This window comes from Dreissena polymorpha, chromosome 1 (genome assembly GCF_020536995.1).
Source record: "Dreissena polymorpha isolate Duluth1 chromosome 1, UMN_Dpol_1.0, whole genome shotgun sequence".
NCBI classification, from domain to species: domain Eukaryota; kingdom Metazoa; phylum Mollusca; class Bivalvia; order Myida; family Dreissenidae; genus Dreissena; species Dreissena polymorpha.
In genome coordinates this window covers 137395860-137467948 of record NC_068355.1, presented here as the reverse complement: position 1 = coordinate 137467948, position 72089 = coordinate 137395860, and the positions used below count along the sequence as shown (strand labels likewise).

Sequence of the window (72089 nt, the reverse complement as noted above, 5' to 3'; positions counted from 1 at the left end):
GCATGTACACACGAACGCCGCTCTCTGTGAAAATGGGTTTTCATGCATGTGCGTAAACTCTCGTCCCGGATTAGCCCGATCAGTCCGCTTAGAATGATAAGGAACGACACTTTCCGTAAAAACTGTTATTTTGCTTAGAAGAGACTTTCTTCAAAAGAAAAATAACATAAATGCGGAAAGTGTCGTCCCTGATTAGACAGCACAGGCTAATATGGAACGACACTCTACGCAACTTTATACCCACATATTTGCGCTACATCGCATAAGTTCACCTTGTAAAGCCTTTTGTTATAAGGGACCCACGTGCATTTCTTGATTTGACTTCAAATCCACTACAAAATATGCTTTAAACAAACTCACAAACCAGTTATTTATTGTTAATTTGTGGTTACGTTTTTCGACTGAAATATAAGATTGCAATACTAGTGTTTATCGACTATATGTAAATTACAAGTTTTACTAATCAGACATAAAATTAGCACTAAATATGCACGCATATTTGTCATATTAGTACTCATTCAAACAACACAAATAACCAAAGCATGGCCACTTATTCAATTACATTCTTTCGTCTGCATTTAGATCGACATCGACGGAGACGCAATGAATACTTGAATGTGCATTATGTTTTCAGGTTTCGTGCTGGTCATACAGGGTAGAGACCTTTTGCAACTGAAGATTGTGAAGCAACAATACCGAGGATCCGTGAAGAGGGCAAATGACCTCAAGATGAAGGTCGAGCTATACAGGGTAAGGTCACTGGAAGCAGTATTTCCGAATTGCTATTATTTTAGACTTTTCTGAAAAGGCATGAGAGGTTTTGTTAAGATTTAAAAATTGTATTGTTTGCCTTTTGGTATTGCAATTACTGATAAATAGCTTCAAAAAAGTTAGAGCAATAACCAAATTACGTTAAACTTAAAGGTGATGTTTTATTTATTAAACATTAACAATTGCTCGTAATAAAATATGTACTGTTACTATACTACAGGTCGAGGTGAAAAACCTCCAGTCACTGTGCAAACGAAAAGGGGCCGGTGAAAAGGAGATTCAAAGTTGTGCAGCTAACGGAGGAGGTTCGTTGTTTTAATTGATCAAGCAGCGATAGCATCGAAAGACAAGGAACAGTAATTTAAGTCTAAGCCACTTGAAATAACTTTTACAATTAATCTGGTATCTTTAAAAAAAGAAAAAAGTTTATTTAAGCAGATTTGGTTGCATTCTCCAATTATATTAAAACATATCACAAGCAAACAATTCTTGATTGCTTATTTAAAAATCGGTAAAGTTCTTTTTTCGTTAATCTGCTTATAAAATGCGCAAACAACATAAGGTGCATCAACAAAGGCCATCGATGTTGCCTAACATTTAGGTGTTCTTAAACCAAGTGCTGATCACAATATGGCAACTGTTCACGTTCCCTATCGGCACATTAGCTATTTAACCCAATTCACACAAAGTTCTTAAAATAAAGGGTTAGTATAAAAATGAATCTTTTGATAAACATTATGATTATTCGACAGCCCGGCGTCGCCGAAGTAGTCTACTGCCGGTGCTCCACCGTCTGGCATCCATGGGTCTGTCCATCAGCAGCCAGACGGACCTGACGAAGTCGACATATGAGCCACCAACTCCTCACGACTCCGATGATGATCTGGATTCCACTTACGTGCCGTCCATCAGCCGGATGAGCAGCCTAAGCCTGGACGATTATAATCTTGGACGGACGGTCTCCAACAGCACCGCCTCAACAATGCCGGTCAGCCAGAAACCGAGCATAAACTCGTTCATGAGCGAAGACAATCCAGTCTTTGACGACCCAATATGTCCCTACCCTAATGGAGACATTGAGGTAATGCATTAAAGAGTATCAAACAATTTTAAAGCATTGTTTGATCAAATAAACATTACCCTGCTATATTACGAATAAAGAAAAAAGTCATTTTTATGTGACTGCATTAACAGAATGGTTTGTTTATATGATTTGCTTTTATCTGTGTTCGTTATCTTACACTTTGTTACGTAAATACAAGAGTTTTTAAAAACGCGGCTGTACTTATAATATTTATTAAAAATTTATCACAAAATTGATGGCATTGATAATAGCATCAGAATATGCTTTATTTATCTTGCAGCATGGTACCAAACTTTGAAGATCGACATGGGTAATTCGATTTACAGTTTTCTTTCGTCTTGTAAACAAGCGACTTTGCTTTTTTGTTTGTAACGGTTGACAATCAAAAATCCTATGTCAAAAAAGCCATGTAAGCGTTTTTACGTGGTCCGTCGATTGCAGTTGATTGGGGTGCTATGAGAACTATTACTAGATATGTCATGTTTCACACTGTACATGTTTGGAACACTATTGAGTCTGTATAAGTGACGTACGTGATATGAAAATTGTGTAAACTTGCTCGTTGAAATGAACCAGTGCCGTTGGAAGTGTTTTAGCGGTGCTAAATTAGTTGCGACATTTAAGTTTGAGTTTCCATAAGGTCACACTAGTTTAAACAATGGATTCCGAAGAACGAAAAACAACAGGCGCTAGTTGTAAGAGTTTCATAGCGATCAGTACAAAGTCACTTCATGTTGATGACGCAAGCAGGTGTCACGTGTTGGCACAGTAAACGAAAGGCTTCGGGTTTTGACGAGGGCGCATTGTCTTTTTTTAACAACGTGTACCGGTGAAGACTTTTATAGACACGTATCAACGTGTCAATCGGCAGTGTGATATTTAGGGGCGTTCATTTTAAACTGAATACAATGTGTACAACTATCATTATATGAGTCGTGTTCTGAGAAAACTTGGCATAATTCATGTGCTTAAAGTGTCGTCCCATATTAGCCTATGCAGTCCGCACAGGCTAATCAGGGACGACACTTTCCGCTCTAACGGTATTTTTCGTTAAAAAGAAGTCCCTTTTTACCGAAAACCTTGTTTAAGCGGAAATTGTCGTCCCTGATATGCCTGTTTTCTCAGAACAAGACTCATTTAATATATTATGCGTATGTTGCTTACATTTTTTGTTTATAAATGGTTGTTGCTTTGATTGTGTAGGACGTTGTAAAATTGTTAACGTTTAAGTTTGTGTTTTTTTTGCGTAGAATTTATAATTTTTGCATCTTGTTTTTAAACATCTTGATAGTAAATTATGAACTTATAAAAAACTCTTGAGTTGTTTATTTAAAATCTAACTTTGCTGATAACCAGAACAATTGCGAGGTTTTTTAATTGTGACGATAGTAATTAGTTCTACTTTCGCCGAATAAGCTGTATGTGATATGTTTGTCTTTGTTACATAAATAATGAATAAACTTACCATTTTTGAATGTATGTGCTACCAAAAAGAGTTGAAATTTTGACAGCATGGCATCTGCGCTTTGCAGCCGCTTTGCAGTATTTGTGTTATCTGAGTGGCACAACACATTTATCGTTGACGACAAGGCAACTCTAATGTTGACATTGACATTGTTATATTTACGAACGTTAAAACACTTAAAATAATGTGTACTTGAGACTTATATTTATTCTTTATATATGTACTGTTTGAGTTTAATTTTCCTGCGTTATTGTATGTAGATTTTAGTTATTGTTTACGTATAGTCAAATCATATTCAAAGTCATTATTCATATAGTTCGGTATCTCAATTTGTGAATCCGTAAATTAGGGCATTGTCTATAAATAAATAATATGCCTTAAGTTATTTATGTAATTTAAATATCAAGCAACTTAATATATTTTTCAAAAATAAACAACCACAAACACAGCTTTTTTATAAACAGCACAACATTAATTATTCCTATTTGTGTACCAGTCAGTAAAATTAATTCGTTTGTTTTGCGCTTGTCAGATTGCATTATTTTGTCATTTCTTTCATTCCATACTTGCACAATCTCTTGTATCATAACAGTTCTATTGTTTATTTTTTGTACTTGTTGCTCTAGCATTTGCTGAAATAAAGTGTTTCAAACAGAAACGAGTTTAGTTGTTTCTTTTGCATTTATATTATTAAATGTGTTTTTAATTTACATCCTCATAATCTCTCTTTTTATGTTTATTTTTAGAGCAAAAGTATACTATTTGCATCAAAATGTATTCTCTTTATCCGCGGTCTTCTTTTCGTCGTCATCATCATCATAATCATCATCATCATCATCATCATCATCATAATCACAATTATATCAGCAAAATAAGTTGTATCCCCAACAAATACGGGATTATAAGCATCAGCTATAGTGTGAGCGAAGTCACCATCATTACCAAGAAAAGCTTCTTCCACAGCAGAATAATAATTATCACCGTTATAATCAACAGCTGAACCACAATCAGTCTTAGAAAAAAACAGTATCTTATAGTTAAATTAGTCAATAACCTTACACACGTTTCACGCACAGATCATCGTCATCATAACCTTCGCCATCTTGGATTTCTTTGTTTGGCTGAATGTGTTGCCGTTTTCACCAGTCTTTCATATCATGGCGGTCTGTCAACCATCTCCCACTTTTCCATGATAAACTGATCTACTAAGTTCAAGTACCAAGTTCAGATGTTGATGCCAGTATCTTACAACTGCTTTACTTGAATAACAGGTAGAACAACATAGAAAAGATTTCATCACCAATCAACACGCACATTATCAATCTCCACGCAGAGTTGTCGCTCCTTGCTCTCACATACAATTTGATCCAGCTATGCTGGTTCCAGTCAAATCTCTGCGCGGAGGTTGGAAAATTATAAGGTCGGGAAGGTGATCGAAATGGCAATTCTTGAATCTGTTATGCAGCGCTGTGACAACTAATCAATCCAGCATTCTTCGCTTTAAATATGAGCCGTGCTGTGTGAACAAAAGACTAAAAGCATGTGCGTAAATTGTCGTCCCAGACTAGCCTGCGTAGTCCGAACAAGCTTATCAGGGACGACACTGTCCGCTTTTCTGATAGTTTCTATTTATAGGGATTGTCCAACAGATTAAAACGTCGTTCGACGCGAATCGTTATTTTGGGAAACAACGAGGATTGCTTATATAGCTTAAAATTACCTCCGCATTTGACGTGAGCGTGGATTGTCGAGTGGTAAAGTCGTGAGATATTTTACTCCAAGCTTCCATGACTCTAGGGGTCAGTGGTTAGAGCCCTGTGGAGGTTAACGTTTTTTTTTTCTTTTTTTAAATTGTATTCTTTTTTTACTGAAGATTTTTAGTTCAAATGTTTAAATTTATCAATATAAAGCATTTAAAGCAGTTAATGACAAGCTTTAATACATGCCAAAATCTGTTGGACGGCCCCTTTAAAGAAAGTCTCTTCAAAGCGAAAATCCAGTCTAGACAGAACGTGTCGTCCCTGCTTAGCGTGAGCGGACTGCACAGGCTAATCTGAGACGACATTTTACGCACATCCATTAAACCCCCTTTTCACATAGCATAACACATATGTATTAAACATTCAATCGTAACGCTGTTAGCATGCAATCTATCGAAAGTTGGTGTAATAATATTTTTAAATACGTAAATTTGAAAATAAATGCAATTTCATTTAAACAGAGGGGACGGCACGATTTGCAAGAAAAAAAATTAAAACGCAATATTATGGATCGCAAAGTATGTATATTTTAAATCCGATACATTGTCATACAAGGGGGATAAGCACGGTTCATACCGTATGTTCATTCAGAAATCAAATAATTGTTATAACAATATGGGTATTATTATTGCTAAAAGAGTTGCTTGAAAAGAGTTGTTTATTTTTATGAACGATCTTTAATACATTTTAGTATTATAAATGTATAATAAAGTCAAGGGGTGGAAGACTAAGGGTACGCGTAAAAATGTGCTACATATTGAACAGGCTGTTTTGAAAGAATTGAACCTTAAATACCTCTACACGCTTGCAAAGTAACGGATTTTTTAAGCAGATCATGAAAGTCAGTTAGGCCCCTATATAGATTTTTTGCTTTCATGAACCGTAAAACAACCAGACAATAATAATTACCAAGAATGCTGTAATAATACAGGCCAACTTCTTGATCAGCCGTACATATGTAGGACAGGAAAACACCAAACGGTGGAAACAAAAACACAATCGAAAAGATTTGAAAATCTATCTACATCGTCTATTTTGGTGGCATAAAATTGCCTTTCGATAAATCTCGCCAAAAAGGTGAATTACTAAATTTCGTTTATTTTCTTATTTATTTTGATATTATTCTTAATATAGCAAATCCTCAAAACTGCGGGTATGTTTAACGTATACGTATGACATATAGCGGTATATGTATATGAAGTATCGTTATCGAAGTGAAAAGGGACATGCGGTCGTTGCGTGCTGACGTGTTCTGATGTCTTGAGTGTTAACGTTACGTTCATAGCCACCACCTGCATAATGTTACCAGTTAGGTCTGTCATATTTCTTGACGGAAAAAATAAAAACGACGATAAACGTCAAGTTAAACGATATAGTTATGTATCTTCGGCGAACGCAATTTGGCCGTGGTTTCATCTTATTTCTTATGATAATAAATTAAACTTCTATTTTAAGACAGGAAGAATATGAGTGGTAATGTCAAGAGAAAGTCTCTTGTACATATTTGCAGATTGTTTGCATAAACCATCACGCAAATGCGTTCGTTATAGATGAAAAATATTTTGGTATGGGTGTTTTCAGAGATAAAATAACTAATCATGAACTAGATTGAAATCTTAAAAAAAACAACAGCATAAGTTAAAATTCCTCAAAATAAACATGTACTTTAAAGTAAAAAAAACATATCACCCGCCTCGCCTTTGTTCGATTAAGTATAAATATTCTAGCTTGTTTCATGAATTTTGTGAAATAATAAATTGATGAATGGCTGGGGCGAAACTTTTTTTAAAACCTATTTATTTAATTTTGATTGCATAACAAGCCTAAGCTTATATGATACGCTGTCGAGTCCGTTTCCTTGGTGTCTATGGGGGAGATCTAAAGTGTAGTATATAGTATATCTTTATTTAAGTCTCATCAATATACATACATGGTGATAACAATACAAATAATTACTAAATATTAAATGTATATTGCCATTCAATATTGGAATTATAAGAGACTATCGCAGTTAAGAATTCTGCTTAATATTTACAAATTACATACATTACGACTTTTATCAATTCAACAATATTGCACAAATAAATAAAATAGAAAGTTAAAACTGACGAAAACTTTGCTTATCAATTTAATTAAGAACTGCCTTAAAACAATGGTAAGATACTGAAGGAAAGAAAAAAAGCACTATCGCGCATAAGTTAAAAAATGGATATAAGAAATCATATATCACGTTGATCAGATCACCGTGAACCGGATTAGCAATTTTGCTTCAGACGCAATAAAAAATGGGGAAAACTAAAACAATTTTCACATTATACACAAAAATAAAAAGATTATTTACAAATTAAAAATACTCGCCTCTGTAGCATAAGATAGCAGGTTTTGGCATAGGCTCGTATGATATTAGAATTGGAAAACAGATAGTTAAATTTGTCAACATCATTTAGTGTTGAGAACAACACATTTGTCTCGGAGGCACGATTAAACAAAGTTTCTCTGGTATCACAGTACACTGGGTAATGGAGCAATACATGGTACTCGTCTTCCATTCTATACATAGATGGTGACGTCACTACGTTATTGTCACCTCTATACTAAGACGCATCACATTCCCCTGGTTTGGGGAATTATGCTTCCGCCAAAGTAGTTCTGCTTAGGAATGAAAATGTTAATAATGAAAGAAAAATCGTTTGTTATTGTGTGTTTAAAACGGAATGTTGTTTTAAGAAAAGTTATTCAATTATGTTTAAATGTGATTTTGGATCTCTATTAAAACTGATAGCGATTATCAGAAGCACGATTACCTGACCTACTTTCGCTTTCACTTTTCACTCGTTAAAGAAGTGCTACCCACAATTCCTTTCGCGTTAGTACACAGGTCAGTAAGACCGGTGTGTACACAATGCTCATCTTCAACATTATTACAAAATGGACAATTTCATTTCTGAATTGGTAAATCTTCATACCTGCCGGTTTCGATTCTTATGGGAGCTACCCCACACCGGAACTTACAAAACGCAGATCTATGTCTAGGTGGCATAATTAATTTACAGTATTGTTCAGTAACATATTCAGATTTAACACATTTATACATACGCATTTTATTACCTCCTCTTCTAAAAGGACTAGTGTTACTATTTATTCTGTCATGCCACTCGGAAATGTACTTATTTTTAACAATATTTATGACTTCATCGACAAAAGATGACGTTATTGGTTGCAAAATACTGCTATACATATTCAAGTTATTAACATCTAGAAACCGTTTTACAACAAAAACCCAATTTTCACATAAACGATTAGACTTAGCAGCTACCCAGAGTGCTATCCGCTTATTGACCCTCGTTGCGTTCAAATATGATAAACGTGACAAATAAAGCGTGACAGAGTTCCACTGCCGTACTTGCGTTGGAAGCCAACCCATATCACCCGATACGCCATCATTTGGTGTATACACATGTATTGTCCGACTCCTAGAAAAAAGCGATGCGCCCTGTTTGCACTGCATTAATGCATGAATAAGTCCGAGCGCCCCATAAAGGAGCGCTATAGTTGATGACAGGCCAAACGACAGAATCGTATAATTTGGAAAAAACATTATATGGAACGCTACCCAAGCTTTTACATTTTGCGATTACGAGACCCAAAGCACGACTGGCACTCTGAGCAACAGCTTTAACGGTAATATTATCATCAAGATGCTCATGCAAAATAACACCTAGGTAAGTATATCTATCTACTGCTTGTAATACATTTTCACCACATTTAAAAACTATATTCGTACGTTGAAAAGCATTTGGGCGAAAGTGAATAATATTACTCTTGGACGGATTTACAGTCATATTATTCAAAGAACATCAATAATTTAAAGCAATTTACAATAGTTGTAGCTCATCAGCATATTCGGCTAGAATTACAATGTAATCAGCGTATAACAAGATACATAGCTTTTCGTTATCAAGATGAATACCTAAGCCAAAGGATTTAAGGTATATAGTTAAATCATTGATGAAAAAATTAAAAAGCAGGAGAATACGCACCCACAGTGGGTATCGAACCCGTGACCTCACCAACGCTAGGCGGACACCATATTCACTACGCCACAGCGATCTTATGTGTCGATTTCAATGCAAACAAAAAACTAAAATAGATTTCAAATAAACAATTGATCACTGCGTTTTAGTTAAGGATTGCATATATTTTAGTTTGCTTTCAGTGAGTTTTGAAAACAAATATTTAACTGGAATTGTCAGATTGTTCAAGTCTAATTTTACCCAAAGCTGTAAAATTACCTGGTTCTGTTAAAACAGTTACTAAATTACTTGATCTTATATCTAACTACCAAAGGAGATTTTTTTCTTTCCGAAAGTCGTTGTTTTATGTGCGTCTTTTCTTGTAGTAAGGAACTGATTGGTAACACTAAATCTGTACTTTTCTATTTTAATTAGTAGCATGTTTGGTTTTGTTGATTTTTTGACCATTTTGGTAAACAAATGAAAATATTACAAAAATCGTTTTTGATATAATTGCAATACGGATTTCATTATCATCGTCATATTCAAAGAAAAATAATGCACTAGGTTTTAAGTATGATATGAACTTTTATAAATGTTTTCTGTACTTTTAAAACAATAAAACGGAATCATAAATTCATGACTACAATTAAAATATCTTTAAACAAACATTTTTCATGCGACACAATGCATAATTCAACATTATAAAATGTTAAATGTCGAAGATACAGTTTCTCGCAATTCGTGTCAAAGTTAAATTAATTAGCATGGCATATTCGACGCATATTTCCGGGGCAACATGAGCTTTTATCGTATACCATCAACAACATGCTTGTCTGAAGATGATTTAAAACACGATGGCAGTTATTGTAATTGAGAATAATATTCGCATTTCGCCAACAAAAATATGTTTGTTAAAACTTAGTGAAATGTCAAGGTTAGAGTTCATATAACGTTGTTTTGTTCAATCACGTGAATATGCAGGTCAGGATGTTTTGTTGTACTTTTTGGGAAAAATGTAGACTTTATGTCGCCAATTAAAAAACAAAAGTCCCATAGTGTCCTGAAAATGTGACGTTTTTAGAGCATTTGATTACAACGTCCGTACTGGGATACCGTGATTTCCGCTGTCCGCCTGGTCGCGTGTCAGTGCGTCCTTGTTACCGTCAACTTTTACTTCAAACAGCATCTTATCCTGAACCACTGGGGCAACTTTGACATTAGATGTACCATAGTATTGTGCTCAGGTATAGAGTTTGTTCACATTTGGGCCGGGTTATGAAAACCTGCCTAAATCAATGAGTCAACAGCTAAACATACATTTACAAAATTATATTAAATTTGTCTAAAACCGTTAAACCCAGGACTTTTATTTTTAATATGCAGCATTATCTAGAGGGAGTCTTCAACGGTTGTAATGCCAATGGAGTCAAAACTGACCTCATCCCGGGGGTTACATATTTTACATTGACAAATGTACAAAAAAAATACAAATAACATTTAAACATATTCTTTTCTAAACTAGCAAAACCATTTACTTTCATAGTTGGTATGTATGATCATTAAAAGGTCCTCTACAAAGTTACTTCAAATCATACCCTTGGGGTCAAAGCTGACAACTCCATGGTCATATTTTTTTAATTGACATATGGCAAGCTAACTTAAAATCTTCATTTCAACAGCTAGGATCCAAGGCTCGACATTTACTATGTAAGGTTACGTAGTGATCCGCTTTGAAAATTAATAATACTATAGAATATAAAGTATTCATGCCCCAGGGATCGATTTATAATAAAACATTTTATAATGAAAGCAAAAAATAAAAACATTATCTTAAATGAATGGTTATTTATAAATCAATATTTGGTATATACAACAGGCAGTTGTTCTCTACAACGTTTGTTCAAATTTCCTCTGGCAGTTGTTCTGTACAATGTTTGTTCAAATTTGCTCTGGCAGTTGTTCTCTACAATGTTTGTTCAAATTTCCTCTGAGGTCCAAATGCACCACACATATTTTGTGAGATAAAATGTGTTATATAGAGTTACAAAGCAAAATGTGTTCAAATTATGACCTGTTTCTTTAAACCAAGGGTCTCGAATATTTTACCACTAAGCTAATGCGTCCCAGGCGAGCGTGCAATGATCATCATGGTCCTCTTGTTTATTTTCTTTAATAAGGTTAAAGTCCTAGATTGGTATTCACGTCTTTAAAGGGTAATATTTTCGTCAACAGATCCTACTCGATGACATTTGGGTTTTCAGACATACACGGCCATGTTTTATTGTTTTAATATCTGAGTTTTTGTGACTGTATCAAAAATTAATAATATAATATTAGAAGTTCAATTTAAAGTCTTGACATTTAGAATAGTTGAGGAATACTTGACGAAATTTAGAAAAAACGTAATTACTCTATTGTCAAAAATTCATTTTTCCCATAACACCTATAGCCCACCAATCACTTCTGCTTGATAGACTTCACACAATAATACATTTAAAAGAAAATATTTCTTAGAATAATAACCACAAAAACATGTTACTTTGACATTGCATTGACATTGATTGTTAGAACCTTAGTCGACCGAAATGTGCTTTCATTTAACCTCGATAATACACATCTTGAATACTTCAGTAAACGCTTGCAAACGCCTTGATTATGATTCTATGTTTACATGAATGAAATGTAACTTATGGTCAACATTCAATAAATACAAAACGGCGTCATGTGCAAACTTATGTGCAAGCAGTTTTTTTATCATACACGTGTAGTTTGTTACATTTTCAAACTTATTTGTGTGCAGTGTGCTTGCAGCACATAACTGGCATTGCATCAAACCGTGGAAATTACCAACGACAGCGTAACCAGATGAATTGCAGTTAATTAATTCAGTGTTCGTGTTTGGTACCTTAAGTCCCATTTTCAGTTCACAGTACACACATTATTTCGTTTTCAAAATAAAATAATGGAGCTTATTGTTGCAAAACATGTTAACATTTGTGATGACAGTCTGTCTTATCATTTAAGTATGAACAAATGAAAGTTAGACATCGGCGCGAAAGAAAACAGCACACCCAAACAAATGATAGTGGAAATACGTAATAATTATTATCCCTTTGCATGCTTCGAAATTTGTCGTCTGCTAAAACGTCGTCTGCTGAATTTCTAAAATTAGCATTTTCTTTGATTTTTTTTTCAAAGAAAACTATCAGAAGAGCAAACAGTTTGGATCCTGATGAGACGCCACGTTCTGTGGCGTCTCATCTGGATCCAAACTGTTTGAAAAGGCCTTTAAAATTCGTTTCCAGCGCTGAAAGGGTTAAGGTAAACACTGAATAATGTATAGTTGTTTTCAAACAAATGACAATTCAATGTGTAGAAACTATGCGTGGAAGACATGTACTGCCCAAGTGTTCGGTTTCTGGTGTCATTTTAATGCAAAGCGAGTTTTTAACTTTTACAGCATTTTTAAATAAAAAAGAATTATATGCTTAAAGCAATATGTAACTGTCTGTTTTTGTCACTAATTAATCGACTTCTTGAGTGATGAATATCATTACCTTTTTTAATGTACTGGGGTATTTAACGAATTATAAAAAATAAACCTCGAAAATATATAAGAAACCGTAATTGCGTAAGTTTTTACGCCTTAATGAACGTTAAGAATGAACACTTACTATTTAATCTAGGCAAGTTCTTAAATAAAGTTTTGCACAGAATGCATTAGCCATCCGGCACACAACAAGTTATTGTCTATGTTTTGTTGATATGTTGTTTGCAGAATGATCGAACTAGGTACATCTAAATATGTTCATATGCTTGTTTACTTTTGATGTTTGTGTATATGATAAATATTCATACAGATCATGATAATTATGAATACCCGCAGTCTGTCCTGTATCTTGTATGTGTATTTGTATTATTGTACCTCAGATCGCATTTGTAAATGTGCTGAGTGTAATAATAAACTGAGTGAAAATATACACTTCGAGATATTTGAGCCAAACTTCTTAAAAAGCGGGCTTTAGTCAAGTGCATAAAGTATCGTCTCCGATTAATCGTGCGCACAAGCTTATCATGATTTATTCTTTACGTTTTTTAAATAATTTATCGTTTGAAGGGAAATCTCTTTTAAACGAACGCAAATACGGTATGTAAGTGAATAGTCGGTACGAAATAACGCGCAAGGATAAAACCGGAGATCACAAACCCCGGCTCATTAAAGTCACAATATACTAAAAGATTTCGTACACAAATTCAATGTAAAAGCAATAACTCTAACGAAAATAAAGTCAAACCTTTTTCGAATAGAGACCCTCATAACCATACATTTTCTCGAAGAGCATTCCAAGCCGATTTGATTTAAGCAATAAAAAGATAGGTCACGCGACATGTAAAAAAGAACTCAACACAAATCAAGAGTCACTGTTTTACGGCCATCTATTTACCGGCTTCGTACCCGTGGATGAGGGTTTTCCGCCATCTGTCAAAGTCTTATGTAGTCTCCAGCCTTCAGATAAAAGAGTGAATTTCTAGTAAACAACAATGTCTTCCCTGCCACATGCACACAGATATATTCTAAAATAAAGTCATGGCAAAAGATCCTACAGAGAACCGTATCTTCAAATAAATGATGTTCATGTTTTTAGAGAGTATAGAATTGCACTCCAAAAAGATTTAGTATATTGTAACCTAGATTTATATTCGTGTAAAATGTATTAATTTTACAGCGAATACACATGAAATATGTGCCCATATAGGTGTGTCTTTTTGCAAATATATAATTTCTTATAGCTATGGGCTGTTCGCGACAATTAAAATGCTCGAAAGCACGAGGTTATCGCAAAGGCTAATGCGAATTATTTAATTATCAATTTTAATTAATTTAAATTAAGCAAGAAACCATAAGATTAATCTAGAAAACTACATGTATTTAGAATCAGGTTGACAAACTTCCTAAAATAATCGATTTTAAAAACAACTTTTCCGGTTTGTTTTAGTTACGTACCTTTTTGGGCTAATATTTATGCAATAAATATAGGATCTTGCACGAGTTGTCACATCATACCCTATTTTATTAAACGAGTTCAGGAATTATGTTAGTAAGCGAGCCTTTGGTATGATATGACAACGAGTGTCAGATCTTTTTATAACAAGCTTTTTAATAAGCAAATTAAATAAATATTTACGCAAACATAATGATAAATCCCTAGTGTTGTTTGCATTTCTTGACGTCATTTGACGTTGCAACGTCATTTCAGCAAAATAACAAAATGCGATTGGTCAATAAACGAAAACTAAGCCAATGAAAACGCTTAAAAATGTTGTATTACACATGTGTAATATAAAAAACTATGTTATGGTTGTATTACATGGGACACAGGGTATAGCCTGTGATAAAACATTACATGTCTATTACCTTTTAACAAAGTCGAGTGGTTACAGCACAGTCGAGTAAACAAAGACACTTAATAATATCATCCGTATTAATTACTTTATATGTATGCATCAACACACCGCATGATGTACTTAACAGCGATCATTGTCCTCGTATTCGTGAAATTCCCATGTAATTATTTTAGGGTCATTAACTCTGAATTGTTTTGACATCCCACACAGTTTCGTCATAAGTGGTTACAGATACTTGACAAAAAACAACGATGCCATCACAACAAATCGGAAGTTGGCTTCTTCAGTTTTTGATGGGCGATGTCTTCTTCTGTCAACCGAACATTCATTCAATGACCATTATATAAACACAGTTTTATAAAACAATACAATATAAATTTTACTTGCATAAATAATGAATAATGAAAGTGTTAAAATACACGTCGAACATTTTTTGGTAAAACCATGGTCAATGTTTTCAAATATTCCTTGATTTTAGGGGTTTATGGGCTTAACAAGTATTCCTTTCGCAGTTTATGTGCTAGATTTATCATCATTTTATGTGTTTGCCTTAAACAAAACAGTCATAGAGAAACGCGGTCTCGACATCCGCACGACCGGCAAGCCTCCGCCTGTGTCTGTAAACCTTGAGAACAAGGAAATTAAACCGACTCTAGATTAAATAAGCCTTGTTTTAACAGCTTTCTAATGTTCCTGTCATCCAGTGTAAGGCCAGGCCGATGTATGGTTAGATGAAAAACTAGGCGGTGTAAAATGAATAAAACCTGTCAATACTCAGTGGGTGGCGAAATACTTAAAACACTCTGATCACGTCTGGATCACGTCTGTGTCTTTATAAAAACATTTATTAACAGAACGTCTCATACTTGTAGTAGTCAAAAAGTTTCTGCATTATGTTTAACAAATCCATAAGATAATCATATTTAGTTAAAACTTGTTATACACAATGCACACACGTTACAGCGGCCGGCAAAAAATAAAGAGGAATGGAATACTCTCTAGTCGTGTATATAGTATACCTTATTATCCAATACTATGTAAACGAGAATTTCTTTTAGTTTAAGTAACGTATTACAAATGCGATTCGACTGAACACTTGTTTTCCAGATGAACGCATACCAAAATAACGTAATGAAGATCAAAACCTGAGCACGAATAAAACAATCAATTGTTATACTTATGAATACTGAAAAAGCTTTGTTAAAAAGAACTATTCAGAGCATTCATAAATTTATTATCATAATCTTGATATTAAATAAGCTACCAAATGTGCTTTTGTTATTATCATAGCGATCTATACATTACCGTTTTTTTTAAATATTTAAGTTTCAAGAATACATTTAATGTTAAGAATTTAGCATACCGTGGTGATTGTGACTGGTATAAACGCATCTTTACTGAAAAGAATGACGCCTTTTACAATATAAAACATATTTCGTGAACACATCTTTGCACAAATAAGAACGAACCATAAAACGGAAACGCTGACAGTAACTTTGGTATGGCCTTAAGTATAATTAACAGCACATTAATCTGACGGAGCAGCAATGCAATGGTCTTTGTTCAGTAAGCGCTTCTACCGTGATTTAATTTATGTGTTTGTCTGTATCCACGCATATATTTTTAGGTGAACATTAATTAGTGAACAATCAAATTATTTGTATGTGAGGCTAATTACAAAAAAGTTGAATGAGGTCTTAAAATAGAAATTATATGGCAGATTTAAGAAAGTGACAAAGAATGTGACAAAACGTTGTAGCATATATGTCGGGTCTGTTTATGTAAATACGAAAACCGCATGCATATGCATAAGATACATTACACACAACAATCATATTTATTATTTCGTCAAATAGAATGTTACCAGGGGTCGACTAGTATCATTTGTAAAGAATAGTAAAAACAGTCTGATATAAAAAATAGTACTTTAGTGTGATCATTATTTCCTCTATCATATATCAGTTTGCATTAAATATAATACGTCAAATCAAACACACGCTTCTTTAAATGTACAAATGATCTTCATTATTGTACAAGAAAACACTATTACAACATACACAGTCTTTTTACATAAACGGATTTTTTTTAATCTTCACTTAATTTAATATTCTGCTATATGTACATGTATCATTATCATTGCAATCTATATACATCATGGGCTCTGTTTTATTATGTACTAAGGAGGAAATGTTTTCGCTTCTCTTAATCTATAAATAGCAATTGCATAGTGCACATAACCTCTCGTTAGTTTTATTGTAAAATGGATCTATTTATGCTTTACATTAGCTATAAATAGAAATTCCGCTACGTACACGAACAGTGTTTTATTATATTCTTAGATGGCGCTTTATAGTAATAGGCTTTAATCTACATTCTAATACAGTGGCACAATATTGTTCCAATAAAGCTGTGCAAAATGCGACCGTTATCTTGTTTCAAACCTAACGTACGTTTGTCTTTGAAAATATAGGGTTTACGGTTCAATCTGTTCTTAAACCTTATGTTCGACTTTGGCATTTAACTATTTTGTAGTTTCTGATGTAATAATGATCTCGAAAACGGATAACTTGTTATATAGGCCTTATATCATTTGTTACATTGTGTTTCGCTGGATCAATTAAATGGAATATTTAATGTTTGTGAATTTAATGTGTTAACCAAACTTAAAGAAACTACAATGAATTGAAACAAGTTAAACTTGCACAAATTAAACCGGTTTCAAAAAAGTGAACATGCCTCATTCTCTCAAATTAAATAATGTCAAACAAGCCATAAACACAATATTTAACCCAAAAGACTGCTTGATAGCAATTCGCATACCAAGTTGATTTAATAATGTGTTGTATTAATTTCTCAACGGTTGAAGGAAACGAACAGGTACGAAAGCGTATATGGTACACTCCAATAATACGGTCATGCCGGATTAATTTATATCGACTTACTGTGAAATAACATGGTATGTCGACATAGTTGAGTAGCTTTTTCTGACTTAATTTTACTCGCCATAACGACATTTAGTTAAAGTCTCGACGTAAATGTTTCCGGCTTTTCCCGAAAAAATATTTGGTCGACATGATCTAAGTCGACAAATCAACATAATTTTTTGCGTCATGCTCTTGTGAAAATGACTTGCCATCATAGTTTTAGTCGACACGATTAGTTATTTTTTACGCCATGACACCTTTTTTCATATGATGCCGTCATAGAATATGGTACATAGAGAATAACAGGTTACTGTCCCATCGTTTTGTAATATATCAGGCGAGGCTTAGAAAATATAATGGCGAGGCTTGCCGAGCCGTTATTTTATTCGTGCCGAGCCTGATTTATTACAAAACGATGGGACAGTAACCTTTTTTTCTGTTCATCATACCACATTTTCCTAAAAATCTGCAAAACACTCCATTTTATTGTATTTAAAATGTACGGAATCCCCGCTAATTTTGGTGATCCGGCTTTTATACGTTGACATACATGTAGCAACGGCGTTCGAAAAGACGACACGAATAATTGCTTAATTTAAAAATCGTATAGAGAAAAAAAGTTGCTTGCACTACGAATGGGAAAAGTACACCCGCTTTAATTATAAACGTCTTGAATTGGATGTCAGGAATGGACAGCAGCTACAAATTTAATCGAAGAATACACTTCACCGAATAGTTTGGAGACGCCATTTGGAGATGTGTATTGAAATTGACATTTTGATGATGGTGTCGATATTGACATTAGCGTGTTAAATCGTTTGTTTAAATAGTTGAGGATTAGCATACAGTTATCATGGGTCTTGACTTTCTGTGCAACATTTGCGAGTGCATTGACTATAGCAATATTAAAGATTTAATGTCCCATTGATGACGTCATTTTACTTCTGTCGTGCGGGCTGTGGTGATTTTTAAAAAATAAACGTTTCTGTGATTTATGACTTTAAACTAGAATAAAATATGTACGTTGATGGTATCAAATTGTTTGTTTTGTTGAACCTGATTCATGTTGATAGAAATTATTGACGTTTTTGCAAATCCCACGTTACTCCAAACATTGACTGACATAAGAACTTCCTGTTAACCATGATATAAAAAAATATATCAGGCAACGTTATATCAGGCAGATATCAATGCGGTGGTATGATAAACCCCAATAATATGGTCATGCCGGATTAGTTTTTATCGACTTACTGTGAAATATCATGATATGTCGTCATCGTTTTGTAGGTTTTTCCCTCTTAATTTTACACGCCATAACGACATTAAGTTAAAGTCTCGACGTAAATGTTTCCGGCTATTCCCGAAAAAATATTTGGTCGACATGCTCTAATTCGACAAATCAACATAATGTTTGGCGTAATGCTCTTGTGAAAATGACTTGTTATCATAGTTTTAGTCGACACGAATAGTTATTTTTTACGCCATGACACCTTTTTCATATCATGCCGTCATATAATATGATACACCCCATTAATATGGTCATGCCGGATTAGTTTATATCGACTTTCTGTGAAATATCATGGTATGTCGTCATAAGTTTGGAAGTTTTTCCCTCTTAATTTTACACGCCATAACGACATTAAGTTAAAGTCTCGACGTAAATGTTTCCGGCTATTCACGAAAAAATATTTGGTCGACATGATTTAAGTAGACAAATCAACATAATGTTTGGCGTCATGCTCTTGTGAAAATGACTTGTTATCATAGTTTTAGTCGACACGATGAGTTATTTTTTACGCCATGACACCTTTTTCATATCATGCCGTCATATAATATGATACACCCCAATAATATGGTCATGCCGGATTAGTTTATATCGACTTACTGTGAAATATCATGGTATGTCGTCATAAGTTTGTAAGTCTTTCCCTCTTAATTTTACACGCCATAACGACATTAAGTTAAAGTCTCGACGTAAATGTTTCCGGCTATTCCCGAAATAATATTTGGTCGACATGATCTAAGTCGACAAATCAACATAATTTTTGGCGTCATGCTTTTGTGAAAATGACTTGCCATCATAGTTTCAGTCGACACGATGAGTTATTATTTACGCCATGACACCTTTTTCATATCATGCCGTCATAGAATGTTGATATCATCACAGCATCAGGGTGTACCATATACGCTTCCATACACAGGTTTTAATAAGTAGGTTAGATATTTGGCTGCATTATGTTGGCGCATACATTGCATGAGGCACATAATGATATAATTATTTGTGGTTTCCATTTGTTATTTACGAAAGCGTATATAGTACAACCCAATAATATGGTAATGCCTGATTAGTTTATATCGACTTACTGTGAAATAACAATGGTATGTCGTCAAAGTTTTGTAGGGTTTTCCCTCTTAATTTTACTTCGCCATAACGACATTAAGTTAAAGTCTCGACGTAAATGTTTCCGGATTTTCCCGAAAAAATATTTGGTCGACATAATCTAAGTCGACAAATCAACATATTTTTTGGCGTCATGCTCTTGCGAAAATGTCTTGCCATCATAGTTTTAGTCGACACGATTAGTTATTTTTTACGCCATGACACCTTTTTCATATCATGCCGTCGTAGAATGTTGACATCATCTCAGCATCAGGGTGTTGATATGTCGACTAAGATCATGTCGACCAAATATTGTTTTTCGTTTCATTTATCCAAATCGGGATTATGTTTCTTTGTGTTCAATTTTCGATAACACGTTTTTCCATATAAGATGTCTGTTTTCTTTTAAGATTTCCAAATAGTAATGTTACATGTATGAATTTGACACATAACTATCGTTTAAGTTTATCAGTTAGTTTAAATACAGTCTTAAGACTACTCCTCAACCAACATCATCAGCATGGATTCCGCCGTCTTAGAATGTTTCGGCCCTTTACTTCCATGAACATTCTGATAGCGGTGGGCCCACAGTGGTGATCAGTCACTGTGTGTTGGTTGATTGCCTCCAGCTCTTCTCCTCTCGCCTCAGCCACAGCCAGCTTGATGCCCGTTCGGCTGCTTGGCTCAGTCTCTGGATAGCCACTCGTCTCTCCCTGCCAGTTGTTCCTAATGCTCTCATCAGCCTGTGCACGGACTGGGAACAGAATCCTCTAACGCCAACTTCCACCGGAAATAGCCAAGTTCACCAGCCTTGTTGCTTGCACAGATCCATCAGTTCTGTGTACTTGGCCTTCTTCCGCTTGTAGGCCTCTTCACATCTTGCCTCCCATGGTACTGTCAGCTCTATGGTGACGAGCTTCTTTCCTGTCTCTGACCACAGTACAATATCTGGTCGTAGGGTCGTCTGAACCACGTTTGGGAAAACAAGCTTTCTATCAAGGTCAATTCCATCTTCCAGTCTCTAGAGCCATCAAGAATTGATGCTTTTGTTGGTTTCTGTGTCTTCACGGTCTCACCCGATTTGACAAAAGCGATGTGCCCATGGCGGGGATGATTGCCATGTTCCTTCTTCTTTTCCTTCTCTAGCCAGTCAGCCAACTCTCTGAGGACCAAGTCGTGCCTCCATCTATATCTTCCCTGTGTCAGTGCTGTACTACAAGATGACAGAACATGCTCTAGGGTGCCTACTCTGTCACACAGGCTGCATTTTGGCTAAGCTGTGAGTCCCCATCGGCACAAGTTCGCTGGGGATGGTAGTAGGTCATTGACAGACCTGAGGAGAAAGGAAAACCGAAAAGGCTCATACTTCCAGATGTCTCCCCAGGTCAACTTCCTGTCTGCGGTATTCCACGTGGCCCATGCTCCCTGCGCTCCCATCTCAACAGCCCTTGCTTGTCTGGCATTTTCTTCCGCCCTCCTGACCTCAGACTGAATCATTGCTCGCCTCTCTTTCTGGTCTGATCGGCTCCACAGTACCACCTTTCTCGCACCAATTCCTTCACGTCCAACTGCAGTCACTCCGACAATGTCTTTGTGCTTGAGCGCGTTCTCTGCCTTGCTCACAGACTCTGTCGCTGACCATTTCCTGCTCGTTCGGGTTTGGATCCCTGCCTCACGGATGAACTCGTCCGGAGAGTCTCTCAAGGTCAACACAAGTCTTGCTTTTGCTGTCTTGAACTCTTCTACCAGTGAAGATAGCGGGAGCTGTAACTTGTTGCTCTTCTCATAGAGCCCAATACTGGTAAAGCTGGGTGGAACTCCTAGCCACTTCCTGCGGTGTCGACTAGTGATTCTCTCCAGGGCTTCCGCTGTTGTGCTGGGTACCTCGTAAAGCATCAACGGCCAGATTAGTCTTGGGAGCAGTGCATGCTGGTAAAGCCAGGCTTTGAACTTGCCGGGTAGTCCGCAGCGGTCTATCTTCTTGAGACCCTCCTCTACCTGTTGCTTTACGTTCTTGACATTGTCGCGATCTTGCTTGCATCAAACTTGCCCAGGCATTTTATTGGACTTGTCACTATGGAAGGAATCTCTTCGTTCTGTACGTAGAGTTTGAACCTCTCTGTTGTCTGTCCTTTCTTTATGACAAGAGATCTGGATTTTGCTGCTTTGAACTTCATTCTTCCCCATGAAGCGACATCCGTAAGGGCTGTCAACATCCATCTAGCTTGGACGTGTGTCGTTGTCGTCAATGTGAGGTCATCCATGAAGCCTCTGCTAGATGGGAGATAGATTCCTGACTCTGTCTTTGGTCCACGTGTCTCACGTTGGACAGCATTTATCAGCAGGTTCATCCCCATGATGAAGAGCACCACGGAAACTGTGCAGCCGGTAACGATTCCCTTCTCCAACTTCTGCCATCTGGTTAGCTGGTCACCAACAGTAAACCGGAGCTTGATTCCATCCAGGTAACTGGTGATGATTTTCTGAATGTGGCCGTCCACATGGTAGTGTCGTAGGGCTGTATAGATGAGCTGGTGTGGAATGGACCAGTATGCGTTGGCCAAATCGAGCCAAACTACAGTGAGATCCTTCCTCCCTTTCTTTGCCTCACTTATTAGCTGTGTGGTAGCACTGGTGTGCTCTATGCAGCCGGAGAAACCGGGAACTCCTCCCTTCTGGACCGAGGTGTTGATGTATGCGTTGCCTGCCAGGAAAGATGTGAGTCTTCTTGCAAGGATGGCAAAGAATATTTTTCCCTCAACGTTGAGCAACGAGATCGTTCGGAACTGGTTGACCGTCTTGGAATTGCGTTCCTTCGGTGTAAATATCCCCTCGGCCTCCTTCCAAGCCTCTGGTACATCCCCCTTCCTCCAGACTACTTTGAGGAGCCTCCATAAACGCTTGAGAAGTAGTGGGCACATCTTGTACACTTTGTACGGGATGGCATTGGGTCCTGGCGCCGAAGCAGCTCTGGCCTTTTCACAGCTTCTTTCACCTCGCCAGGCGTAGGTTCCGCCGCATTCAGCTGTTCCTCCGCTGGATCTATTCTGTCACAGTCCCCTAGCACGTCCTCTCGATTGGGGTCAGAATGGGTCACATGAAGGAAGTTCTCTATTTCCTCTAGTGAAGTTTCCAACTTTCCTGACCTTTCTTTGTCGAGGAGGGATCTTGCGAACTTGTATGGGTTGGCTGTGAAAGCCGCCCTCTTCTTTGCCTGTTTCCGTGTCTTTCTTCTGCTGTTTTCTGCTTTCCGTAATGATGTCAGCTGTGTCCGAACTGTATCTCTAAGCTGTGCAAGTCCAATCCTCTCTGTGGGTGAACTAGCACAGTACCTTCGTTTCAGCTGCTTGAGTTCACGTCTAAAGTTCTGGATACGAACTTGCCGCCTGTTTGGTCTCTGAGGTTCCTCTTCTAGTCCAAACCTCTCCTTTCCTACTGAATATATCAAGGTTGTGAGGGTGGTCAGCTTCCGGTCTACTGGTCCTTGCATGGATGCTTCGAGGATGTTCTCTAGGTCCTCGTCCAGTTGGGTCCATGATGTCTTGTCTGAAGCCTTGGGCCACTTAATCCTTGGTCTCCTGGTTCTAGTGGCAGTGTCTTGCTGTGGTCTATCCGGATCAGTCACTTTGCTTGCTTCCGGGCTGCTTTGAGTCTGTAAGAGCTCTAAAAGGGGGTCATCATCCTCCTCAGGATTTCGAAAGACATCCTGTGAGGTCTCCTGAACATAGAGTTCTTCAGTACTGTGGGTTGAATCCAGACTGGAGTACTCCTGCGTCTTACTAGCCAAACTGGCTATGCGCTGCCCTTGTGATCTCACACGTTGACAATCAGACTTCCCTTGGTGAATGCGTAGACCGCGTTGGTTTTTGCACACCTTTCCGCAATTACAAGTGACCGATCCATCTCTATTCGTAGTCGGTTGGGAAGGCCGTGTCGATTCCAAAAAATCCGTCCATGTGAGTCTATCATCCTCCCCCCCTCTCGGTAGACTCTCGGGGGTGTCTTTCATTTGTGGAGTCTGTAGCTGTTCGTTGGGTGTCCCCTCTCGAGGACTGCAGTTCGGGATGCTACCCCTAGTGCCCCTGTTCCAGTCTGTTCCTGGCGCAATCTGTCTCTCCAGCGTCACCATTCTGTTCTTGGTTGTCATCCAGTCTTTCCTGGTAGTCACTGGTGCCTCCAGATATCGAATTAGTTTAAATACAGTCTTTTCAGCATAAATTACGGTGAATACATATGACTGGGTTTCTGTTTCGGCACCCCTCCCCCATCAGAATTATTTCGCTAAAGCATCTATAAATAAATGTAGATGTAAAAAACTTGTTTTATATTAGTATATCAATAGTTTGGATACCTTTATATTACAACTATTTTAACCGTAAACAGTCGATTAGTACTTACACTAAAACTGCCTTCATTACTAAAATTTAATTTCTATATTATTCATTTCATTTATTTTATGTGAGGAAGCGAATACATGTCTTCGGTAGATAAAGGTTTAAATCTCGTATCGATTATAGGATACAAGCAGACGACAACAATCCATTCGTAAAATCGATTTCAGTACTGACTTTTCGACGTAACCCATACGGTACATAAAGACGGGTTTTCATTCACTAGAGACGGAACCAGCCCCTGTTCCTTGGCCAGAACCAGAAGCGGCACCGGCAGCAGCGCCACTTTCAATGCGTCGACGAGCAGACGATAACGCCGATAATGAAGTTTGGATTATTGGAGATTCAATCCCCTACTAGGCTGGTCAGCGGGCTGAGTCGCGAGGGATGCCGGACCTTAACCTCCTGGATGGGGCGCAAGTGGTAAGGATGGGCGTTTGCAGTTTGGGTATGGCAGACGCCGTTCACCACATGCAGTTTCTCGCTATATTTTAGATGCTACCGAAGGTACTAGTAGTCCATCTGGGGGTAACGATTTGGTCAGGCATAACCTTCAGGTATCGTTTAAACAAATTCAACAACATTTAATATTTGAATAGGGCATTTCCGGAGAGCAACATAGTCTCGACAAATATTTTGCCCAGATTATATTGGAGGACTCCAGAAACGGAAAACCAAAAACTAGACAAAAAATGGAACCGTGTAAATCAATTTGGTCAGCAAAAGTAAAGTCGACCTTGCACAGTTGTTTATTTTTGGTACTTCAGGCTATTTATGTTTTAAAAGTACATTGTTTTTTAGGAAGGTTAGTGAACCTACTTAAAGTTTGCCTTGTTCAGCTTGTTCGCCAGATTAAAATGCTCAAGGTTACGCTCTTAACCGACAACTGCTCTTTTTGCACTGATACTAGAACGTGCCTACATGTATAAACACCTAGTATATACAATAAGCAGGGGCAAAAACAAACACTATGAAATTACAATTTGGGTGCAATATCAACAAAAAAATAACAAAACATAAGCCGTTCTATGTATTATGAATGCAGAGAAAAAAGGCCTATGGGAGTTAGAAACAACAAAAAACAACAAACACGTCTTAATGCCGAGCTAAGCCTTTATTTGTCAGTCAGCATTCCGCTGAAACATGACTGGCATGTATGTGCCCCGACCCGGGATCGAACCCGAGACCTCTGGATTTCAGCAAGCGCCTTATCCACTGAGCTATGGAGGCACACAAGAAACAAGAACAGGAAGAAATCTAATTATAAGCATATTTAACTATAAACCGTTCAACGGGCGACACGCATTTTTACTTCAACACGTATGTTTATTCTGCGTCGTTACCAAATATGCATGGCGTGAAGTTTCAGCTTCAAGGACAGAAGAGAAAACATTTATTATGCATTCAGTCTTTTATTCATGTCAATGTTCCACTTGCCAAACGGTGTGAAACAAAACAATTACACTAGACAAGACACACGTGTATGTGTGCAAAAAGATGGACTAACTACCGATCGATTGGTCATTGCGGGCTCGGATACAACTTAAATGTAACCCGGGTACGAAAAATATATTGAATCGCACCCGGGCATTCTAACGCTAAATTTGTCGTTTTAGACACTTTTTCAAATTAGTTATGTTCATATTTATGTCAATATTCTATCAAATGGCCTCACTATTATCGAAACTCCCACTAAAGAAAGCATGTTTAGGAAGTTTTTGTTCAAAGAGTATTTCGTTTCTTATTCCGTAGCGCGTTTTACGATGTTGTATTCTGGGCGGGAATAAAACTCGGGAACAGTCTAAATTCGTCGGGTAGGTGTAAGTATATTTTCCGTACCCATTTTAGAAAACTTAAGAGTACCCAGGATACATTTAAGTAGTACTCGAGCGGACAATCAACAAACGGAGCCTAACTACCTATCATACACAATAATCAATTCAGAATACACGTTGTTTATCGCACGTTTCAAAATGAGTGATGCAAGGGAGACTAACACGAGTGTGTACGTTATAAATCCGTCAGATTGAAGTTAATTGCACTCGGTTGATTATGTCATTACAAACTAGGAGTTACTGATCTCGGTCCCACGAGTTAGCTATGCCGTAAGCACGACGTATTTAGTCTGGTTATGTCGTTACGAACCACGAGGTAGTTATCTGGAAATTGTTTGTTGTCAACTACTTATTGGAGAAACCATTTCAACGCATTATCAACTGTATGGCTTTGTCCTTTTTCGAAGTCGAACTAACGATATTCAACATAAACATTTTAGTTTGCGGACTTCGAAACTGATTATAAATGTAGGGCAGATATAGAGTTTATTCAACATACATTAGGCTTTAAGCCCATGAGTAAACACATTTTACAACACAATATATTCACAAATGGTCAATGGCGTGCAGAATTGTTAACATAACGTAGATCAAATGCTTAATACAACAAATTCATGCACACTTTATCGTATATTGTATTTATATATATATAAATTAGATAAATAAATGAAGGTACTTGGAGAGAAACTACTGATAATATAAGTCAGCTCTCAATTTGAATGCTTTAAAAACAAAAATGGATAGATTTCGTACACTTTTTTCATTGTCAGTCTGTAAGAGTTCGATAAACTATATCATGTTTGTATTTTTCCAATAGTATTTACTTATGTATTTCTTACGTAAATTAATAAATGTTGGGCATTCAAGTAAAAAATGAAATTCATCCTCAAGGACGTTACAGTGTTTGCATTTTCTATTTTGAAAAGGTATCTTTTCAGGCTTGTGCCATCTCCCTGCTTCCACTTCAAGTCTATGGGTAGATACTCTAAAACGAGTTAACGCCATCCTAAATTTTGAGACATTTACAAAATTTAAATATGGTTGTAACTGAAAGCTACTAAAAAGTCTATAAGTTATACCTTTGGTCGTGTTTTCCATTTCATTTGACCAGGTTTGCAAAAACATCAGAAATACGTTGTTTAGCTACTGATAAAAATATCTTAATATCTCCTACCCCTTGAAAAAAACACACATCACTAAAACCTAATCTGTCTAATACATCCTTGAGAGATTTAACCCAAGACTTTTTTTCTGGGTATATATCATGATCATGTAATAACATATCGTAAACAATTTTTATGTACTTGACATCATCGGATTGTAATATTTAAACCAGTACTTTAAAACACAAATGATACGTTTATTTATTAACGGTACACGTCCCAGTTCTCCATAAACGAAGTTATTTTGTGTTTGCAACCTCACACCTAACACTTGTTTACAGTATCGTATATGTATTCTTTCAATCTAAACACTATTATTTAACCCCCATACTTCACAACCATAGCTTAGAATAGGTTCAATAAGTTTATAAAAAAGATCAAGTCTATGATTAACTGTTATATCTGGGTATTTAACTAAATTATATTTCAGCTTGTATATTGCTTTAAGAGCCTGTCCTGAGAGTGCATCATACGTTAATGAAAAAGAACCCCCAGTGGTAAATACTATGCATAGGTATGTAAAACTATTCACTATTTCTACAATTTGTCCTTTGTAATAAAAATTTAAATTTCGTCTATTCTGTCCTCCTTTTTTAAAAATCAATATTTTTGTTTTATTCACATTAACGCATAGCTTCCATTTAGTACAATACTGCTCTAATAAATCTAATCCATTTTGCAGTCCGGCTTCCGATTCTGCAAATAATACAATATCATCAGCATATAACAATAAAAATAGTTTTAACATACCAAGATTAACTCCTTCAAACTTATTTAGCATAAAATGTTCCTCGATATCATTTAAATACATTGAGAACAAAAATGGCGATAAAGATTCACCTTGTCTCACTCCCAAATAGCATGTAAACGAATCGTGACTGATTTCATTATTAAATTTTATTTTCGATTTAACAACATTGTACATCAATCTAACTATATTCAACATTTTACCACGTACCCCTAATTTTATCAATTTATACCATATGATATCTCTTACTATAAAGTCAAATGCTTTCGTAAAATCGACAAAAGCTGTGAATAGTTTTTTATTTTGATTCAAAATATGGTTAATAATACCCTGCAGTACAAAAATATTGTCAACAGTTCCCATACCTTTTCGGTATCCGGCTTGAGCTTCGATGTACACATTGTATGTTTCACCCCACATGTTCAATCGACTATTAATTATTTTACTAAATAATTTTCCTATCGTACTTAACAGTGTTATTCCTCTATAATTATTCGGGTCATCTAAATCCCCCTTCTTATGCAGCGGAACAATAAATCCTTCGCTCCAAGCCTCTGGGAAATAACCTATATCAAACATTTTATTAAAAAGTAAATGTAAAACCCTAAGAAAGGATTCATTTGTAACACCGTGTTTAAGAAACTCATTTAAAACGTAATCAGGACCATCAGATTTACCATTTTTTAAAGATTTACATACCTTTTTAATTTCGTCTTGAGATATTTCAATGTTTAAATCATCGAACATTACCTCAAATTCCTCATTTAGGTATCTTTCATTAAAAAACAGAATGTCTTCATCTGGCTGATAAAAATGGGTGTCTGGATCATTAATGGATTTAAAGTATCGAAAAAAATCATCAGTCTTTAATTTATCTGACTTGCATGGTTTACCGATCCCTTTAATAAATTCCAATATTGTTTTGCATCTAATAATCGGTAATGTTCTAAAATCTTTGTCTGCTCTAAATCATAATTATATTTATGTTTTCTTACTAAACATTTATAGTTGCTCCGGGATTGAACCATCAAAATTCTATTTTCATCCGACCTGTCCGTTCTATATATGTTCAAGTTATTATAAAATTCAGATTTTGCCCTTTGACACTCGTCATTAAACCATTGATTACTGTTTATGGTCTTTTTGAATAAAGGTGAACAGACATCATCAATTACAGTACAACATTTTTCTAAACAATTATCTAATGACGCCGAACTATTTATAAGATCGATATCATTACATATATTAATCAAACATTGAGTAGTTCCTGAATTATTGAAAGATTGTATATAAATATCCTTTTTTTCATTATCCCATTTGAATACGTGCGGTACTTTATCGCACTCATTTATAACCCTGTCATTAACACAACAATTATTTTTAACAGAAGTCTTGTGAAATTGTACTACACAGTGGTCAGATAATACATTCGGATCAAGTACTTCAAACTGATCAATACATGAAAATAACAACGGCGTACACATAACTAGATCAATAACACTCGATCCTCGACTCGTTACACAAGTAAACTTTCCTAATTGACAATCGACCCCTACTCTACCATTTAACACTTTTAAACCAGACATTTTACAAAAATCAAGTAAACATTTACCATTCTCGTTTACATTTTTATCTTGACTTATCCTCGGTAAAATAATATCTACAACATAATCATCTGGTAATAAATTGAAACGGTGTAAACCATCATTTTCGACATAATCAGGTTTATTACCAATTCTTGAATTAAAGTCACCACAAACAATAAACTCACAGTTATTATTAAAATAACATTGAAATTGAATCATATCGTTTAAAATTTGATCAAATATGCTTTCATTAACAAACGTTTCTCTACTACTTCCTTGTGGCACATTATATGCTAAACAGAGTAAAACATCGCTATGGCTTTTAAACAAATTGCCTTTTAATTTAACCCATATAAACAATCATCGGTATTTTTTAAGAATTCAACATCGTTTTTCAATTGATCAGAGATAAATATTATTATCCCCCCACTATCTCTTTTTGAGCCTTTTAATTTAACACTTCTGTTTAATATATAATAATGAAACCCGTTCACAGAATAATCGTACAGTTTGTTTGACCAGGTTTCAGTAAATAATAAAATATCGTTTTTTGCAAACAGTTCTTTCATTTCGACCGACTGCAATTTATTGTACCGTTTTCCAACTAGTCCCTGTACATTTAACATACTAAGTCGAATCCCCGTGTTCTCTCCACAGCTGTCCTATTTCTGGTCCAATTCACCGCGCTTGGCTGCGTTCTGTGTCCGTGTTTTATTAATAGTACCGCTACTTGGGTTTTTTCCAACACTCTGTGTGTTTCTGGTCGATTGCGCTTGTGAGGATTTACCACTTTTAATTCGTTTTACTGCATAGGAGTAATTCGCTTTTTGCGTTTGATTTTGCGAACAGTCTGTGTCAATTTCGCTCGTGATGGATTTTCCCCTGTTGGATTTATCACCGCCTTTCGGTAAGTAGCCATTTTCTTTACTCGTGCTTTCACTACGGTCCGCGTAATTTGGCCCACTTTCGCTTTGTGTGTTTTCAATGCAGTCTTGATTGTTTACATCGAGATGGGCGTTTACGATGGAAGGATTTTGTTGACTTTTGCTCTGGGTAAATGTCAACACCTCGTTCGTTCCATCTTCATCACTGTTCTCATCATTTTCGCGACGTTCTACCACGGTTTCGTTAGAGTACATTCTACTCTTATCATGTGTATGACTGGTCGGACACTGTTTTAGTCAGGGACCTATACAAACAAAGGGATTAGCAACCTCGCGATATCCCGTTACAGCACGCAAAATAAACCGGTGCGCGAGATCAGGGACCTATACTTTAATCTCGATCGATTGGTCCCGGTGCAGCGATAATAAACCGGTGCGCGAGATTTGATAATCTTGATCGATTGGTCCTGTGTAGCGATAATGCGGCTACACGATAGCGATTGCGAGGGATTTCGTTATTTAACGCGTTACGTTTTTTCGGATTCAAATTATATTATGTTAAATAAATATACGTATTCGTTTAATTGTTGTGTTGTTGATCTCAAAATCAATCATTAATTAGTCTTATTATTACGCAGTATGTCGAACGGGCACCCAATTATCGGACTCTTTGATGAATATTAATTGCCGGTTGTTTCGCCAGGGTTAAATTGCCGTTGTTTATCGCACGTACATGCATGTACAAAAGACCGGTCTTTTAATAGAATTAAAATGTTACCATGTTTTGTTTAAAATAGCAACATTATCAAGACATGTTAAGTGCAAACAACTCAAAATGTATAATTGTTCTTTTAACCTCCGACGCAGCAAATTTTCGAATGTCATTTTAATATTCATTTGGACTCCCTTAAGTCATAGTGAACGTCGGATTCATGGAATTTACTGAAAATGTCTTCTAAACATAAAGATTTCCTTTCATGGGATGACGACATAGATTTAGATTTGGTATTAGGTGATTATACTGATGATGAGGCAAACAATAAATCGCAAGCAAGCACGAAAGAGCTGTGCTATATTTGTCCTGTTTGTGGCGCGGAGTATAAAAGTGTATCAGGATTTCGAGGTCATGTCATGAAAAAACATCAACAGAATTTACGAGGTAATAAATATTGGATGCATTTTTTAGTTCTGCATTTTGCGTACAAACCAGACAAAAAACAAGAAAGGTTATCGTGTTTTAGTAGTTCTATATTTATATATATATATATACTCATGTTTTATTCGTTTTATTATCATATATATCTCGAACAATCAATAAATAAAACAACATTAATAAATAAAATCCTCGCACATGCAAGTAAGATATCCAAAACAGTGGACACATGATACGGTGTAATAATGATGAGACAATTGAATCTGGCATTTACAGTTACTACTAAATAGTGTGTACAAAGGAGTTTAGTGTTTTATTCCTTTAATTATTTTCAAAGAAATGAATATAAAACGTGTTGTAGAATGGTTTTGACAAAATTATGGACAAAGATTTAAATGCAGTTAATAGAACATAAATGTTTATTCTGACTTAAGCATATTAAGCTAATCGTCATTTACATTACATTTACAATAACAGCATGCTTTTGAAGTAAATACAAATCATGCATCACTTCGAAAAAAGTTCAATTTACAATATAAGGAATAAACATGTTTTCGTGAGAATGTTAATATTGTTAATACATAGTGACCACATAATGTCAAATGTAGTTTAATAATAACAACTCTTATACTTGTATAGGTCCCTGTCTGTACCAAAGTTCATAAGTGAAAAATATAATTATTAAATGATTTTTTTAAAACAAGAATTACATACATTAATATAAAGTTAGGACATATATAATTGCATAAAGTATATACTTGCATTGTTTTTCACTCGTAATTACAAAATTTTACAAATATAGAATTGAGTAATACTGACAATGTAAAAGCTGTATGATATAAATGATACCTCTACCTATGCTACACTTAATTGTAGTTAAGTATAAGTAATATCCTTGTGTTGACAACCTATACTAAAGCAAAACTATAGTTTACATGTATGTATAGCGATATGGTTCCTTAGAGTATATAAAGTACAATCATTTTATTTAGAGAGCAATCGATAAGTAAAATTAATAACTCCATCTATACAAACTAGTTAATTTCCATTATCTATATCCCAACATCGACTATCTATGCGAAAAAAATATATAGATGAGCTAGAGGGATATATTTGCTCGTAGGAAATTAAATAATATTGTACGTAGGAAATTAAATAATATTAATAGCTTTAAAAAACAAATACGACAAAATAACTTACATGTAGTAAATATTATACAAATTATATGGTAAGTTATTTTTTTGCATTTTTTTTTCAAATAGTACACTATTTTTTCGTTTCATACATACAATATTATTTAATGTACAATACCTTCAAATTAAAAAAACAACAACAAAATAACTTTACATAAAAAACATACACATGTTACATGAACATTCAACAATACACATGTTATACTAGTTGGATGTAATGTTTCAGTAACTAATCACTTTCTTAAAATATAGTACAAGTGTACAACATGTAAAAACATGGATCCATAAGATAAGACATATGCTTTAACTATACCGCACATTACTTTTACATAAATAGGCACGTAGTCTACATTTCAGTAATCGCACTTGAACAAACTGAATAAAATCAAATAAAAGATTCATATTATGTACAACATATAAACAAATCCAATACTTGTTATACCCAAAAAATCCAATACTAGTTATTCATTCAATGCGATCAATACCTTTTGCAAACTAAATTATTCAAAGTTCTTTTGAGTCTGCAGTGAGAACAAATTTCTTAAAGAAAATGTTAATATTCAAGTAACATTGATGCTACATACAGAACCAGTGATTAAGCAGTATTTGCATGGTTTTAGGAACTCAGTTTATAATAACATGACAATATAAAAGTAAAATGTGCAGCTCCATGAAAAACACATGCATGCCAAATATCAAATTGCTATCTTCAATGTTGCAAAAGTTATGACCAATATTAAAGTTTTCAGACGGACGGACTGACTGGCGGACAGTTAAAAAACTATACACCACCATTTGGGGGCATACAAATTCATAACATATATAACACCGAAATTTATTTAATGATTTATCCTTGTCATTTAAATTGATCAATAAGTAAAGTTCACTGCATTAGCTAAAAAATATTTATAGGATACAAGTTACTTTTTAAAGATACCAGTTTTGTTCTAGGACTTATGGCAGATATTTTATAATGTACAGAAATAAAAAAAATTCCATCATCGAGTGTATGAGGTTCATGTATTGTGCATACCATCCCAGCACTGACAAAAGTTAAATTTACAGAAAAGGTTTACATGAATTATCTATGCATACAAATAAATCTGTATGATTGGTTTATGGAAACTTATGTTAATAATCTGTAAACATACATTTCCATAAAAAAATATTTATTTTTATGCAAACATAATCAGGGACCTATACAAACATATTTGTATAGGTCCCTGACATAATTAACCCATTTATGCCCAGTGGACTCTCCCATCTTTCTAAATTGGATCAATTTATTTCCAAAATTAGGGGTGTCAAGTATATTTATATCTATATTTAGAATATTTCATAAAGAAATTCATTTAAGCAAACAGCGCAGACCCAGATGAGACGCCACATTATGCGGCGTCTCATCTGGGTCTACCCTGTTTGCAATGTTCTTTTTCTCAGGACGCTAGGCATAAATGGGTTAAAGTCAACCTTTTCTGTTTACTTTCGTCTTTTTAACTTGGAATGGTCTATGTTTTCTTTGTCGACCGCACCCCTTTTAATGTTTCCCTGCTTTACTGGTACAGCCAAAGAGTCGACAGTTCTCATTGTTGTCATCACATTTCTGACCTCATAGACAGTTGGGTTATTATTTGATCCCGCTTTATGTCTATAGTGACCGAAATGTTGCTCAAGAGGATCCTGATTGAAATTATGGGTCAATACAAAATTAGCACCCTTGCTTAACATAAACTTCACACACTCGGTGATGGAATTTACAGATATTTTAAGTCCATCGAGAGTCTGGTGGCTTAAAATCATCTTGGCCCGCTGGGAATCATTGAAAATTCCTGGCCTACTTTGAATGCTCTCCTCCCACTTATTGATGTAACCAAGAAAATCTTTAGTCAGGAAGTTCAAGCGTTCATCATCCACACTAGTGTAAGGCAGTAAATTGTCATTGCGTTTATTTCTCCCTTCAAACAAACTCCTAACATTTAGACAGTCAAAAAATTCGTTGAATAGTTTCATGAACTGCACAGTTTCTGAGACCTCTGGACCGTACAACTCCTCAAGGGCAAGAGCTACAGAGTCGCTCAGAACCTGTGCAGCTAAACTGACCTTCATGTAGTTGAAGGAAAGCAGATCAATGTGTTTTCGCGACAACTTTGGGCAGGGAGAGTACAAGTTCATCTCGCAATGTTCCTCAAATAAACGAACTAGGTGCATCCATGAAATGTCTTTATCATTCCTCCACAGCATTCTTGATTTTTTGTGGGCATGTGAGTTACAAAAATTGTTCCTCACAGTCTTCAGAAGATGTGGAACATCTGATATAAAGTAAATGTTCTGGTCACTGTTGTGTGGATTTTCCGTCTTGTATACCACAGATTCAATACCCACTCGATGCATGTTGAAAAACCGTCTATTTGGTGATGCACCGTCACAAGTGAAGAACAAGACATGTAAATTAATTTGGGATAATTGTAGTAACGCTACTGTCTTCCACAGAATGGGGTACAAAAAATCGGCTGTTATGCCTGTCGTTGCAAAACCAAACAACGGAAAACACCAGTTGCAAGACAAACTTCGCAGCATCACAACCAACATGTATTTTGCTAGTTCTTTTTTAGTTTCATTCTTTGTTTCGCTGAATTGCATCATTTCATTGGCAACATCGCCTAGATTGCAGTATCCGATGAGCTGTCCAGTGTGTTTGTCGTACACTAAATCTTCTTTAATTTTTATCTCATCAAAGAGAAGACCGACATAATTCCTCCACTCTGTGTCATACAGGTGTCTCTTCACAGCTTCCTCCTTCAACAAACCTAGAACATCTGCCTGGTGACCCATTTCACTCTTAAGGAAGTGCGAATAGTCAAATAATGTCCTTGTTGATGGCAAATTTACAAATCCAGTTTCGCGAAGAACATCATACGCTGTTTCTGACTTTTGTCGAAGGTAGAGACACCAACGAATGATCATGGGGTGCCAGCGCATCCCTCGACTGTCTTTCTTTTTGGCAAAAGACATCTGCTGTTCCCAAAACAGACGCTGTCGGCTGGTAGAAATCGGGAACGATTTTTCAAATTCTGTCTCACAACTTGCCATCAGGTCTTTCAGTTCATGATGTTCACTGCCTTCAACACTGATCCCATTTGCTGTGATGATCTTATCAAATTCCCTCCTTTGTTTCCACAACTCTGTTTGTATAGGTCCCTGTTTTAGTCTATCTGTAGCGAGCATGCTGTACCATTCTGGAAACATATCGCGTACCACCCGTCCGTTGATGTACAATCTAGCTGGATATTTTATTTGGACTTTCTGATGTAACTGTCTCCCTTGTACAGCTTCTTGTGATTGATACAATTCCTTTCGCGCTCTCGCTATTTCCTTTGGATATTGCCTTTCTATTCCAAACGGGCTTCTCTTTAGCTTGTAGGCCCTAGCAAGAATTGTTTCTGTGTCAACGTAATCGCGAAAGCGGACTATCATTGGGCGTTTTTGATCATTTAGATGACTAATAATTCTCCCCAGCCTGTGTGCTCGGTCTAGCATCATGCCTTCTGTTTCGATTTCTAACTCGTTCTCAAGGAACCTTATCACCAATGTTCTGTCATTGTACGACATTTTTTCTGACAGGCCATATATTATTATGTTATTTCTCATGTCTCTTGCATCCATATCAATGGAATGGTAACACATTGACCTGGTCATTTCTGATTGCCATTCGCATACCTGTTCTAGTGCTCACACTCTGTCGTCAATACGTTTGAAATTCGTGTTTGCTCTCGCTATGTCACTTCTACACTGTGATATTTTATCTTCAACGCTGTTAATTTTTTCGAATATGCACAACAGTTTATCATCTATATTCATATTTACGAACTGTTCTGTGTTACTGCTACTCACTTTTATCCTTTTCGGTTTTCGTTGCACTGTTTGAAAGCCGTCAGACGATCCGATGCCGCCATTTTGTCTTTGTTTGAACCGGTTTTGCACGGGTATTGAGTATTCTGTCATAAATATTGAGTCTGATTCATCCATAGAGCTTATAACCTCATCAACCGATAAACTAGCCATTCCAACTGTCTCGTGAACCACAAATTCCACTACTTATACTTTTAACACTTGGAATTTTAAATATAAACACCGCTCGACCAAATTTTTTTTTCCGCCCACCATTAACCGGAAATGACATGAGCCTTGCACTGTGGAATGTCGTATGTGGTTTGCTTGTAACCAGAACACGGTCGATTTAATTAATCCACATATTGTTGACCGGTTTATCAGTGGTGTGTTTTTAAACGGTTTAAAACTTCTTAAAACTAAATTTGAAACAAAGCAGCAAAATACAACTGTAAATGTGAAAGAAACACGCGTGATATTTAATTGTTTGTATTCCTTTCCTAACACGGTTAAGAGAATTATCAATCAGTAAAACAGGCCTGACATGATGTCTGGAAGTTGGATACCATAATTGGATTTATGTTACTGTTCTGTCTTAAAGGGGTCTTTTCACGTTTTGGTAAATTGACAAAATTAAAAAAATATTTCAGTTTCGCAAATGTTCGTTGTACTTATGATATTTGTGAGGAAACAATAATACTGAACATTTACTATGCTGTAAAATATCCAGTATATGCAAATTTTGACCATTTGAAAACTTGAAAATTATAAAGCGTTGCAACGCGAAACGATTGAATAATTTGGAGAGTTCCATTGTTGTCGTTATATTTTGTGATACTACGAGGATTGCTTATATGTATCAACAACATCACACATTTTATGAGTGCGGATGGTCGAGTGGTCTAAGCGATAGACTTTTACTCCAGGTGTCAGTGGTTTGAGTCCAGTTGAGGGTTACTTATTGCTTTCTTTAATATTATTCTTGATTTTTTGCTGGAGCTTTTTAGATCCAATGTTTACATTTATTTAGTTCCAATGTTTTCATTTATCAATATAAAGCATTTTGTAACAAACTTTAAAGCATGCCAAATCTGTGAAAAGACCCCTTTAAACGTTAAGATAACATGCATATACATGTTGGTACACTACTGTATATAACAGTCACCATTCTTAATGATTTTGTATATTAGTATATGTAACAATGGATTCAACCAGTGAAGTGTCAAGGGGCAATGAAGATTCGGCTGAACTGTTTCAGCTTGCTGGTCAGATTGATTCCACTTTGGACTCAAGCATAACATCATTATTTTCAAACGTCAGAATCTTCAATGCATTTTTAAATGTAATTATTAAGGAATTTAAAATAGTTGTTGGATTAAAAAAGTTCTTAAAACAAGCAAGTTCATGTAAAAAAAATTATGTCACTTTTTCACTTATGAAGTGTCTTTGTTTAGCAACATTTACGGGTGTTGTGAATGGCTTATCAGTAAATTTTGCGTAATTGATACCACACAGCTCTTAATACTTCGAGGATTACATATTTAATGTTAGTTTTTAAGCTGTTTCTAACTATAGAATCTATTACAAACAATTAGATTCCAACGAAGATTTGTTTTATTATTTATGGAGTAGGGCTTAAACATTAGCAAAAATTTCGTCACTTACAAAACAGTAGTCCCTTATCGGGTTAATGTTGTCAAATACGAACCGAATCTCCATTTATATTTGTTAACCTAGCTTATTAACCAAGTACTTCTTGTTATTGCAGGCTACATTGTTTAATTTTAAATTAATCTTGACATTACAACAAGCAAAATGGTGGTGTTTTATATACAATAACCATAAACTAACATGCAGGTCCGCATATGACCCTCTATACAAAGACCAATAGATTAAGTACTGCTTAATTCAATATCAAGATTTTAATTGTCACTTATTATTGATCAATCGCAACAACAAAAATTGGCCTACATAACAACTGAAGTAGAATTATATTTCCCATCCAACACTTAATTAACATAGCGAGTTTCATCACAGTCATAAACAACTGAAATAGAATTATATTTCCCATCCAACACTTAATTAACATAGCGAGTTTCATCACAGTCATAAGCTTAAGCTCTTTCTGAGTTTTCACGTGCTCCAAATTTATTTGTCACGTATTGCTGTTACCGTTCCATTCACAAGTATTCTCCTTTGAAAACAATTGATATTACGTGCACATTTCCTACATGGCACTCAGTCCACATGCTGCGTTTTACTCTGCCAGCTAAAGAAAACATTGAATTATCAAAGTGTTTAGTTTTTGTGACAGTTTAACGTATTTTTGACGATAGCCACACAAATTTGTATCTGACTATTTGTGTTAAATATCGTACACATTTTCAATATGGCTTTTTATTCACCGCAAGTTTAATCAATCTACATGTAGCTTAAGCTCCTTTTTTGTTATTAAAGGATCCTGATGTATGGACAGTTTTTCCCTCATTTTTTAAACCATAGCAGCCTCAAAAAAAGTAAAATAACGTGTTTTTTTTTCGATACGAGTTGTTTTTTTAAATACCGAAGTTCACCAGCATTGCTTAGTAACTTTAAGAGCCATCATATGATACATATTTTGACAGTCAGATTGACACACGATCAGTTATTCCACTCCGAGTATGGGGCGGGGATAATAACTACACTCCGATGATACCGGAAGGGAGCTATGAAATCCCTTCCCTTACTCATTAAGATATAAGCCCGTTGTCTGATTCCTGCTTTTAATCTTGTTTGTCCATGCGGCAAATCAACAAACTTTAGTCAAGAATATCACTGCTAGTGTTATACATGGACTGTGGTCGTTTGTGGGTGCGAATGACGCTGAATGTGAAAATGATCCGTTTGAATCCATATCCAGAAGGTTTCCCGATTACCTTCAGAATTTTGTTGAAATCTTTAAAAGAGAGTACATTAATAAACCAGATTATTGTGTGTCTTCGATGAAGAGAGTTGCATTTACTGGTTTAGAATCGGCGATTGAGACCCTGCTTTCAACGCCTCAAAATAAAGCATATTACACTTCAGAAAATTTGAACACTAATGCCAAATAGACGATATACTATTATAATAATAGCACATTAATAGGAAAGTGTGGAAAACCTGCCTACGTGGGCATTCAGGTGATATACTCAAGAGAGGATTATAGTAACAGCCAAACAGAAGCACAAACAAGTTATTGCAGTTAACATTCAAATGCGAACATTCACAACATGGATATATGAATAACAATGCACATTGTGCAAATAACGATACTATAGGGCCACGACTTTTTTTTTTATTGGTTTACAAAAATTATTTTGAAAATGGTCCATCGGGCGGTCGAAAAAAAAAAAAAAAAAAACATCATTGGAAAAAAAAGTTAATACTAATAACATCAGAACAAAGACAACATATCTTTTATAACCTTAAACACAGAGACAAAAAATCAAATTATGCAATGAAACACATCTATATCTTCAAATAAAATGAGTCCTAACAGCACATTATGTAACATCAGGCAATTTTAAACACTGCATTACATGACATGCGTTCTTCTCCCATTAAAACGAAAAACTGCGCTTCATTTCCATAATTGGATGCGCACCATTACGCAATGCGATGCCCGTTGCATAAATCTTATATAAGATAAACTACTCATACACAAATAACCCGGTATGTGTTTGCTCTTACTCGACTTATGAGATCGTACATGAAAAAAAAAATCGAGGTAGATCGATCCATGCGTCGTCGCGGTAATGTTTGTCAAAGTTGTTGTTGTCATGAAAACTCGTTGATTTACAACGCAAAACGTCTTATTTGAACTGACGCGAATTAATTTAATCATATTTGTCAACTTCGCTTTTGCTTTATTTTGATAATTTAATCCAAAGTTTAATGTTAGCAAGTGTTTTTTTTTACTGGAATTGTAAACAAGGAGTCGGTTAAAGTCTTCCGAAAATGTGCAGTCTGTGTGAATTGACAGTTTGACGTCATCAAAGGAAAGCCGCTTTCTGTCGGAAGCAATAAAGCGACAAATTTCGCGCCGAAAAAATTGGCTTCCTTTGTCTAGCAATCAACATGCCGAATCAATTGTGTGTTTGGTTCTCAATTGCAATCCTCCAATTTAATAAAAGCACGTGCATAGCTCCGCCTTCGTATCTTTTGCAGAGAACGGAGGCGGAGTTTAACGGTTAATTGAGCTAGTGTTTTACACAAGTTGAGTTCCGATTTGCCGAAATTACTCGGCCCAAAGCGTTGAAACGACAAATACATTTATCAATGATTTTCCGAGATATACCGATTTGTTCCGATTTCCAAACTTTCTGTACAGTTCCTATAAACTATGGCGGACGTGTTTACAAAATTCCTAAACACATATATCGTAAATAATGGCAGTGTTTTATTGGATTATTTATACTAATTATCAAATACTATCGGGTTTGTTTAATATAATTAACATGTTAAACAATATAGTTGCGTCACAGACACGGAAATAAATTTTGATGGGGTCGACATTTGACTGACGCTGATTTTCTTATTGTCTGTAATTTTTACCCGAAATAAATTTTGAGAAGTGCCCATAAAAGGACTGGTACATAATGTGTCACATTGAAAAATATCCCGATCTCTGCAATTGAATATATGTGAACCAATCGTTGATTGTACTTACTTGATTTTATTCGTACTCAAACCGGATCGTTTTTTTTTCTCGTTTTCTCGTTTTGCAGTGCGGTCGGGAATAAAATATTAAAAAAAAAGACGATTTTCCGATTTTATTTTTTTTCCCATTTTCCAAAAATTAGGGTCGGCGGTTTTGTAAACCAAGAAATATAAAAGTCGTGGCCTAGATTTCCCCGAAAGTAATGCGGATTCAGTTCGTCCGAGAGCATCCCTTTAGAATCGCGTATTAAGAACTGGAATCGGATGTTTAAGAGATATTGTTGCCGAAGAAGTAGATGAATATGGTGATCATGACGACGAGGATACGTCTGGTAAGGATGTTTTACGTTTGGCTTGAAGATTTCTAGGAGCTGTTCACAACCGTTTGTGTGAAGAAATACATGACATTAAATTAAAGTAGATTGGCTTTATTTCATACTTTCATAAGGCACAGACGAACAAACGCGTACAACTATAATTGATTTAGATGGTTTGTTGTTAATTGAGTTTCAAATGACACAAATTGCTAAATAATGCAATCGAAATTAAAAACTTAAAAACAAACGTTAAAATAAATTGAAAATGAAAATGGTGAACAGAGTCCACAGTTAAATGTTTTTGTTTGCTTTAGTTAAGATGGTATATAAAATGTACATCAAAAGCAATTTGTATATTGCTACATGCTCATATGGTATGTAGGTACATGAATTATTGCCTTACTATTCATAACAATTAAACCCAAATGAATATTAAAATATGAAACCTTATAATAACGTAAGATACAAATGGTAACATTATAGAACTTTCAAATGAAATAAATATCCAGAATATATTTATAAATCAGGATTATTTAAATCAACATTGATTAGTATAGTATCATATGATTATTTATCTGCTAAGGTACATGCGATTCACATAATTAGAAAAACAGAAATTGAAACAAAGCATTAGTATAATGTCGGTTGTTTTTTCATCCTGATATGCAACATGCTATGTTTTGTTCTCGGATGGCGAAAGTATCAAAGTTACGTATTTGTTCATTCTGTGTCATATGATCTTATATCAACCATTATTAAATTGGGAAAATATAAGAAAATGTTGTTTTTTTCCCCCACGAAGTTCGTTCGTCAGTAAGTACCGATGTACGTATATCCTACGCAAATACGTTATAAAGCTTTTGTTCAAAACAAGCTACTGGAGGGATCTTGTCCAAACGTTCATTGTTTAATGATCTTATAAAGATAAACATGAAGAACGAAATTGTTGCTGCGATCATGGTTTGTTTTACTATAGAATATAAAGTCCTCAAATGTGTTTTAAACTCCTATTTTAGTACTGGGACATTTTTCTACTTTAGAATATGTAAATATTCTTAAAATGTTGTATTTTTATCTCTTTTTTAACTACTCAATAACTCTCGTTCCACCTGTTACAATTAAAATATTCGTATGTGCCGATTATTGCAAATATTTTAAAAATGAAACACGACTTTGGCGTTTACTTGTAAAAATGCAAACTTAAACTTCTAACTTCAGACTAACAACAATTGACTTTATTCCTATAAGCATAAATTGCAATATTCAAATAAAACAACAATTTATTTCAAGCCTAGCAAAAAAGACTATCACAAATTTAAGGAAAGATAAACTAACTTAACCAAATGCCGTATGTTGAGTACGCATTCACCCCAGCTAATGCTCTATTCGCAATTCTGTAACTGTTAGTGTATGTCAAATCGTATGCCGATGTATACTTGTAATCGCCTAGCAGCGTATAACGCCAAAGCGAGAAACATGCTTTTCATGAACTCGAACTAAAAAGATTTTCAAAGTGACCAATCAAATAGACATGAATCGATCATGTACATATCACATGATATCGTATGAATACAAGCGTGAATTACTGAGGCCCGTAAGTCTTACTTAACACAATGACCTATAAACAATATTCTATAGGTCTTTGCATTACAGAAAAACAAAACAATTTACAAAAAGAATATCGTCGTTTATTAAAACTAAACGTATTTGATATTGTTTTGGATTAAAATATATTTTCTATCACACTGAATAATGTGCCTAACAAAAACCCGTATTATAAACAAACAGCGGAAATATCTAAAAACTGACATAAATTGTCAATTGTACCAATTGGGAAGTGGACACCGACAACGAGCGAGGCATGGTATTGTAATGCGCATGGGGGGTGGGCGGGGGGGTTAGGGGGTTAGGGTAAGAGGTCGGGTTTGGGTTAGGGTTAGCCTTAACCCATACCTTAACCCTAACCCGACCCCTAACCCTAACCTAAGCATAACCAAGGGTTATCTCCCCTATACCATGCCTCGCTCGTTGTAATTGTCCTCTTCCCTGTACAACTCCTTACACATGAGGCCCCATAATTTACATTAAATATGAAACAATTGGGTTCTATCGTGACAGTGCTTAAACGTGCAGTAAGCAAAAATGCTACACATAACTAGTGTTTTTAACCCCGTATTACTAGATGCCCAAATATTATTGTTTTTTAACTTTACTTGGTGATTTGAATGATTAATACTTGCAAATACATATCATTAATTAAAAGACCCTTAGAATGCGGACTTCTTGATTGGTCATATATTTTCTAAGTGTAAACATGTCTGTAAATATAAAAATGTCTTTTTTGTTCACAAAAACAAGTGTTCACTTTTTAATGAGCACTTATCTAGACTCAACAAATGAATATGAACGTCAATAATATCATACGTTTTCGGAAAGAAGGTTTATTCAACATGAGAAACACAAGATGGATTTTACTTTTTGTATCTCGAATCATATGGACCAAAAGAAAATACAAGTATATAGACAATAAAAGAAGACATTTTGCCGACAAGTCATTGCAAGGCTTCCAGCTGAAAAGAGTGTCTCAAATGATAACCGTTTGAGACTAAAAATTAAAGCAAAACAAATGTGATCGTTTACACAAATAATATCAAGGTCAGCGCGCGTTGAGCAGCATGCATGTATGGAATTCGTCCCTGTGTATGTAAGCAACAATTGGCTATCGACATTCTACCCGTTTGCTCATAATAACACAGTCTGGCTATTATTTCTATCAACAATTGTATGGTTAGTTTTTCCTTTACAACGGAATGGAACAAAAAGTTTAATTTGAATGCATGGAATAAAAACTGCGTCTTAGTGAAATAGAAGTGTAAAATAGAGATCAATCGTAAACAAACTAACGTTAAACACATACTATATCTTGTGAAGACCCAAATAATTTTATCTGATATAGTAGAATTTATACCTACATAAAGAAGTGTGCACTGTGTTTATACGATTAAATAAATTTAATGAATATTTTGTATTTGTCTTATATTCTGCAAATACGACCTTGTATATTCGTATAAAAGTGCACATGACAAGTTATGTGTACTAAGTATTTGTGTAGAATGTACAAAAATGAATGAAAAAATGTATACGTAAATATGCGAAACACTACACAACCATTTCATGTGGTAGATGAGCGACTAACAACTGAAAAGTGAAACCTATTGTTTCCCGTTTAATTATTTAGAAACGTAAATATGTTACCTTCATTTGTGTTCAGGATATACGTTTTATATATTTTTCAAAGACGCATAATGTTTAATGTTATGCTTTGGAAATCATTAAATGTAGTCGCTGAGCAAAACTTATTATACGCATACAGATATGGTAATATTTCCGATAACGTTAACCCTTTAAACACGTATGATACTTGCTTTTCTCACTTAAATCGTTAACCGCTCCTTCGAATGCTTGGCTTCACTGTTATTTCTTTTGCCAATAAATCACATCACGGGAAAACCAAGACACAAAGAGGTTTAATACGACTTTTAATAAAAGAATGCATTGCATACGTTCGCTGTTATAACGTTTACTTTACATGTTTGTAGTGTCGGTGATTCAACATAGGCAACGCAACGCTTGTTAGATTTTCCATTTTGTTTATAAATAGATTTCAATAAATAGATTTACTGCGTCGAAGAAACAGAACACAGTAGTTCATATAGTAGTGTAGCGAAATAAAAGCGTGTACTTAAAGTTAATAATGATGGTATACATTAATCTATGTGTGTGTTCTAAAATTACAAAACACATAATTCGTACAACTGAATAATTAATTGTAAACACATATAATGGAACCACTGGGGGCTGACGAGGTCAAAACGTAGTCCGTTTCGCTACGACGTCGGGTATATGTTTTACTACGAAAACATGGTGTAAATACACTTCTTTCATAGGCGAGTTTCATATTTTCTGGTGTTTATGGATTAGAGAACGGAACATCCAGTAATGGTAGGTACTTATTTTCAATAACAAACTAAGAACAAATGCGCGTAGTTGCAACCTTTAAGTTTATTTTGAGCTAAAATCGAATTATTTTGATTTGAAGCAATGCATAAGATGGTTATTCTGTTAAAATAGCCAATTACGGTAACTTAAATTAAATAAAACTACATTTTACTTTGATTCAGTGTACATTACACATTTTAAAGTACAAAACAGGTTACGAACATATATTTTAATTATTCAAATGCTTTGTTTCGAAGGAAATTACAAGTCGCTTTATGTAAAGGTTTCGCACAGAGTATGTATTGGTTGCGCAACGAAGTACAAATATAATGCATAGGTTGCTCAACGAAGTTTTTGTATCCATTTCAGGACATATCACATGCAGTTTGCAGTTACTGCAGACTGCCATTTCCCAGTGCAAAAGATGCCATGCTTCACTGTGCGCATGAACATCCAAACGAAAAGGTTGAACCCGGTGAAAGCCTGCAGAGTCCCGGCAGAGCCCCGGTAAACCGTCACTACGCCGGCACTCACCGGGGTTATACCGGCATCAGACCCCGGCAGAGCTGCGGCAACGCCCCGGTTTAACCGGGGACAACCGGTTCATCCCGGAGATATTAAACATTTTAATACTTTCCCGGTGGAGCCCCGGTCGTCCACGGTTCATCCCGGTGGAGCACCGGTTCATCCCGGTAGGGCCCCGGCTCATCCCGGTAGATGCCTGATCACGCACTGGGGCTCCGCCGGCATCATAGTGAGACTGGGCCTTAACCGCATTGTAACACGAGGTAAATTTACCGGCCGTCTCATGTACGCAGTTAACAATAACCTGTGACAGAAACCCACTGCCACACCTTTACAACAATATATTGATTATGCAATTGCGGATTTGTGCCATTGGGGTCCTACTTTCCACACCTTACGGCTGTTACAGGTGTGGATTTTACAGGTACAATCATGTATACAAACATGAAATTCACCTCAAAATTAGTTGACGATAACCGATTTTCAAGAAAATCGCTTTGATATATACAATGTTAAAATCAAAATCCGTATGAGATAAATAATGATCGAAGTTGGGACATGGGATTTACTTTGACATAAGCAGAGTTTCGAGATAAGCGAGTTGGGGATAACGAGAATCGAATGTTATTTGATAAAAAGTACCGTATGCTGAAAACCTATCGTCGGTCTCTATCAAAATAAACGTATAAGGGATTGTCACGAGGAGAAGATGAGTCATTTTTATTGAGACCGACGACATTAGGTACTCGACTCTCAACTGTCATCTTATATATGGATTTTCGATTTTAATCGTTTCCTTTGGCCTAGACGTGAATGTAATTATATCATAATAATGTGCATTACCATGTCGACTGTGCGCTTCGGATCATGTTGTGCCGTTGTTACTACCTCTGTCTCAAAGGAAATATCCAGCCACTCCATGACTATTAAAAAATTTTTTTTCTTTATTTTGCCTTTGAGAGATAACCAATACGTCTTCTGTGAGAAACGCATGCACGCTAAAGCGTTGTCGTAGCGAGGCATATACGTATACTGTCAGAGACATGATCATGCCTTATAATAATATTTAGCCTTTATTTATGATAACTGGGTCACCCTACACATTTCTAAACACACCAGTGGCTTAACAATACATAGATCAATATGGAAATTGTAAAATTGTGTCAATTATACACAGTTGTAAACCTTAATTGCATTTTTTAAAGTGAAACTTGACTTCGGTTTGATAAATCAGCGGTATATTTCATGTTTAACCGCATAAACCAGACACATCTTGGATTATAATTTTATGTAACAGACCTATGAAATGACATTGTGCTTAAATTCAGAGTTTTGTTATTACAAAATCATAATCTTACATGTTTTAAACACAATGTTCGACTAATCCGTTCTCGATGTCATGTGTATTTAAACAATGTTTTCGTAGTAAAACATATACTCGACGTCGTAGCGAAACGGACTACGCTTTGACCTCGTCAGCCCCCAGTGGGAACGTAAACTTACAAGAAGTGCACAGCATGAAGCAGCTGAGTCACACACAGAATGTTCAGCATCGACTGATATGGTCACATTAGCGAGACGGATTGATTCTAGTTTAAACTCACGGATACAGGCCTTACTCCAGCAAGTCGAAATGTTCAATGCGTTTTTACAGGTACGTTACTGTGATTGATATTCTTATATGTTTAAGCTTAATTTCCAGTTACAAACGTCGCACTTAAACATCTTCCTTCTGTATTGTTTCATTATTAAAACATTTGTTTTCATTTAAAAGATCAACGAGGATTTCATACATGACCAACTTAATTTACATATGATTTAATTCGTAACACACATTTGACAGCAACTGTTAATTATTTGATGTAAATTGATTACCAAATAAATGTATTCGTATTGAACAAAACTTGGGTGAAGTGGGATTGAACAATCATACGAAGAAATCAGAATTCCTAAAATGTTACTTGTCATAGAAATTAATAAAATGTTCATGGTTAACAGATCATTTAGTCGTGAAAATGCAAACTTTGATACATATCATATTTGATACACGAACGAAATTAAAATTCAAACTGATATATTAAGTTGTAACGTTATTTTTTTGTTTTAGAGAAATCCAACATTTTATCAGAACATCATGTCTAAACGTAATTGTCCAGTCTCTGCAACACTGTTTTATGTTGCATCGCTGTCTTTTAAGCTCAACTGAGCACAACGTGCTCATGATTAGCTTTTGTGATCGCCTTTTGTCCGTCGTCCGTTGTCTGTTGTGCGGCGTCAACATTTGCCTTCCCCTGCGAAATGTTGTTCTGCAGTTCACGAATAATTCGTGAACTGTTCATGAACTGTTAGTGATCTGAGTTCATGAATTGTTCACGAATAGTCAGTGAACAGAAAATGAGCCACGTCTGTGAAATGTTCTTGAAATTTTAGTTCATGAACTGTTCATGAACACTAATGACATGAAGTGTTCATGAAATATTCTTAAAACCTAATGGCATGAAGTGTTCATGAACTATTCTTGAACCCTTATGGCATGAAGTGCTCATGAACTATTCTTGAACCATTATGACATGAAATATTCATGAACTATTCATGGACACCAATGGCATGAAGTGTTCTTGAACAGTTCATGAACAACACAATTCTTGAGAAATTCTTCAGGGTTTTGCTGTTCATGAACAGTTCATGAACATTTTTCTTCTATTTTTCAATGGCTCATTTTCTGTTCACGGACTGTCAGTGAATAGTTCATGAACCATTGTTCTTCAATAGTTCATGAACTGAGGTGGCATGAAGTGTTCATGAACTATTCATGAACAAGAATTTGTCAATTTATGCAAAGGTTATCATAAGTGTTACCAAAGCTCAACAAACAGGTCAGGGTAAGAAGAAACAAGTCTTGTATTAGCACTTAACATATTGATAGCAAAATATAACAATAATTTAAATATAACACTAATAACTGAGATACAAGTGGTTTGATAATACTCTTTAAATTTCATAATACAACTTTGCACTATATGTTCATGAATACTTCATGTATTGAAAAGATTATGAATAGTCTCATTTTCAGTTCAAGAATCATTTACTAATCAATGGTTTCCCTGAAATGGTTACACTTACAGTGCCAAAGAACTTGAAATGGAACCAATGGCTGATCAGTTCAGCCAGTAATTTATTAAAGACTTACATTTTCAAATATAACATAAACCATGTGCCTTCCGTTTCAACTTCCTGTGCACACAATATTCTTCCTTTGTAAAAACAGCAATGCAATGTACATGTTTGAGTTCTTGATATCATCTTAAACTGTTCTTGAAATAAGATGTCCTTAAAACGTTCTTAAACTTGTCTTTTAAGTCTTCCAAGAACAATGACAGATCCATCATATGTTCAAAAACATTGTGTAGACCTGTTTAAGAACATCAGAAGAAAACATGTTGTTCAAAAAAGTTCTTAAAGTGTTCAAGAATAGTTTAAGAATAATTCAAGAACAGGAAAGGTCCTTAAAAAGTTATTGAACTGTTCCTGAAGGCAGTTCTTGAACAGTTCTTGTACAAATGTTCTTAAAATTCTCTAGAACAGGTCAAGAACTCTTACTTACAGCGGTGAAAATACTATGCATATTCATACTAACTTCACAGGTTTCACAAATCTACAAGATTAGTATGCTAGACATTTCAATATCACTTTCAAAAATATTTATGAAACATCTAGCACAAAGGAATTCATGAATTATTCATGATGGATCCTCAAAGTCTGTCTCAGAAAAGTCATCAGAAATAATTGTTCATAAAATGTTCATTACTTAGTATTTATGGTTAGATAAAGAACTGTTCATGAACTTTGAAGTGTTCAACAAAAATTCATAAACTGTTCATGAACGTGTCTTAAGAACAGTTCATGTCCAAAAGTTCATGAACCAAGATGAAGATTGGAAAACCTTGTTAACACTCTAAAGGCCACATTTATTTTCCGATCTTCATGAAACTTGCTCAGAAGATTTGGCCCAATGATATTTGATGTGGTCAAAAATGGTAACCTTTGCTTGAAAAACATGTCTGCCAAGGGGCGGGGCATTTTTCCATCTATGGCTATATATGGCTTTAGTAAGATCTTGTTAACACTCTAGAGGCCACATTTATTGTCCAATTTTTATGAAACTTGGTAAGAAGATTATACAATAATATCTTGGATGAGTTCGAAAATGATGCCGGTTGGTTGAAAAACATGGCCGCCAGGGGGCGGGGCATTATTCCTAATATATGGCTATAGTTAAACCTATAGTTAACACTAGAGGCCACATTTATTTTCCGATCTTCATGAAACCTGGTCAGAAGACTTGTCATGATGATATCTTGGATTGAGTTTGAAAATGATACCTTTGTTAGAAAAACATGGCTGCCAAGGGGCGGGGCATTTTTCCTTATATTGCTATATATGGTTATAGTAAAATCTTGTTAAATCTCTAGAGACCCCATTTATTGTCCAATCTTCATGAAACTTCGTCAAAAGATTCATCCCAATAATATCTTGGACGAATTAAAAAAATGATGCCCTTTGGTTGAAAAACATGGCCGCCAGGGGGGCGGGGCATTTTTCCTTATATGGCTTAAGTAAAACCTTGTTAACACTCTAAAGGCTACATTTATTGTCAAATCTTCATGAAATATGGTCAGAAGATTTTTCTTGTTGATGTCTTGGATAAGTTCGAAAATGGTTATGTTTGCTTGAAAAACATGGCTGCCAAGGGGCGAGGCATTTTTCCTTATATGGCTTTGTAAAATCTTGTTAACTCTCTAGAGGCCACATTTATTGTCCAATCTTCATTAAATTTGGTCAGAAGATTGGTCTCAATGATATCTTGGATGAGTTTGAAAATAATTATGTTTGCTTGAAAAACATGGCTTCCAAGAGGCGGGTCATTTTTCCTTATATGACTTTAGTGAAATCTTGTTAACACTCTAGAGGCCACGTTTGCTGTCCGATCTTCATGAAACTTGGTCAGAAGATTCATCCCGATAATATCTTGGAAGTGTTCAAAAATGACGCCGGTTGGTTGAATACATGTCTGCCAAGGGGCAGGGCATTTTTCCTTATATGGCTATAGTAAACCTTATTAACACTCTAGAGGCCACATTTATTTTCCGATCTTCATGAAACTTGGTCAGAAGATTTGTCCCAATACTATCTTGTTATCTCAGGTAAGCGACTTTGGGCCTTTCAGGCCCTCTTGTTTATGCTCGTGATTTATTAAAGTCTATTGAATTAAGTCATTCCAATACATATACATATCATAATACAAGTTCCAGCAGAAACTTAGCCACGTTTGTACATAAAGCTTTTTTTTTCAAAGAAACCTGTATAATTATTAGTATGATAATGTTTAACTCAAACATGACTTCTCGCTATTGTGTACATTTGCCTTTGTTTTTTATGTAAGTTATAACATTGTTAAATAGATTCTTTATGCTGTAATCTAAATTCTTTAGATCTCTTTAAGTATTGATACTTTATTTTACAACTTACGAAATTCAATTCTGAGCACATGCCATGTCTTTATATATGTTACTTTAATTTTAACATGTATACTCATGAACTGTATGTCTATGGTATATTAAATACCCTTAAAGTAGCCCTTCAATATATATTGCATTTGAATATACATTGTTTAAGAAGTTTAAAAGTCGACATAATAACCCGTTGTTATGGTTATTGATCAGCATTTTACGACTTGTAAATTACAAGTTCATTTTTGGGACCCAAACCTCCGATGTTTGGGTTAGTGTGGCGAGTACTTTAACACCAGAAACTATGCCTAGTACATGGTTTATTTTAACCGAGATATAAAGCACGTAATCAAGAAATCACTTAAGTTGTGTTGCCGCAGTTTTGCTGATTTTTTTTAACAAGTTGAATTTAAACAAAAATAGTTTTTATAATGTGTATGTCACTAAAAAAACGTTGTTTTTTTTCACTATTTAAACCACATAAATGGATTTTTTTTCTGTCTAATAGAATTCTGAGAAAATTGCTCATATATGTTCATCAACTTATTGTCATCATAAAAAAAAACAAATAAAAAAGGGGGGTCACCGCACTTTTAACAGTGATTTTTTGTTTTAACAATCCCCACCGTCTACGTAAAATTTCATAAAAAAACAGCAATAAGGCTAAAACCAAGTAGTAGTACCGGTACATAGATTGTTAGAAAAATGCATAAACATTATAAATTTATTACAATCATAACTGGAATCACAACAGCTTACCAAAATACATTAATACAATATTTAATCACAAACATAAGACCATACAGTATCCAACTCGACCTTAAACACGAATAACTTACATGTACTTCTTCACAGATTTCGGCATGTTTTGGAGTTTGTGATTAAATGCTTGAAATTGATAATTGTAAACAACAGGACTTGAGAGCTTCAGTATAAAAGAAGAATAAAATTAAAGAAAGAAAAAAAGTTTAAATTTTTTTAACCCCACCTGGGATCGAACCACTGGCAATTTATTCTTAAACAACTCATTTCTGATGATACTGATAACAAAAATATTGAGTTGTGCTAATAGCATCATCGGTGTTGCTATAAATATATCATCGGTAAAATAAACTGCCGTAACATCCCTTAAGATTTGTCAAAGATATATAAACGCATTCAACCATCGTGAAAGTATCATGCCTTGGCAGGTAAGAAGAAAACGATTTAAAACAAGTGCAGTAAATATGTGCAATTAAATCGCATGGTGCAATACAGCTGTTTTCATCAAGTATTTGCATCTTTTGTTTTTGTAAAAAACATGCTGTAACTTTAGTATCCAGGCAGTTTGTCAAACAAGAAATGTTTCAGATTCGCAAATCTTCGTTGCAGTTATATTTGCTGGGAAACAGTATAACTGATCATTTACCATGCTCTTATATAGCCATTATTTGCATATTTTGACGTTTTAAAAACCTGATAATTAAAAAGCGTGGCAATGCGAAACGATTAAATAATTTGGAGGGTTTTGTTGTTTTTGGTATATTTTGTGACACTACGAGGATTGCTTAAATAAAGTATAAAATACATTATTCGTCGTATGAGCACGGATGGCCGAGTTGTCAAAGCGTTACATTCTTACTCCAGGGATCAGTGGTTCGATCCCAGTTGAGGGTTACTTTTTTACTTTAATTTTATTATTGTATTTTTACTCGAGCTTTTAGATCAAATGTTTACATTTATCAAAATAAAGCATTTAATGACAAACTTCAATACATGCAAACATCTGTGAAAGTGTCCCTTTAATACAAAACCGATTTTTTTAACGAAAATTGATTTTTGGAGCTTTTCTGATCAACTTAAGCCCGTCGCTAACATCAATAACATTCCAGATACCATGTTTAAAACCCATTCGTAATGAAACTTGATCAGAAAGTGCCCCACTGAGATATCGGCCTAGTTAGAAACTGCGTCACTTCGGATAACAAATGAGATCAATAGCTATAATGAAATAGTTAACATTTTGAAAGCCACATATTTGTCAAATCTTGCTGGCAATAAACAAGCTTCACATAAAACACTATATGCGAAGAACAGTTTTGTCCCTTTTGATCTCAGGCAAGCGCTTTTAGGCATGTGTCCTTCTTGTTTTAATTTTAATTGCGTGTATTCCAGCTAACATTCTACTCAATAGATTCATATTGCAAACATTCGTTTCAGTTCTTCAACAGCGAAATGCTGGTTCCTGTGGGCAGTTCCCAAGATGGATCGAAAGTCAACGTGCCCGGTGACGGTGGTGATGTTGATATTTTACTAATCTCGAAAACCGCGATTTTAGATGAATCATTATTGGAATACGACCCCCGTTATCCCGCGTTTCTGAGAGTTCGGGGCGATAGCACACACTCAGAAATGTTCAAATGGAAACGATTAGTCGAAGATATGTACGTCCCAGTCAACGTGTTGAAACATCTAGAACGAAGAATATATGGTTTACTGAGGGTTTTCGTCAGCGTCGTGTTACGTCCAGGTATATCAACCGATGGGGAATATTTTAACGTTTTCAAAGAATCCGCTGTCGGTTTGGAGATTGCAGCACTAGATGGATCGTCAACCATGGATGCTTTGCATGTGGCTGAGGCTTCTGAAAAGAGGGTCAATAGATGGAGTGTAATGTTGAAGTTCGTTCATAGTGCTCTGGACTCGTTCGATGCTATGGCTAACAAATGTGATCCACATGACTTCTCTAACGCACAGAGTCAAAGACCGTTTTCAAATATAGCAGAAGGCGTAACAAGTGCGGGGATAAAAATTGCAGACTTGTATAGAGACTTAAAGGAAAATGATGGTGTTTCAACAATGAGAAACGAAGCAAAAAAGCGAGAGCCCAAAACCGACCCGATATACAGAAGCAGTATAAGCAACGTACAATTAATTGGGGAAACAAGTGACCTTCCTAAACTCATGACTGCTGATATAGTACCTGCATTTACTATTCAAGGCTGGCCGAGGGTAGCCGAAGAGTGGATAACTAGGCCTCGAAAATGGCCTTCGAAAAACTTGGTTCTTAACATTATAAAAACAGATTGTCAGATCGTTGCCAAACGACCTCTGTATCCGAATCTGAATGGAGACAGAAACAATGAGGACCATTCTCCGGAAACAGATGAAAATGATACATGTTTTCGACTGTCATTTTCGCAGTGTGAACTAGCCTTGGCAAAACAGCTTTCTGAGGTACCGCTTTTATGCTGGAAGATTTTAAAGGCATATCAAAAGGCGTTTCTACGCACAGAGCCTCCAGTACTGACTTCGTATCATTGGAAGACTGTGCTATTTTTTATCAGAGAAGACACTGATGACGACTTTTGGTGTGAAGGGAATTTGTTGAATTGCGTGATTAGAGCTTTGGATTTTATGCTTAGTTGCCTCAAGGCCCGTTTTCTACCAGGATACTTTGTCCGTGGAGAAAATCTTATCGCCGGATGTCGTGATGACTTGGTGATTGTAATTCTCAACAAGGTTGCTGAAATACGTAAGTCACCTTCCCAGTTCCTGTTAATTTTTTTAGAAGATCCACCGAAGCCCGACGTTTATATTATTTCAAAAGAGAAAATAATGGACTATTTATGCGCTGAACGTCAGGAAAATATGGAAGAAGATATATGTAATAATATTATACACGGTATGTGGTCTTTCATGACATTTGAACCCAATGAGGATAAAAACAATAGCAATGAAGATCATTTTGACAGCTTCGGAAAAAGATATCCCGAAAACTTCCGCAATTTTGTGCAATTAATAAAGGGAAAGAATATGAATAACTCTGGGCAACTTATTTTAACTGGTGTCGAGGCATTAATGGAAACTGTCTTCTCATTAGACAAAGAGGGTTCAGAATCAGATAATGAAAATGAGCAAGATATATATGCAAGAGAGCAACGCACACAATATACGAAAGAACAAGACTCACAGACATCAGGTATGCCTTTAATGGCAAACGAACAAAGCGATAAGACGGCACATACAACTGCAGACACTGCTGATTATAATAAAACGAGTGCAATCGTTTCGAGGCAGTCAACTAGACAATCGGAGAAGTCTTTGAGTCGAGTAAAAATGGACGTTGAACACAACGAATATCCACAACGAGTGAAAGATAAAGCTGAGTACCAAATACCTCGTGCTGAATATTCTAATACGTCGACTAAACAACATGACGATTCATTTAGTCGAAAAGTTGAGACGGGTGTTAAATTTGTAGATGACTTCGTTCGACTTGTATCTAAAAGAGACGATCTGGAAAGCGATGAAGAAGAACGTGAGTCCGGTTCAGATCTTCTCAGTTTTGCTGGAAACTTTATAGAAAAGTTCCGAAACAAACTAAGTGAGGAAAAGGCTAACAACCATGACAACATGAACGATTCATGTAAAACAAATACATCTGAACGTGCACCATGTGACCTCGACCTTGATTGAGTATTGAGTTATGAGTTTTTTCGCAAAACATACCATGGTCAATACCGTCCCCTCTCTAAACCTTTATAAAAAGGTCAGGACCGGTCTCAAATGCTGTGATTGTTTCCAAAACAGGCATAACACATGTATAAGTATGTTCAACAATTTATTAGTATTAATCTCTAAAGGCAGTTGTTTGTAAATTATTAATTAAAGTATGATAGAAACACAAAATAATTAAATCAATTTATTTATTTAAGCAATTTATTTATTTTCAACCAGCAGATCAAACCTCTCGTTTGTATATAAAAAAAGTACACAACGTTTATCATTTCTTTAACGGCCTTATTGAAGACACTTTCTAATTTCATATTTTTAAAAATATGTCGTCTTTTATTATGTGATATATGCACAAAGAGTATTTACTTTCAGTAATAACTTAAAAAATATTAGACACACAATTGAATTCAACAAAATAAACTAAAACTGCATAGCAATAACTATTTAACTGAGACCTCGGTCGTTCACATAAGAGCTTGAACATTTGACATCATAACATAGTGATCATAATTTAGAAATAAAAAATGAAAAACAAGCCCAAGTAGACACGTTAATGTCAGCACTATTTTAAAACAATTACTTATTGTTAAGTTAATTGTATTATCACATAATCACGTTTTCCAAATTTTCGATGAAACCAGAAAAGCTCTGTTGTACATATTTCGCTTGACGAGTATCGTGCCTCAGAAAGTTGTATTTATCTTGCACTGGCAACTATTTTGTCATTATTAAGTAACTAAATATCAGTGAAGTTTAAATGTCTATTTATTGCTCTTTATAAATTTGAATTGCGTTGGTGTGCATTTTAAGTTATGTTGTATGTATTGACCTGTATATAAGAAAACATCGGTCATTAGCCTTAAAAAGACGACTAGCGGATATAAACAATAATTTCTCTGTTGACTGTGTTTCAGTTGTAACAAAATAATATTTCTTCAATATTTCCCAACACGTTAGCGTAGCGATATACGTTTAAACTTCTTATTTTCTGAATCCATGGTAATTGTGTTAATGGTAATTTTGTCAATTTGTTGACTGGTCATTTTAAGGCAAGCAGCTTCCACCGCCAATAATACAGTTTATAATATGTGGCATTATTGGGTGATAATATATCATTATCATTACATATACACTTATATATTTATACATATATGTACTTTATATATTTATATATATACTTATTTTTGTATATTTATACGTTCGAATTGAAAATGACCTTTATAAAGGGTAACTCATAATGTATTATAATTTTATTATGATTTAATTTATACATATCGTCCCCTCCCCGCGAAAATCGCCAACCTCAATATGTACAAGTTTTCAGAAGGAAAAAACTTCATTTTTTTTAATTACAGCATGAAGCTAAAACTTTGTATTATGTATCCCTACATGTGCCCTAATGTGTAAAGGGACGTTTGCCTGTTTCTGTAGTCAATATGAGAAAATTGTCAAACTCAAGCTTTTACAGCTTTTACAGCTTGAGTTAGACAATGTTCTCATATTTTTTTACTTGTCTACATTTAGTGTGGAAATTTTCGTTCCAACCAATCGAACTTCGCAAAATCCTCACATGGTATAACTTTGTAAGCCGATTAGATAGGACCTTGGAATTCTTCGCGGGAGAAGCGGGCTGTTTTCACCAGAGCGAAAATGTCAAAACCCGTTTTCGTGCCGAAACTGAGATTGGCCATTTTCGCGGGGAGTGGACGATATGTGTTTATATAAAAGGTTGATAATAAACAACGTTCTTATTACCCCCCGTTCACACAAAGACGCCGCTTCTACTACGATCAAAGTGTGGCCGAAAACGAGGCCGATCGTGACACATCGCTGGAGAAACGTAGTGGAGTCTTAAAAGCGCAGTATGATTGCGGTAGAGTCTTCATGATCGGAGAGGTCTACGCTCTCGCCACGCTTATTTTGAACATGCTCAAATCAAGCGTAACGGGAGCGTGGCCAACAAGAATCGGTGTAGAGTCGTAAAAAGAGCGTAGTAGAAGCGCCGTAATCGTACAGGTAGCGCGGAAGCATCGTGGAGGGATCTTTATGATCGCAGTAAAAGCGCATTAAAATCTCTGAGTAGCGTCGTAGTAAGATTTTGAATGTCGCGGCAGTAAACACAGTAAGCGTTTGACGTAGGGGCATCGTAGAACGGTCGAAATGAAGACCATAATTTTTCAAATTGCTCGAATAAGACTCCGATCGGCCTCGATCCCTTTTTTCAGATCGTGGCTTGATCGCGATGATCGTCGTAACGTCGCAGCTATGTGTGAACGGGGGTAAATTTCAGTGATGAAGATATGTTTTAAATGATAATTGGTTAATGTGTTGTTTACGTATAGTTAACTCAAAAACAATAGCTGAATCAAGAAAGATATTAAAGATATGCGGCGTATATTCTAAATAATTAAACTGAATACACGTGTTAAAAAGTTGTTTTCAGTTGTTTATACCTTATCGACCGCATGAGTGCTCCACTCATTATATAACTCCCGCACCTGAACAATGTAATTAACATAAATAATAAATACTTTTGGTTACAGAATAATATAATGTTTTACTCTTAATTTATTAGCAATTTAAATATAAGGGAATGATTGTGTTTACAGAAGCGGAATAATACCACGTGTGTCAATACGAAAAGATCAAGAATAATTATTAAAATAAGTCATGCCCATTCGAAATGTTAAACCACATATGTGATTACCATCCAAGCCATTAAATTGTCATCATTCGCGTGTGTCATCTGAAGTAAATACTCTTCCTTTAAAGGTTCTACCTTGTGTTTTGGCATAATTGTACACGCGCTTGTAATTAAATTGAATGGACTTTTAATCTATTGAACATGATAATGATTTTATACTCGTAAATTGAATAATAAATAACAGTGTGCATTTAAAAAAGCATAACATTACAACCAACACACAACAAATCAGCAGTTCGAAACAGAACTTCAGAAAACAAAACCCTTCGAAGGTGGTAGATGAAGTTCGGAAAAACAATGTTTATGCAAACTATGTTTCCCTTACACAAGAGACTCGTCTAGTCAATATTTAATTTGTTTAGATCCATTTTAAGGGGCCTTTTCACGTTTAGGTAAATTGACAAAATTGAGAAAAGGTGTTTCAGATTTGCAAATTTTCGTTTTAGTTATGATATTTGTGAGGAAACAGTAATACTAAACATTTACCATGCTCTAAAATAGCCATTATATGCATCTTTTGACGATTTAAAAACCCGAAAATTATAAAGCGTTGCATCGCAAAACGAATTAATAATGTTGAGAGTTCTGTTGTTGTCGTTATATATTGTGCAACTACGAGGATTGGTTATATGAAGTATAAAATGCACCTGTAAATGTATCCGGAAGGATGGCCGAGTGGTCTAGGCGGGAGACTTTTTACTCCAGGACTCCATGGGTCATTGGTTCGAGCCCTGCTGAGGATTACATTTTTTCTTATTTTTAATTTTATTCTTGATTTTTTACTGGAGCTTTTTATATACAATGTTAACATGTATCAATATAAAGCATTTAATGACAAACTTCAAAACATACCAAAATCGTTGAAAAGGCCCCTTTAAAATTAATTGGCAAGACTGACTCGACAAATTTGAAATGATTTTAACTCCAAATTATTTTGTATTATCATTTCGAATGTACAAGACTATTCTTGGTTATTTGAAGCAATAATATATCCCAATCTTTAACAACTACTTGTGCTTTATATGGGATCTTATAAAAAAAAAACTTTTTACCACTCTAGAGGCCACATTAACAACTGGAATGAACTTTGTCAGATTTATATATGTTTACAGCATCTATGCCAGGCTGAGTTTGAATATGGGTAACAAGCGTATACATCAAAATTTAGCTCGTTAACAATCTAGAGGCCACATTTGTCATACAATCTTGATAAAAATAGGTCAAAATGTTTACTTTGACAATGTATTGGCTGAGTTCGAATTCGGGTTATGTTTGTTCAAAACATATTTCACCAGGTAAGATCTTGTTTCCACTCTCGATGCATAATGTATGACTCAATTGTAATGCAACTAAAATGATACTTTGTCCGAAAGCTCATATTGAAAATATCTAGACTAAACTTGAAATCTTCGTCACGTGTGTCCTAAAACTACATATTATTGTGAATTCTTTTGAAAACTGTGTTACCACTCTTAGACTCAATATTTATGAAACTTGGTCGGAATATTTATATTAACAATGTCTGTAAGAGTTCGAATCTTGGTAACGTGCATGCAAACACTAGGTCCGCAGATTAAATCTGAAGAAAGCCTTTTTATCATTTTGAAAATGCAACATATATGAGTCATACTTGATGCATTTTGGTCAGAAAGACATTATATGTACAACACCTAGACCGAATTTTAATCTGGACCCCGTGGTGTCGAAGGCTTGGTCACCGGGTCAAGTCATCGCTATTTATTGTGCCTTGAGCGCATTGGGCAAACATAGCCCTTTTGTTTGTTTATAAGTATTACAACATACATTTTAAAAGTTCATAAATGCATCTAAGAAGCAGGTACACTTTGTAGTTGTCATGACCAAAAATATTTTTTTTGATTCGAGGGCAGAAATCATGAAAACCCTGACAATATTTGCCGTTCGTAGCTCTGTAGTCGAACACCTTGGGCATGGAGCCCGTGACAAAAAATTGGTCAAACAATTACAGTAGTAGTTGTTGTTGTTGTTCATAGACTTTAGCAGCAGCCAATACATTAGTTTTATTGAACAATAACCTTTAAAACATTTTTTTCAACATAATCGGGTCGGGTAAAGCTAGAAATGCCGTCACTGAACGACAGATAAACTAATAAACTACGTAAACGAATTTGTTAATGTCGCATACTGAGATCACCAATCAGCGAAGTCCGATCTGTGGACATTTTGATCAGCATACATCGGTAACTGTAGAACATGGCACAAATGAAAATTACATGACAATTGCCTCAACCTTTGAGTATTTGTCGTACGTAAACAAAATCGTTGTGGTACATACGTTGAATAAATCGTTTGTTTCTGTTTTGCGATCAAGCATTTATTTATCGTGTTTACAAGGTGTTGATGGACACGACATCATTGTATTTATTTTTTGTTCGGACTGGTTTCCGCGTCCACACGTAAGTTTTAAATTAAGTCACTTATGTCGAGAAAAATATTGACCTTTGGTTAAATAAAATAATTTCGATTAATGTTTGAATATAATGAATAGTTGATGTGCTAATATATATTTTCGTTCGCTGGCCTTTGTGTTGTCATTTATACATAAATTAAGAGTTTAGTATAAGAATTATTGATATGCACATATATTTCAAATTTAATATTATTTACAGCCCCAAAATAATATACATAATATAATATGTAGAGGACACGTTGATTTCCTCCAGCAATAGTTTTCGAATAGCAATAGTAATGTCGCTGTTGTTTCAATGCATATCATACACATCTAAGTATATTGTTCTTCTATAAAATGGTAAATCGACATTATAAGGATTTACTACTTTTATGTAATTTACACAATTTTACTATAACACTACTATGACTGTGGTTATTTGTTCTTTTTTTAATAGACCGGTAAAAATAAATACTGAAAGGTCCTCGCATGTTTTCAATACGATGTGATAATGGGCCTTAATGTCGTAAAGCTATTTTGCTAACGATCAGAAGCATTTTGGAATTGTATTTTTAATGATTTGTGATGGGCCGTACACAGTTCTACAGATTTGCATTCAAACAATGACAGTTCTCTCCCTTACACTATGTTTTAACATACATTCAAACTCCTTTTTAATTTATGGCGCGATATTAAATATCCCACTTAACCACGCAGGCTTCAACACGCAGCTATGGTAGATGCAACGCTAGTTCAATAATACACGTTTTAAAAAATTTCGCTGAGAAGCGTCAAAAACGTTTCATTATTTTTCCAATTTCGATAAATGGTAATCAGTGAAAGAAAAAAATACATTCTTTTCTGCAATGAGTGTTATTTATCTTTGTTGAATAAAATCCTTTCGTTTTTTTTTTACTAATATGAGACAAGAAATATCTTTTAAAAAAAGATATACGGCGTTGATTGTGGTCGGTGTTTATGAACGATCAAATGTTATATCTATGAGATCAAAAATAGCGATGCCTTTTTTCTGCGCAGTTCTTAGCTGCATCACACGCAAATCAATTACGGGGTGTTGCGCCAGATTTCGTGGCTTATTTTGCTTTTTAATATTAGATATTAATTCTCATATATATATATATATTTACAGAATAGAAAAACACAAGAAGCATGATAATAAATGAAAGCATATAGGTCAGCCGGCAACACTCGAATTTGATTCCATTATTAATAGTATCGTGAATCATCGTGCTCATGCTTAATAACTTGGTCTAACTGGATAATATTTCTAATAAGATTAATCAAATTTGGTCCTTGTCATGCAATTGTTGAAAATACATTAAAATTCTGTGATTGACATACCATAATAATATCGCCGAATATCTTTATTTAGTATCTTTCTGATCAAAATAAACAAGTGCACAAAGGTTGCGCGATGGCGTTTATATAACATTTTCTGTAACTGACCGCAAACTGAGCTTGATACCTTGCGGGTTGGAATGGAATGCATTACAGTGAGGTAGCAATTCCACTGCTGAAACGGCGGCTTGTTTAAAGCTTTAAACATTTACGTGTTGAACGGTGAATTTCGAAAACAATGTTTAATATTTGCGTCAAAGCGTATATCAGGTTACTGAGCAACAATATTTAGTTGATCAAAAATTTATGAGTGCACAGAATGCAATATCGTAGTAATTACCAAATATGAGAACTCAGCCTTTAAGTACAAACGCTCTGGCGATGACATTCTTTTAAATATAAAGGGGAACATACTCTATTGATGTCGAGAATTGAGTGTGAAACTGCTCTATCTCTCAAACCTTATCATTAAAGATACACTAATATATTGTTTCATGCTGAATACGCAGTTAACATCGTTGCTAAATGAGCTGTAGTATCCCTTTTCATACCCTATACTTCCCAAAAATAGAAAGTCGATGAAATAACATATTAATGACTTAATGTTAATGTTAAATCTGTTTGTAGATTGCACGTTTGCTACTGCGAAAAGTTTCAGGCCTACCGGCGGGAAATGTTAAATTCAAATTGATTGGTCGCTTACAAAGGTCAGTCTAAGGTGAACACCTAATGTATACAGCTATGCCGAAAGAAAATTACAGCCGGTGTTTACATAGGAGCTTTACATGATGCCAAATCTTCACTTAAGTATTATAGTCAAGATCCGGTACAGGTGTTAAAGTATGGTGTCATTTGGAAAACCGCTGACATAAAAAGATGGCATGTATATGAAAAAACAACAACATAAAAGTAAGATACAGGAACACATTAAGAATTGAATGGACTAGTTCATACTTTATTTTTTACTCAGTCACGTTAGCTATGGCAAAACGTTCTTGCGATCGGAGAAAGGAATCATTTGTGGGACATGAGAAATTATGTTATTAAATGTAGACGATTAGAAACGATGCGATGTATGTTACAAAAAATCAATAAAAATGTACGTTCCGTCTGCACGTCATGTACCTAATGTGCACTCTCTGTAAATGCGAATGCAGAATAATGTATTCTTTTCAAACTACTGAGGGCATGTAACATCACTTAACAGTAACTTTTAATGGTCCAACAGACTTATGTTGCCCTGTAATCTGCAACTCAACGAGAACAGTATTTAACCCATTTGTGCCTAGTGGACTCTCCCATCCTTCTAAATTGGATCAATTTATTTCCAAAATTAGGGATGTCTAGTATATTTATTTCTATATTTAGAATATTTCTTACAGAAATTCCTTTAAGCAAACAGCGCAGACCCAGATGAGACGCCGCATCATGCGGCGTTTCATCTGGGTGTACGCTGTTTGTCAATGCCTTTTTTCTAGACGCTAGGCATAAATTGGTTAACTAGAAAAAGAATAACTTAGAAAAAACGCCGATCGTTAGAAAAAGGTTACATAACAAAATAAATACGAGTACACAGGACATTTCGGTTTAAGTGGTCCTTACCAGCGAACAATTATACAAGATTTTCCGGGCCAGTAATTCCCAAACCATTTACAATATATGTCAATTATAAATTGATAAAGCATATTCGGAAACAAATATTAACGTATACAAGTTTTAAATAAGAATATTGAGTATTACGCGGCATTTACAAGGCTCGTTGAAAACCGCAACAAACAACAATAGCATGTACTAGTGTATAATGAGAACATTCTCACATTAACCGACAACAAGAATACAAACTTCAAGTAAACTTTACGAACATACAAAGTTGTAAACGATTTATTTCATGCTTCGCGTTGAAAAAAAGAAAAACATCTGTTAAATTTATAATTTCACTCGGGCTTGGTATCAATTTGTGTACAGCTTGTTTCATAAAGGGAGATATGTCTGCTTTGTCCTACGTATACACAGGGTTTGTTTGCATTGTTATTGAAATGCATGCATCAGAAAAAAGAGATTTTTAAATTTCATTAACTTTTTATGACCCAAAAGTGTATCGAGGCAGACGTACATATGTGTCTTGTTCTGAGAAAACTGGGCATAATGCACGTGCGTGAAGTGTCGTCCCAGATTAGCCTGTGCAGTCCGCACAGGCTAATCAGGGACGACACTTTCCGCCCAAAATTGGATTTTGCTAAAAAGGGAAATTCATTTTAACAAATTATGTCATAAAAGCGGAAAGTGTCGTCGGACTGCACAGGCTAATCTGGGACGACACTTTACGCACATGCATTATGCCCAGTTTCTCAGAACAAGACACATAATGTTTGTCTGGTTCCCCACAAAACCTTTAGTTTAAACCTATTTATTTTAGCTCGATTGCATATAAAGGCTTAGGCTATTTGAAACGCTTTCGAGTCCGTTTCCTGGGAGCATAACCAGTACTTGGTGTTTATGGGGGAAAATCTAAAGAACGCTGCCACCCTTAGGATCGAACCCGTGACCTCCCGATCTCTAGGTCGACACCACATCCACCAGTGCGACTTCCCGATTCCTCATATATATTCCTTATATACCTCAATATTCAATGAAGAGACTACAGTTATACTAAGCACAAAACATGAAAGTATGTTGCCAATTTGAGTGTACGATATCGTTGAAGACTATGATTAGATTTCATATCAAAATCTATACTATTCTCGCGAACGTCAAAGTAACTGTATGACAGGATAAGCCAATTATGTATTACATCATAATTTTAACCATTGCACACAATGTGATCAAAATGCCTATAGGCGACAACAATATGGTTGGTGAAATGTATTACTATATGAGTCGTGTTCTGATAAAAACTTAATGCATGTGCGTTAAGTATCATCCCATATCAGCCTGTGCAGTCCGCACAGGCTAATCAGGGACGACACTTTCCGCCTAAATTGAATTTTTGCTAAGAAGAGACTTCATTTAAACAAAAAATGTCATAAAAGCGGAAAGTGTCGATCCTGATTAGCCTGTGCGGACTGCACAGGCTAATCTGGGACGACACTTTACGCACATGCATTATGCCCAGTTTTCTCAGAACGCGACACATATTACTTCAGCGTTAACAATGTGAACACAAGCACTTAACACAGGCTGGGTGTTGTTATTTTCCAATCTGAGTGAACACAATATCCTGATAAAAATGTTGAATCGAAAACCGCCTAGTAAACTGTGATTCCTTAAGCTTTAGTCCCATACAGCTATCGGAGCAGCACGGATAATATCCGACACCGTGTAGCCAACGTGTTGTTCCGTGTCGATCCAGGTTCAGGAACGTCCGTGAAAGTCATTGGGGCTCCGGGAGGCCAATACGGCAGTATTGGGAAGTTCAAAACCGCTGTGTTGATCCGTGACGTTCCGGGACGATGGAAGCATCCGGGATGATCCGGGAATATCCGTGTAGCTGCCGCATAGAATCCGGAAAACGCCATATATACGCCTTGATTGTCGTGTACGTTATTTACAGTACGGAAAGAGATTTCATTGAGACACGTTGTAATAATATGGTATTAATTGTATTGAACATATTTGGTAAATGTTATAAATGTATCTTTCGAGGCGTCGCAAGTTTATCCGATGAGCCGAGCCCGATAAAATGTCCCAATACAAGACACTAACAATCTATTGTGATTATCACGATGCTTTCATTTTATGATTTTAGTCTGTATTTTATGGGTTTTTTCATGGATAAAAATTAAAACGTCGATGAAATTCCATATCAGCCGTCATTAGTTAGTTCTGGCATGTTGTATAGACAATGTACAAGTTATGTGTCAATTTAATGTGTATCACTTAGATTCGCCCACATCGATTTATCAAACAAACTATAAATAGTGCATTTGTTAGTATACAAATTAACATGATGTTATACAAAAATAAAAATTAAAACATAGGAGAAATATAAATGAATGCACACACTTTATGCTAATCTGCCATTCTCTCTCGCAAAGTGGAATGCCGGGGCACTTAATTCTGCATTAGGGAAAGTAGCATATCCACCATTTCTTTTTTTTAAGCGTCACTTTCCGTGGGCGGTGCTGATGCTTGTGGATATAGTTGTGAAGTGGGTGGTGCTGATGCTTGTGGATATAGTTGTGAAGCTGGTGGTGCTGATGCTTGTGGATATAGTTGTGAAGTGGGTGGTGCTGATGCTTGTGGATATAGTTGTGAAGTGGGTGGTGTTGATGCTTGTGGATATAGTTGTGAAGTGGGTGGTGCTGATGCTTGTGGATATAGTTGTGAAGTGGGTGGTGCTGATGCTTGTGGATAAAGTTGTGAAGTGGGTGGTGCTGATGCTTGTGGATATAGTTGTGAAGTGGGTGGTGCTGATGCTTGTCGATATAGTTGTGAAGTGGGTGGTGCTTATGCTTGTGGATATAGTTGTGAAGTGGGTGGTGCTGATGCTTGTGGATATAGTTGTGAAGTGGGTGGTGTTGATGCTTGTGGATGTAGTTGTGAAGTGGGTGGTGTTGATGCTTGTGGATATAGTTGTGTGAAGTGGGTGGTGCTGATGCTTGTCGATATAGTTGTGAAGTTGGTGGTGCTGATGCTTGTGGATATAGTTGTGAAGTGGGTGGTGCTGATTCTTGTGGATATATTTGTGAAGTGGGTGGTGCTGATGCTTGTGGATATAGTTATGAAGTGGGTGGTGCTGATGCTTGTGGATATAGTTGTGAAGTGGGTGGTGCTGATGCTTGTGGATATAGTTGTGAGGTGGGTGGTGCTGATGCTTGTGGATAAAGTTGTGAAGCTGGTGGCGCTCACTTTCCGTGGGTGGTACTGATGCTTGTGGATATAGTGGTGAAGTGGGTGGTGCTGATGCTTGTGGATATAGTTGTGAAGCTGGTGGCGCTCACTTTCCGTGGGTGGCACTGATGCTTGTGGATATAGTGGTGAAGTGGGTGGTGCTGATGCTTGTGGATATAGTTGTGAAGCTGGTGGCGCTCACTTTCCGTGGGTGGTGCTGATGCTTGTGGATATAGTTGTGAAGTGGGTGGTGCTGATGCTTGTGGATATAGTTGTGAAGCTGGTGGCGCTCACTTTCCGTGGCTTTGTACTGATGCTTGTGGATATAGTGGTGAAGTGGGTGGTGCTGATGCTTGTGGATATAGTTGTGAAGCTGGTGGCGCTCACTTTCCGTGGGTGGTACTGATGCTTGTGGATATAGTGGTGAAGTGGGTGGTGCTGATGCTTGTGGATATAGTTGTGAAGCTGGTGGCGCTCACTTTCCGTGGGTGGTGCTGATGCTTGTGGATATAGTTGTGAAGCTGGTGGGGCTCTTGATTTGGAACTCGAGTGTGTTTTTCTTGTTCCTGTTGTTCTTCTTCGGTAGCGGATGGTAACGATCGTTTGGAAACTGGAAGATCCACATTGAAGTACGTTTCATTTGGGAGGCATTTTGACATGTGCACGAAACACTAGGTTACAATTTTGAGATCCGATAGTAGAATGATGGAAGGAACGCTTGTGTGTGCATTTCGGAATCTATTAGGCCCTTTCGCGTATGATTCTGCATGATGTGAGGACATGTAAAGTATCCCAGCAATCTTACCTTATTAATTTACAGCTATTATTTTACTGGATTATTTAAATATTAGTGTGGTATTGTGCTATTGGAGGGTGCGGAATATCCGGAGGAAAACCCACTTGCCCGGTATAGTTACAACGAAAACCGATTGCTACCGGGACCAAGTATTGAACACGGGTAACCTAGGTAAGAAGCGCAAACAAGGGTAACCTAGGTGAGAAGCGCGTTAACCAACTACGCGCTAACCGGACAGCCGAATGTTTCGATTCACCGAAAATAAACCTGAGAACTGCTTAGTTTTCATACCACAGTAACACAATGGTAAACCTCGGTCAACAGTATATTCAATTGTTTCAGTTAAAAACATCTGGTAACCAGAAACGTATTTTTTAACAGTTGAAGTCGAATAGAAACACATTGGTTTCGTCACAATATTTGTTTATGAATATGAGATTATGAAAAATGTCAACGAAACCAGATATCTGGTTTGAAAACAGTTTTGACCCAGTTATTTCCCCCACCAAAGGGATATAACATGGGAGTTGTACGTCCGTAATTCCGTTCGTCCTTCAGTCAGTCCGTCTGTCTGTCAAAAAACTTTTCAGAGCTATATCTCAGTAACTTTTTAGGGTTTATCTTAGATACCATACAATACTTCAACATTAAACTTCATGGGTGTATTGAAATCAAAAAGCAGAAGTACCATGCTTAATAAGCATAAACTTTTGCTTTCAAAAATAAGACATATTGCCCTTTGCTGTTTTTGCATGATGGAACTTTTCATGGCTATATCTCAGATACGATACAAGATTTCAACATACAAAAATGCATTGGTGTGTAGAGATCAATGGGAAGAGGTGATATACACAATAACCATAACCACACTTTCTTAAAGAAGAGTTATTGCCTTGTGTGGTTTTGTATGATATAACGTTTCCGGGCTATATCTTAGATCCGCCACAAGATCTCAAAATGAAACTTCGTGGGTGTATACATATCGATGAGAGGAATTGCAATACATAAAACGATCACGCTACACGCAATTTATTCATAGGCTTATACCATATATCAAGGAATTTGAACCCATCCATAAACACCATTCGTTTTGGTGGGTGATATCAATAGAACAGGTGTGCTTGTTTTATAAGTCTACGACACGATTACGACATTAAACGCTAAGTATGTATTTTATTCAGTTTTCAAGACGGATGGTCCATAGTGCTACCTTTTCGGGTCCCACATTGACATCACGTGTGGGGAACGCTTCAACTTAGGGGCATACAAGGGCCAGAGGACCAGCATCGATCCGATGACCTTCTTGCTGTGTCAGATCTGCGCCAAAAGCGAGTATATGCACCACGGAAACATGCGTAAGTTCTTGAAGCATTTTACCCATCCTTCTCCATTTGTAAACCCGTTCATGACATAAACCTCTTATCTTTTTTGTAAATCCCATCTCTATTGTGTATCCCGCCTCTTTTTTGTAAGTACCGTCCTTTTTTAGTTATTTAAAAACTTCTATCGCTTTCCAACAAATGCTTTTTATTGCGTAACAGAATACTATCGGACTCTTATCGTCTTAGGCAACCTGTTGTTTGGTTAGTAAGAAATGTATGAACAAAAATGCCGGTAAATTGCTATTAAAAATAATTTAAATAAAGAAACAGAATGCCAGAAGAACATATTTGTTCTGTTCATTCGAACAATAACATCCGTGGTTGTAGATTTTCAAATAGTAGTATTTTGTTGTTTTAATGTTTATATTACGACTTGAGTTATCATGACTTCAGTAATTGTTCTTGTTGTTGTTGTTGTTGTTGTTGTTTTTGGTGGTGGTGGTGGTGGTGGTAGTGATAGTGTGTTCTTCGTCTTTTCTGTTTTTATTGTTGGTTGTGTTGTTAGTTGTCATGTTGTTGTTGTCGTAATTGTTCGTCTAGTATCCATTTTTTCATATTCAGCCCATGCATAATTCTGCACAGCGTTGTTGGTATTCTTATATTTTCTTATCATTTTTATCATAAATGTCTTTGGTAAGTTCTCCCGCAAATGTTGCCAGTGTTCAATTAATAATCGTGTTCGTTGTAATCCTTGCCGACGTTCATGTTATTATTCAATTCATTATTCGCACTTCTTCCGGTGGTTTAATCATTCAGCCGCGGCTACTCCTCCACGTGGACGTACGGTGGCTGTGACGCGCACGGCTGCTCGTGCAAGACAAATATGTGCAAAGCTTCCGTCACCATTGCGACGCCCATATACACCATAGTAATATCAAGTTTCATCGTAGTTATTGTTTTCAAAATGGCGACAATGTGCTTTGCGTAACAGGAAATGACTACTGCTTGTGTGAAAGATAAAAAAGGACCTTCAAATCAATACATGTGTCATGTTTATATTAATTGTATAAGTTCGATATCTTGGAAATACTATTACATGATATGTAAATAGTTCGCGTGTTTCATTCAATTTAAGAAGAAAACGTCGATTGTGTGTATCTTTTTCGTTTACACTCATGTATTCTCTTTCAATAGTAATCCGAATGTATTTAGAATATGCCTGTATGATGTGTGGACAGTTATTAATATTGTAATTTAAAAAAATATTCTTGCGTATATAATCTGTCTATCAATAAATAGTTGAAACGTTTTTGCCCATTTTATTCATGGTCGTAGGGTGTGGTGTGTATCCTCGTGATTACTAGTATTTTTTAAACAGTTTGTTAAATCGTACACTTTCTTGTTTTATAACGTTCCAGAGGCCTTTAATGTCATCTTTAAATAGGAATACATAAAATGTCCTTCATTTAATATACCAGTTACATGGTATGCGTTATGTCAAAACCGTTTGTACTGAATTTAAACGCTAAAAATATCGCCCTCAAACTCCCGACAGCATTAATCCCGCGAAATTTATAATTTAATCAGCATTTAAATCACTGCGTTACACGTGTCGTTAAATATATCACTTTGAGCTGGTTTTAAAAGTAGCCATAAATTCAAAGTTCCCATTTTTAATTTACATTAATAGCTATAAATTCGATATTTAATTTGAACTGGCATGAAAAGCGTTTTATATTTACTCACGAAAGTTCTACAAGAAATTTGAGAATTTTATTATGGATGTATTGTCAGATAAACTGTAAAAAGCTTAATTATTTAAACAAAAACAAATACAGGTAACATTATAAATTCATCAGCTTTGCTTTTTTTGCCACAGTGTGTGCCTTGTTCAAGAAATTAGAATATTTGGCAATTTGTTTTATTGTGGGGTTTTGTATCATAAATCAAACGTGTTAACGATTCACTTTGGACTTACGCACGACGGTGTTTGGCGAACGTTGGTCTATATTGTCAGTAAATTCCTTCACGGCTGTTTCGACGCTTTTGTAGTCCCTTGAAAAGTTACATTCAATGTAAGACCTTTCCTATAAGATTCAAGTTTTAAAGGCTTCATTTCCACACTCATTTGCACATAGCCATTTTCACGTTGCTTCTGAGTGGGTAAGGGTTAATGCTCTAATCATCAACGGATGTAATTATGCAGTATCTTAAATCAAGGTGTTTAAACGACGTGTATGTCATTATGTTACCTAAAAAACTAACAGGCTGTTGTTGTTTTCTCCGAACTCGTTAATATGCTCATACCTATTTTTGCTTAATCTTAATTATTGTTTACCAAACAAAAACTTGCACTGGCGTTTTCAACACGTTCACGCGTTCAGGGCGACGCTTAAAAAAAAATCTTAAAATTCATCGGTATGGTTGTCGACCGAAATATTCAGTATGAACAGCAACATTTCTGGACTACATCCA

The 72089-nt window shown here is 35.7% G+C and overlaps 3 protein-coding genes across 3 annotated transcripts in view; 2 read left to right on the top strand and 1 right to left on the bottom strand.

Annotated features, from left to right (window-relative positions):
* The window catches only part of LOC127854135 (uncharacterized), a 12391-nt gene extending 8459 nt beyond the window's left edge, over positions 1-3932 (top strand). Inside the window, exons 5-8 of the mRNA XM_052389169.1 lie at positions 635-750; positions 992-1076; positions 1524-1852; positions 2136-3932. Of these exons, the coding sequence (XP_052245129.1) occupies positions 635-750; positions 992-1076; positions 1524-1852; positions 2136-2153 (548 nt within the window). The 3' untranslated portion in view covers positions 2154-3932. The remainder of the gene's footprint in view (positions 1-634; positions 751-991; positions 1077-1523; positions 1853-2135) is intronic.
* Positions 3933-21812: 17880 nt separating this feature from the next.
* LOC127854078 (uncharacterized) lies at positions 21813-23935 on the bottom strand. The gene is made up of 2 exons (XM_052389068.1): positions 22790-23935; positions 21813-22706 (listed from the first exon to the last, which is right to left on the bottom strand). Exons 1-2 carry the CDS (start codon positions 23933-23935, stop codon positions 21813-21815), a joined length of 2040 nt encoding a protein of 679 aa, XP_052245028.1.
* A 23727-nt stretch (positions 23936-47662) lies between these two features.
* LOC127851551 (uncharacterized) lies at positions 47663-58611 on the top strand. Its single transcript, XM_052385382.1, has 2 exons — positions 47663-47822; positions 53878-58611. The coding sequence occupies exons 1-2, from the start codon at positions 47730-47732 to the stop codon at positions 56134-56136; spliced, it is 2352 nt and encodes a 783-aa protein (XP_052241342.1). The 5' UTR covers positions 47663-47729; the 3' UTR covers positions 56137-58611.
* The last annotated feature ends 13478 nt before the right edge of the window (positions 58612-72089 follow it).

Excerpts from the sequence above, each read along its gene's own strand:
- LOC127854078 (XM_052389068.1), bottom strand. The coding sequence starts at position 23,935 with ATGGTGACGCTGGAGAGACAGATTGCGCCAGGAACAGACTGGAACAGG. Across the intron at positions 22,707-22,789 it reads CTGGCGAGGTGAAAGAAGCT|CGTTTATGGAGGCTCCTCAA; the intron begins GTGAAAAGGCCA and ends CTACTTCTCAAG.
- LOC127851551 (XM_052385382.1), top strand. The coding sequence starts at position 47,730 with ATGGTCACATTAGCGAGACGGATTGATTCTAGTTTAAACTCACGGATA. Across the intron at positions 47,823-53,877 it reads TGTTCAATGCGTTTTTACAG|TTCTTCAACAGCGAAATGCT; the intron begins GTACGTTACTGT and ends CATTCGTTTCAG.